Source organism: Sorex fumeus, unplaced genomic scaffold (assembly GCF_029834395.1).
Source record: "Sorex fumeus unplaced genomic scaffold, SorFum_2.1 ptg000082l, whole genome shotgun sequence".
Lineage (NCBI taxonomy): Eukaryota > Metazoa > Chordata > Mammalia > Eulipotyphla > Soricidae > Sorex > Sorex fumeus.
The window spans coordinates 329,648-398,723 of record NW_026606139.1 but is presented as its reverse complement, the minus strand read 5'-3'; the positions used below and the strand labels follow the sequence as shown (position 1 = coordinate 398,723).

Below are 69,076 nucleotides of genomic sequence, written 5' to 3'. Positions count from 1 at the left end.
AGGGGTTACTCCTGACTCTGCAACTCAGGAATTACTCCTGGCAGTGCTCAGGGGACCAAATGGGATGCCAGGTATCGAACCCGGGTCAGCCTCATGCAAGGCAAACGCCCTACCCGCTGTCCCATCGCTCTGGCACCTCATCTCTCTTTCTGGTGGCAAGTTGGAGGTCACAGGGAGCAGCCACACCCCCAAGAGCATTTCCACATCCAGCCCACACTTCCCGAGGGGTCTCGACCTTGTCTCCCCTCTCTCCCCCTTCTATTGTTGACTCACCTGCATCCCCGGGCAGGTCTACAGTCACGGGGAGGGACCAGGACCCCCAGGAGCCATGGAGGGAGACCCCATCTGGTTGGCTGCGCAGCTGGAGCCAGTAGGAGTTACCAGGCTGGAGCCCGGAGATGAGGCACCTTCCACCTTTGACTGCCAGAGACAGAACCTCGGGAGAAGAATCCTGCCATCAGAAGCCAGGTCTTCCTCTCTGCCAACATAGCCTCCATCTCCTTCATCTGAAGACCCCCTGCAGACCTGTGGCGAGCCCCTTAGCTCCTCACTGGATGGACCTGAGAACAGACTGGGCATCAGGGAGGCAGGTGTCTCCCAGGAATTGGACATCCATCCAGAAGCCTGAAGCACTCACCTTTGTTGGTGTGAATGACCTCAAGTGGGGGGGTACCCCTGATTGCTAAGTGGAGCCGCCACTCACTCCACCGCCGTCTGGAATCCCTAACATCTGACCCATCTTTTGTTGGAACCACATTGGGGAGAGGGGCTAGAGCAAAAGAGGCCAGGGTACTTCTCTTGTTGGGGAGGTCCACTCTGGTCCTCCGTGCTGGAGCTCCTCAGCCTGAGCGCAGGGAGGTGGGCCCAAGGCTGGGTGTGGCCTCGGCAGGGCTGGGCAGCAGGTCTCTGTGGACAGCAGCTGCAGGACTGTGGAGCCTGTGCTGTTCCCAGCCTCCTTAGGGCCGTAGCGGAGCTCATGCCTCAGGAAATCACTGATTTCGGGAGCCGGGGCCTCCCAGCTGATCTGGAGTTCCCCTGGCTGGCTTCCACTCTGGGTCTTGATGGTACTGGGGGGAGCTGGCTGTCCTAAGGGCAAGATAAAGCATATTAGAATTCCCCGACAACAGCAAGACTGGGCTTGACTCTGGGGGAGAGGCGTGCTGGAGGCAGGGAAGGGGGCAGCCCCCCCCCCCCCCCGGGCTTGAAACATCCCAGGTTTTGGCTCTCCTGAAGGGGAGGGCACCAGGGCAGCTTCTGGCCCTAATTTGTGGTCCTTGTGGGAGTGGTGACCGCAGTACCCGCTCGTTGAACTTGGTGCTTCTCAAGGCACCGCCCGGTCTGATCAGAGCAACAGGTCCGAGGGCAGCAGCTGGAAGGGCCAGGGACACCAGTGTGGCCTTACCCACATGGTCCACAAAGAGCACCCGCTTGGCCTGCGTCCTGTTGAGGACCACGTTCTTCACCCAGAGGTGCAGCGGGAAGAAGAGACGTACTTCATCCTGGGCGGGGAACCGGCAGATGTATCGGGTTCCGGAGGGGAACGCGTGCTGGGACCTCAGGGGGCAAGCTCGGGGCTGTTCCCTGTGGGGGAGAAGCCCGCACACTGCCAGGCCCGCCCAGCAGACCCAGACCTGGGGAGAAAGGGGGTAGGGTTCTGGCAGGGTCAGAGAGTGGGGTGGGGTCCACGGAGAGTCAAAGCACCTGTTGGTTCAATACCCATTCAGGGGGTGCCTTTGGAAGAGTCCTCCGATGGGGCAAGGGCAGGGAGGCGGGCACAGGGAGATGAGCCTGGGGCAGGGGAGGGTGGGGCCCAACTACCACACATACCCGGGGTAGGCATACAGCAGCTGGTACGTCCCGTTGGGCGCTGCCTCTTCCTCATCCCAGAAGCAAGTGAGGTCCTCAAACGTTCGGGAGAAACAGCTCAGGGGCTCTGAGTCTGAGGTCCGCAAAGAGGCATCTGAGGAACCGCCAGTAAGTTGGACTCTGGTTCCTCCCTGGTCTGTTTAAGGGCAATTGTGGGGGGCGGGCACTGGGAACCTCCTTCCTCGCAGCCCTCCCAGGACTCCCTCTTCCTCGGTGCAGGTGATCTCCACCCTCCACACGCCTCACCTTGGCTGGTGACTTGTGCCAGGTGTTGGGGGGCCAGGAGGAGGCAGGAGGTGACCCCCAAGAGGGCCCAGGAGGGCATCTTCCCCAGCTCTGTGCCTGCTTCGCCCATCCTCCCCTCAGGAAGCTGGGCCCCAGTCCCCTCCCGGGCCAGCCCCGCAGGTTCCTGTCAGATACAGCCCCACGTCCTGTCCCTGTCCCTGCCCCCGTGGGGCCCATCCAGACCACACTGGGGCTGGGGGCCAGGGCAGGGAGAGTGGGGCTGGGCAGGAGAGTAGGAGGAGTTGGTTTGTTTTATTTTTGTTTGGGGGGCCACACCAGGAGTGCTCAGGACTTACTCCTGGCTCCGTGCTTAGGGATCACTCCTGTCAGGGTTTGAGGGCCCATATGGGGTGCCTCGAATTGAACCCGGGTCTACTGAGTGCAAAGCAAGCACCTCACCTCCTGCACTATCTCTTCAGCCTCAAGAGTAGGAAGAATTTGAGAGAGGGTACAGGTGTTTGGTAGGAAAGAAGTGAGGTTTTTGTCTTGAACCAGGCTCCAAAGCATACTGAATATCTCTCTCTCTCTCTCTCTCTCTCTCTCTCTCTCTCTCTCTGTCTGTGTTAACTGTGGTGAACAAGAATACCAATGTCTGTTGGCCAGTTCCTCTTCACATCAGTCTTACTGTTTCCATTTCAGAGGTGAGAAAACTGAGATGGAAAGAAGTTTGCAATCACCTGTTCAGGAGGAGGCTTTAGAAGCCAGAGCTTCCCAAGCATGCTTTGCCGTGGAAAGGTGTAACCGGGTGAGCAATAGTGCCTGCCTGACAGGCACGGAGGAAACAGTGACTCCACACACAGATGGGGCTTGTGTCTTTCTGCGTAAATAAGTCCCTTCTCCCAGCCACCACACTCATGACTGTCCTGCATTGCCCCAGCGAGGTCTTAGATACTCAAAGTGCCGTGAGTAGGCCAGGAGCCACCTGGGAGTTTATTAGAAATGCAGAGTCTAGGCCCCTCTCCAGAATGACTGAAACAGAATCTGTACTTGCCCCCAAGCTCCAGAGAGTATGAATACTCATTGAAGTTTGAAAGCTTTGGCCTTCCTTCCTTTCAACCGGATAATCTCAGTCCTTCAGCTCGTGCTCATCTTCATTAGTGGCAGAATGGTAGGTGTTAGCCCTGGTCTGAAACTCAGACGTTCTGGAACAGGACAGCAGGTGTAAGAAACTTTTTCTGCTAACTCTGAGCTTTGACTCTTAGGAGAAGTGGTGGGGGGAGGGGACAGTGCATGTATTAATGCTCATATTTCGTACTCTTCTTCTTCTTCTTCTTCTTCTTCTTCTTCTTCTTCTTCTTCTTCTTCTTCTTCTTCTTCTTCTTCTTCTTCTTCTTCTTCTTCTTCTTCCTCCTCCTCCTCCTCCTCTTCTTCCTCCTTCTCCTCTTCTCCTTCTTCTTCTCCTTCTTCTTCTTCTTCTTCTTCTTCTTCTTCTTCTTCTTCTTCCTCCTTCTCCTCTTCTTCTCCTTCTTCTTCTCCTTCTCCTTCTTCTTCTTCTTCTTCTTCTTCTTCTTCTTCTTCTTCTTCTTCTTCTTCTTCTTCCTCCTCCTCCTCCTCCTCCTCCTCTTCTTCTTCTTCTTCTTCTTCTTCTTCTTCTTCTTCTTCTTCTCCTTCTCCTTCTCCTTCTCCTTCTCCTTCTCCTTCTCCTTCTCCTTCTCCTTCTCCTTCTCCTTCTCCTTCTCCTTCTCCTTCTTCTTCTTCTTCTTCTTCTTCTTCTTCTTCTTCTTCTTCTTCTTCTTCTTCTTCTTCTTCTTCTTCTTCTTCTTCTTCCTCCCCTTCTCCTTCTCCTTCTCCTTCTCCTTCTTATTCTTCTTCCTTTTCTTCTTCTTCCTTTTCTTCTTCTTTTGGCGGGGGGGCACATCCAGCTATTCTCAGGGCTTATTCCTGGCTCTGCACTCAGGAATTACTCCTGGCAGTGCTCAGGGGACCATATGGAATGTCGAGAATCAAACCCAGGTCAACTGCATGCAAGACAAATGCTCTACCTGCTGTTCTATTGCTCTGGTCCCTTAGTACCTCTTCTTGGCTCTCCAGACTAAGTAGCCTCAGTTTTACCTTTTTCTCTTCCTTTTCATGTAATGCCACTAACATAAACATGGCATGCAGGAAGGGGAAATAGAAGGTAAAGAGAAATCCTTCGATCCCCCCGTGACTCAGATCCTCAGTGAGGAGTCTCTGAGCCAAGTTTGTCCTGAGTTCTGTGTGGCTCTTAAGTTATAATGAACAACTTCCTGGGAAGACTGTGAATTTGCCTCCCAGTCTCCAGGCAAAGGCGACCCTACCTCTTTTGGCCAAGTGGGAGAGGAAACCAGAGCTTTTACACTCACACAGTTCCAGGATTTGGAGATGGTTTACAAAACCAACGTCTCCAGCTGGAACTTGCTCCAAGCTCCAGATTTGGAAGTACACAGACTAATGTGGCACTCTACTCGCCTGTATAATGACATCTCATACTATTTTTTAAATTTTATTGAATCACCGTGAGATAGCTACAAGCTTTCATGTTTGGGTTACAATCACACAATGATCAAACACCTACCCCTCCACCAGTGCACATTCCCCACCACCAATATCCCCGGTATACCCCCCCTTTCCCACCTTCCCCCTGCCTCCATGGCAGACATGATTCCCCATACTCTCTCTCTACTTTTGGGCATTATGGTTTGCAATACAGACCCTGAGAGGTTTATCATGTTTGGTCCTTTATCTACTTTCTGCACACATCTCTCATCCCGACCGATTCCTCCAGTCATCTTTTTCTTAGTGATCCCTTCTCTATTCCAGCTGCCTTCTCCCCTTTGCTCCTGGAGGCAGGAGGCTTAGGCAGGAGGCTTAGGCAGGAGGCATAGGCTTCCAGCTATGGAGCGATCTATCTGTCTCGTGTATCTACTATCCTTAGGTGTCAGGCTCATGTTCTGTTGTTTTATACTCCACGAATGAGTGCAGTCATTCTATGTCTGTTCCTCTCTTTCTGGCTCATTTCACTTAGCATGATATTCTCCATGTCTATCCATTTATAAGCAAAGTTCATGACTTTATCTCTCCTGACAGTGGCATAGTATTCCATCGTGTAGATGCACCAAAGTTTCTTTAACCAGTCATCTGTTCTAGGGCGCTTGGATTGTTTTCAGATTTGGGCTATTGTGAACAGTGCTGCAATGAACATATAGGTACAGAATGACATCTCATACTTAAAGATAACCACAGCAAAACTCTTGATTCTGGTTCCTGTCCCTAACCCTATGATTTCCACACTAATTTGGCAATGCTCAGGGGTGATTCCTAATTCTCCCTCTGTAAAAGGCACCGCCATCTACTCAGTTGACCACACCCCAACCTTCAATACTCCCAGATCCTATTTTTCTACCCTCGATTCAATTCAAGAACAAGTCTTATTTTCCAAACATAATGTGAACTTGAACACCCAGTGACCAGCTCCACTCCTCCCATGCATGTCTGGGCTTCCCAACAGCCTTTAGCCTGCTCTTCTCAGGCCGTCCTCTAAGTAGAGAGAAGTGTGGAAATGGAACTCCCATTTCTTCACTCCCAGGAATGACATTCTACTGCACTTAGAATGAGATTCATGTCTCAAGTGCTACCTGATATGCCCCTCTCTATTTCAGCCTCATCTTCTTCAATCTCAGCTAGCCACAAGAACCTCATCATGTCTCTTATCTTTGTCCTCTATACTTAATCTTTCTACAACATTTAATATTCTCCTTCCTTGGGTTTCACAACATGTCATGGTCTCCTGGTTTCTTTCTACCGCCAAAACATTCCCTCCTAGTTTCTTTCCTGCTGCTCTTAAATGTTGCCATTCTCTAATATTCTCCAACATAAAGGAGAGAAGGAGATACCTTGCTTCCTCCTTTATGGTGATTCTGTTATTTACTTCCGCCTATCTATTGAGACCTTGCTGTTCTTTTGAGTTACATTTTCTTATTTTTATTTTTTGTTTGATTTTGGGGTACACCCAGCTGTGCTAAAGACCGACTCCTAGTTCTGCACTCAAGAATCACTCTTGGCTCAGAAATCACTCTTGGCAGATCTTAGGGAAACATATATGGCGCTGGGGATCAAATTCAGGTCAGCTGCATGCAAAGTAAGCGCCCTACCCACTGTACTGTCGCTTTGGCTCTTTAAATTACATTTTCTTTTTTGTTGTTGTTTTTGGACCACACTCAGGTACTCAGAAGGTACTCCTGGTTTGCACTCAGGAATTACTCCTGGAAGTGCTTGGGGGATCATATGGGATGCTGGAGATTGAACCTGGGTCAGATATGTGCAAGTCAAATGCCCTACTCACTGTATATCACTCTGGTCCCTTGAATCTCTCTGTCTCTGTCTCTCTGTCTCTCTCTCTTTCTCTCTTCCTTTCTCTCTTTCTATAATTGAATCACCATGAGATGAATCACATTTTCAACTACTTGAGGGAGCTCTCTTTTTTTTTTTTTTTTTTTTGTTCAAGCCCGCAGGTCCGAACAGAACCATTACTAACTCTCATACCCTCTTTTGGATCTTTTCATCTTCTGTTCTGCCTCTCAGCATAGCTAGTAGACTTATTCTTTTTGAAAAATTTTATTTATTTACTTTTTCTCTCTTTTTTTTCACACCTGGCAATGCTCAGTGGTTATTCCTAATTCTGCACTCAGGAATTACTCCTGGCGGTGCTTGGGGGACCATATGGAATGCTGGGGATTCAACCCAGGTCAGCAGTGTGCAAGGCAAATGCCCTACCCTCTGTACTATTACTCCAGCCCCACTAGTTGACTTCTAAGTAGAAGACTTATCCTCAGGGCCCAGAGCAATAGTACAGCAGGTAGGGTGTTTGCCTTGCATGCAGCCAACCTGGGTTTGATTCCCAGCATCCCATATGGCACTGGGATATCCCCTTAGCACTGACAGGAGTAATTTCTGAGTGCAGAGCCAAGAGTTAACCCTGAGCACTGCTATGCACTGCTGGGTGTGCCATCCCCCTCACCGCCTCCCCCACCCCAAAAGATACAGAGTCCACAAGCCAGACTCATTAAGAGTATAAGAGAGTGGAGATATAACTATGCATCTCATGGTGATTCAATAGAAATAAATAAATAAGTAAAATAAAGTTAAAAAAAAAAGAGTGGAGATAGGAACCTTCAGCTTCCTCATGGAGTAGGTCCAGCTTCTTCTCCCTGTCATTTGCCTGCTGCTCTGTTTCACATGCCAGAAAGAGGCGCTCTCCCCAGTTCTTGCCTATTTACTATATCAAGCAGGAACTGGAATAGGCCAAGGAGAGAAGAGACTGTTTAGGTGTGTTTACTCTGGCTAGGGAATCTTGCTGGCTCCTGCTGAGCTCTGCGTAGGGATGGAGGAGGTGGGAGCCCTGGCCGGGCTCCAGGCAGTGCTGCTCAGAAGCCTAGGTCTTGCTCCATGCGAGTTGGCTCAGTGGAGCTGTGCTGGGAATCCCGACTTCGAGTCTGAGGTAGTTTCATTTGTAGTATTTGCTCCTTTGGGTGATTATACTACTCCCACCATGGCCAATTTTTCATTGAATTCATTCAATCATTCAATGTGGGTTTTTAGTCACACTAGGTGATGCTCAGGGGTTACTCTGGGCTCTGTACTGAGGACTTACTCCTGGCGGTGCTCAGGAGACCATATGGGATGCTGGGGATAGAATCCGTGTCAATCTTGTGCAAGGTAAATGCCCTTCCCCCGTACTACCTCTTTGGTCCCCCACCGTGGCCAATTTTAATGGACTAGCATGACACTCCTGAATAGTGAGTAAGAGGGCTGGAGAGATAGTATAGCGGTACATAGCCATCCTGAGCTCAATCCCTGGGCTCAATTCCCTGACTCCTTCCAGGAGTGATCCTTGAGCACAGAGCCAGGAGTGAGCCCTGAACACCACTGGGTGTGAACCCCCAGACAGTGAGTAGGACAGATAATTGACTCTTGTGAACCTACATGTTTCCTGCACCTTCCCAGCTTTCCCTATGTCTGCCATTTATACCCAGAACCAAATTCTGGATCGGGAAGTCTAGAATCCTCTATCTCCCTGTCTCTTTCTCAGCACTGCCAAACTTCTTTCCTTAATGGTTGTTCCCTTCACACCTCTAGCAGCATGTTACAGCTTTGTATTTCTCTCACACCTTTGTCGATGTTGTTTTATATTTGCCCCTAGAGTTGACAAATGGTGGCTCCTTACCCACTACTTTTTCTGAAGCTCAAATAGGTTTTTATTCATCCCTGCTTGGATCTTTCATGGCTCCGCATGACCCTCTGGATCAAAACTCATCTCTCAAAGGTGGAACTGAGATCCTCCGACCCTTCATCAGATGCTCCTGGCATCTCTGTCTCCGATGTTTCCTTTACTATTTCCCAAGCCCTATTCATTCCTGTTGTGGGTCCTTGTGTTTATGTCCTTGTGTTTTTGCTTCTCCAGCAGAGAAATTTCTAATCCATTGGCCTATTGGAATTCTGTGATTTGAGAAAAACCTCCCCGCAATAATCCAACACCTCTTGGAAATCTTTTCTTATTCCCCACTGTATGTGATGGGTAAAAAACCCAATTAAGAAAGAGAAATTCCATTTCCTGTTCCTTCAGAGGCCCCATAGCTCTTTGATGTGAACAGACAGCCTGTGAGCATTTGGGCATAGTCTTGATGGGAAGGAATCAAAGACCTAAATTTCCTGAACAGGAAATGGGTGAGAGTTTTGGAGTAGATTGAGGAAATCCCAGAGAAAAAGCATGAGGGTTTGGAAAGCAGAAGAAGTAATCTAATGGGAAGTTTCTTTTTTTTAGGCCTCCCAAACCATGCTCAGGGAATCTGGGGGCCAGTTTTGGAGATACTTGGCTAACAGAGCCATCAGTTCACAATGAAGGCCTGAGGGTATGGTGGGCCTTGTGGTGTAGGAGACCACCAAATCTCTAGGCCCATACCTGGCAATGCCTGGGAAGCCACATGAAATCAGGGATAGAACCTGAGTCAGACACATACATAAGCTCTCACTCTTCTCTTTCTGGCCCCATGTTTTGTATTAATTTTTTTTTCAATTAGGAACTGTGATTTACCGTACTATTAATCATAATGCTTCAGGGATATAAGGTAGCTGCACCACCACTAACACCAGAGAGTCAGTGTCCTACCACCGTCTCTAGGTCCCCTCTTACCCTCCACTATAGCAAACTCAGTTCTATAGGCTGACTTTCAGGTCTGTTACCACAGAGCATTGTTTATTTCCCTATTATGGTTTTTCTTTTTTGGTTTGTTTTTTGTTGGGGGCTAGACCGAGCCCTAATGCCTAGGTCTGACTCCTGGCTCTGCACTCAGGGATCACTACTGGTGGAGTTTGGGTTACCATATGTGGTGCCAGGGATCAAACTTGGTTGCGTGAAGGGTAAGCACCATACCCTCTGTGAGATCTTTGGTCTCCCCACTATGTTTTTTTGTATGCCACATATAAGAAAGATCATTCAGTATTTGTCCTTCTCCTTTTGATTTACATCATTCAGCAGAAAACCCTCCATTTCTATTCGTACAGCAGTGAACTAAGAGACATTTCATAGTTGAATGGTATTCCATCATGTTGGAATATTCAATAGTATTTCATCTATTGAAATTTCTTTATCCACTCATCAGTTATTGAACACTTGGGTTGTTTCCAGACCTAAACTATTGTGAATAGTGCTGCAATGAATATTGGAGTGAAAATACCTTTTTGAATAATTTTTTGGGGAGCTACACCCCGCTATGCCCAGGGCTTCCAACCGGTTCTGCTCACAGGGATCACACACCTGGCGGGCTCAAGTTTTCCAGGTCGTCTGGGGATTGAACTTGGGTCAGCTGCTTGCAAGGTAAGCAGTCTACTGGCTATACTATCTCCCCAGCCCCTGAATGAATGTTTTTGGGTACTTGGGGTAGGTGGCAAAAGGCAGAATGACTGGGTCATATGGAAACACAGCTGTTAATTTTCTGAGACATCTCCATACTGCTTTCCCATCGAGGCTGAATAATGAGACTCTCACAGAAAGCAGAGACTGGTTCCTTCCCCCCACATCCCTGCCAACATGTCTTCTCTCTGTGATGTGTGTAAGTTTCACTAGTCACAAGTGATAAGGAGAAGAAAGTCGAATCGGTGCAAAGTCCAGTAGAAAATTGTTGGCAGGAGATTTCAGGACAGTGGTACCTTTTCAAAGTTTGTGTCCTATACTTAGCTTCTTGTAGCATCCTGAAACATTCAGTTAATCTATCACATACACAAAACTTTACATTGATGATGTTTTAGGACCAGCTGGAGACAGGTCATGCTAGCGGTAGAGTCAATAGAAGATAAAAGTGAGCAGGCCAGTGATCAAGTGAGAAGAAAGAGCAAGAATTCAGATGAGAGAGATTTCAGGAACACAACTGGTACAGGAGTCTCAACCAAGGCTGAGTATGGTTTCCCCTGGGCTGGGACAGGGACTGAGAATTCTAAGCAGATAGAAATGGAAGAGATGGCTTTCAAGAGTTGTAAGTCTTGAGGACATTGGGCTGCATACTCATACTCTTTCCTTCTTCTGAGAATATTGTATTTCTCTGGGAATGTTTTTGTATATAAACAGCCAACCTGTACTTTCATCCTAGCTAGACAAATCAGGGACACCACCATGTGGGGACTGTCACCTTCACTCACTCCTGCCAGGGCAAAGTCAGGTGGAAGGGGGTCTTCTCTCCCCTGAGTCCCTGCCCTGCCTTTATCCTGACAACTTCCCTTAGTGAATGCTTGCAACTTGACAGGGTCATACCAATGCATTATCTCACTTCATCCCAGATGACTTCTAAGGAGCTCGTCCTTACTTTGCAGAAGAGAAAACCAAGATAAGGCGGATAAAATGAGTCCAGAGTCATGAGTTAAGATTTTTTGATTTGGGACTTCTATTATTTTTTTTTCCCCAGTCACTACATGGACACCTCTGATCAACCAAGGCCGTGGATTCTTCCATTGCTTTTGTGTATTTCTGTGTCTGGCACGAGGCCTGCTGCGTGTGTCTCTTGGAGGATGAGGCTGGCTTCAGTCCAAACTTCAGAAGGGATCAAGATCCAGTGGAGAAGGACCAGCAGTGACCCGTTTGAGAGTTGGTGAGGACTCAAGTGGGCCAGCCCTCTGTCCTCGGAGCTGCCCTCAATCCAAAGCCCCAAAGCCGAGGGAACTTGAGAACCAGCCCTGACAGCCCGACTCTGGCTGGCCTGCTGACTTGGGAGAGGGAAAAGGAGAGGGAGAGGGAGCGGGCTGGGAGAGATAAGAGGACAAAAACACAGTGCAGGGGAGGAGCATGAGCGAGAAGAGGGCCCGCAGGAAGTGCCCCTTCCTGAAAGGCCAAGAGTGGAATGACTCAGGCTGACTGCTGGCAGTTCCGTTTCTGTGGCCAGAACCAGTGAGGCCCCTCTGTCAAGTGTGCAGGTTCTCATGCCCCCTGTTACCAGTCTAACGAGCCTTTGTGAGTTGTGTCTTGGCCTTTTTCTTCCCTTTTCCCATTGTTTGTTTGTGCTGTGGGGCTGGTATCTCCCCCCAACCCCTGTCCACCCTGCATGGTGTCCTGTGAGAAGCCTGTGCAGAGTGAAGCAGCAAGAACAGAAGCCGGCAGGTGGGGGGTGGGGGTGGGATAGGGGGGTGGTGAGGCCAAGAACCAGATGCTCCCCACTGCAAAGTGGATTTGTCGGTAGTGGGACTCTTGGGCTGCCATGGAAACGTGGGGAGTTCCTGTTGGGAAGAGTGCTCTGGGACTTGGCCTGCGATATGTGATCAGCATGGTTATGTATATTTGGAAGAAATGTAGATTGTGTGGATGCACGATACCCATGTGTACTGAATATGGTCCAGTCTGGCTCTTTGCATCAGTGCCAGAGAAACCACACAGCACTCTAGCGAAGGAGAGGTGCTCCGGAGTTCCAGCTAGCAGGTTGGAAGCCCACCTGGGCCTTTGCTACCTGTCAGGCCCTAGAACAGGGGCTTCTGAGTTAGTATTTTGCTGCTGTAAGTGGGAACGGTAACGGCAGTATCTGCTCGCTAGGCTGGTTGAAGTATGAAGGAGTTAACAGGCGCAAAGTGTTTGGAACAGGGCCTGGCGATTGTGTTCCACGTAAGTATGAACTGTTTTTGTTCTTCCAGTGGTTGCCTCTCCATCAACCCCGTCAGCCAAACAGAAGCTTGGCAGGGATCCTGGCCTCTGCCCTCTCCACCAGGCTTAGCCCCATCCTCTCATCTCACTGTTTCTTTCAGTTCTCCAGCACTACCTGGTTGTTTCCCCACAAGAGTCTCTCACTAACCCCTCACCTCCACGGTTTTGTTTCGTGTTTTGGGGCCACACCTGGCCGTGCTCCGGGGTTTCTCCCACTCTGCACTCCGGGGTTGCTCCTGGTGATGCTCAGGGGACCAGTGTGGTGCCAGGGATCCAACTCACACCTCCTGTGCGCACAATAAGTGTTCAGCCTTTTGACTTATGTCCTGGCCCCCTTAAAAAGAAATAGTGTTAGGGAAAGGAAAAAGAAACAAACAAAAGAAAGAAAACAAAAATAATGTCACTGGGGCTGGTGTGATAGTATAGCAAGTAGGGTGTCTGCCTTGCACACAGTCAACCAGGTTCAATAGCCAGCATCCCAGATGGTCTCCTGAGTAGTGTCAGGAGAGATTCCTGAGTGTAAGCCTGAGCACCTCAGGGTGTGGCTCCCCCCAAAAATAAATTTAAAAAAAACACGCCAGAAAATACACCTATTAAAAGTTCAGAATTCAACAACTTTTATATTTTCGAAGAAATGTGTAAGCAGTTCATCATTTTCTTTTCCCATTACTCTGTTTTTTGGGGGAGGGGGCAAGTGGGGATCCTAATGGCGCTCAGGAGGCCGAGGGCTGGCGAATCTGGGCAAACTTGCAGTGCTGCTTGGGCCCGCAGGGCTGGGGGTTCCCTGGCCCAGTCTTGGGCCAGGGCCGCTAGGGCAGCAGCGGTGATGCTCAGGGACCATATGGTGCTGAGGACTGAACCAGGCTGGCTGAGTGCAAGGAATGTGCCTTAACCCATCTACTATCTCTTCAGTCCTGCAACCATGATTATTATTAATCTTGAATAATTTTTATTATCTCAAAAAGAAGCCCAGGACCTTTTAACTAGTGCCCCCACTAGTGTTCCTCCTACCTTGCCCCATTTTTTTCTCCCAGCCATAAGAGACCATTAATTTACTTTCTAGCTCTATGAATTTGCTTATCCTGGACAGTCCACATATATAAAATGTAAACAAAACATGTAATCTTTTGTGACTAACTTCTTTCATTTAGCTTTTTTATTTATCTATCTATTTATTTATTTTGCTTTTTGAGTCACACCCGGCGATGCACAGGGGTCACTCCTGGCTCTGCACTCAGGAATTACTCCTGGCAGTGCTCAGGGGACCATATGGGATGCTGGGAATCGAACCCAGGTTGGCCACGTTCAAGGCAAATACCCTAGCCGCTGTGCTATCACTCCAGCCGCCTCATTTAGCCTATTTTCAAGGTTTATCTATGCTAAGGTATTTTATACCCTTTCAGTGACTAAATAATGTTCAAATGTACATAGAGACTACATTTTGTTGCTTCTTTTGTCAGTTGATGGATAACTGAGGTTCATCTCTAGTTTCTGACTATGAAAAGGAAACATTCATGTACAAGGTTTTGTGTGGACCCATATTTTGATTTCTCTTGGAGATAGAACTGGAAGTGGAATTCCTAAGTCGTATAGTCACTCTATGGTTTTTTTTTCCTTGTTTTTTTTTGGGGGGGGGGTTACACCCGGCGATGCACAGGAGTTACTCCTGGTTCATGCACTCAGGAATTACTCCTGGCGGTGCTTGGGGGACTATATGGGATGCTGGGAATCGAACCTAGGTCAGCTGCATGCAAGGCAAACGCCCTACCCGCCGTGCTATTGCTCCAGCCCCCAGGTCACTCTATGTTTAAGGAATTCAGTGACTGTCTAACTTCTCAAAATAGGTTGCACAGTTTTTCGGTTTGGTGTTTGCTTTTGGGTCATATTCAGTGATGCTCAGGAGTTACTCCCGGCATGTTGCTGTGGGATTGTTCCCAGCAGTGCTTGGAGGGGAGACTGTGATGTTGGGAGTTAAACCCACAGCTTCTCCATGCACTTGAACTAGCCCTTTGAACTGCCTTCCTAGCTCCAGGTTGCATAAATTTATGTTCCTACTAGCAATTTATGAGGATTCTGATTTCTCGTTGCCAAACCTTCTTATCATCTCACTTGGTGATTAAAGCCATCCCAGTAGGTATAAAGTACTGTCATTTCCCTGATATCATGTTGAACATCTTCTGATATCATGTTGACCATATGTTATTGGTCATAGCTCCTTTGAAGAAAGATCTATTCATATTCTTTGTTCATTAAAAAACTTGAATTAGGGACTGGAGAGATAATATCATGATAAAGCACTTGTCTTAGATATTGCTGACCCTGGTTCCATAACCAACATTACATATGGTCTCCTGAACCCACCAGGACTTATCCCTGAACTCAGAACCAGGAGTAGATTCCGAGAATATCTAGGTGTGTCCCCCAAACAAAAACAATTGAATTATTTATTTTTATTGGGTGGAAAGACTTCCCTCTTTTTGTGGTGATTGGGGGGGGGGGGGGCTGGAGGTCACGCAACGGTGCTCCTGGCTCTGTGCTCAGTAATCACTTCTGGTAGAACTTGGGGGACCATACAGGATGCTGGGGATTGAAACCGATCAGTTAAGTGCAAGGTGAGCGCCTTACCCGCTGTACTCTCTCTCTAGCCCCAAGCTGTAAGACTTCTTTACATGCTTAATTTTATTACTTTTTGTGGTTCCAGAGGTAAGACTTCTTTACATGGTTGATTTTATTTATTGTTTTTTGTGGTCCAGTGACTGAACCCAAGGCCTCACACTTGCAAGCACGCTACTCACCGAGCTTTATCCCTAGCTTTCCACCCGCTTTCTTGAATCCATCCTCCACTCTGGCGTTTCAGTGATCTTGCAAATCCACAGCAAATCTGACCCTGACATACCCAGTCTCGAGGTCTCTCTGGGGTCATTCTCTGCCTCGGGCAAACACCACTATCCTAACGCTGCCTCCCGAGGTCAGCAGGCCTGGTGAGGGCACCTCTCTGAATTCAGTACCACCCAGAGCTCTGCCCTCCCTTTGTTCCAGCCGCAGGACTCGTGGCAGCTCTTGCACCGTCTCCTCTGCTGGGGTCCTGTCTTCCGCTGAGCTCCGGCTCTCTTTCCACCGCAGGCCATATTAAAGCATCACTTTCTCGCCCGTTTCCTTTCTCTGCTGTTCCCTAGACTCTCTCCCTCTCTTCCAGCGCACGCACACGGCTTGAAGTCATTGTGTGCTTCCCCATCTGCCACCCCACACAGGCATCCTTGTTTATATGTCAATCTCCAGCGGGGACAGCTTTCAAGACTTGTGGATGCTGCCACCACTGGGCTTGGCAACATTGCTGTAGTGGATCGGAGATGAAATTCCATTCGAGCAAATCCCATTTCCCTCTTTCTGCGTAGCCTTCAGTTAATTTTTTTTTTTTTTTTTGCTTTTTGGGTCACACCCGGCGATGCTCAGGGGTTACTCCTGACTCATGCTCCTGGCGGTGCTCGGGGGACCATATGGGATGCTGGGAGTCGAACCTGTGTTGGCCATGTTGGCTGCATGCAAGGCAAACGCCCTACCCGCTGTGCTATCGCTCCAGCCCCCAGTTAATTTATTTTTTTCTTTTGGAAAAAAAAATTTTTTTTCAGTGCTGAGATCGAACACACAACTTCATAGAGGCAAGGGAAGTATTTTGTCTCTGAGCTACGTCCCCGGCCCCCAGTTAATTTCTTCTTCCAATCACCACCCCCTGCCCCCCCATGCCATCCGTTCAAGTTGTTTTGGAATACTGGTTCTGATCATCACCAGCCTCACCCCAACTCCCTGCCTCTGTGTCTACTGTCAGTGTATCTGACAATAAACACGGACCGTGCACCAGGTCCCGCGCTCCGAAGAATGGGCCTGTGTGATCTCATCTGGTGCTAACAGCTGGGAGACTGGCATTGCTCACCCAACTCCAGAGGGAAAAAAACTGAAGCTCTAAAAGGGTCAGTGACGTGGCCAGCGTCACACAGACAGTGAATGATAGATAGCGCAGGACGGGGTCATGTGAGTCCAGAATCTCTGGGGTCACACCTGGCTCTGTGCTCAGCGGTCACTCCACCTCTTGGGCTCTCTTTTCAGCCCTAGAATTTTTTTTCTGGGGGGTGGTCATACCCAGTGGTGCTCAGTGCTTACTCCTGGCTCTGTGCTTAGGAATCACTCCTGGAGATCACTCAGGGGAACATAGGCAGTGCCAAGGATTGAACCTGGGTCAATTATGTGCAAGGCAAGTTCCCTACCCTCTGTATCATATCTGCAGCCCCAGAATCTGTGTTCTTTACCACAATGGAGTGTCTCTGTCTCACACATGCGCACAAATGGTGAAGCCACACCCGTCCTGATTCTTCAGAATCAGTGGGAGAGAAACCTGAGGTCAGCAAAAACAAATCCAGGACAGGCCAATCAGAAGGCCTCGCAGAGTGGGGAGGACATGTGTGATGGGCTTTCAGAACTCCCAGAACACTCAGGTCCTACAGCTGAAAAAGGGGTTCGCTCATGCTGGCTAAAGTTGGGGTGACCCCTGCCTTCTTCCCTCTGGACTCATGGACTGGGTAGTCAGGTGGCCCAACCAGAAGAGACTGCCCAGAGAGGGAAGGAGAAGTGGGAGCTCTGAACAGGCTAGCATGTTTGTGGGGCTGAGGGCTCAGTGTTGTTCCAGCCTGGGCCATCGCGGTTCTGACAAACTGTTGGCACACAACCCCCCAGCTGGCAGCTATGTAGAGATCCAGCAAGATTTGTTGTTGCTGAAGACTGGACAGCAGGAAGAGACCGGGGGAAAGAGGCCTCTTCAACATAACATTGACATAGGGGGTGTGTATGCAGCAAACCGGCCTTCTGGAACGGCTCTTGTCAAGCAAGGCAGCCCCACAGAAGACAGCACAGCAGGGAGAGGGCCCCTTTCTGCTCCGGAAGCCCAGTTTCTCCCTCTCTGGCTCAGCTTTCCCCCTGGGAATGACTACAGTAAAAGGGAGCCATTGGCCGGAGCTTCTTAGAGCATTTTATTTGTTCTGATTACAAGGCTGGCAGGGCAAGGACTGAGGGCACGTTAGTGCTGTAAGTGCTGGCATGGGGGAAGGAGCTCAAGTAGGGGCTTGAGACAGGCGAGTCACAGAAGTGGACGTGTGGAGGGATTGAGTGTGGGACTCACAAGAGGTTAAGTGTGGGGTCACAGGAGGGGACACGTTGAGGGAGGGGCAGAACCAGAAGGAAGGACGCGTATCAGAGGCATAACTGCAGGAGGCAGGGAGCAAGTGCAAAGGATGAGAACCCAGCTCCCCTAAACCCACCCGTCCCGGGATCCCCTCTTTCCTTAAGTTAAAACCAGTCCTAGAGGCTGCTCGGGCCCCAGGGTGAGAGTCACAGTCGGAGGGTGGACGCTCTGGCCAGCAGAGCCAGGTTCGGGCCGGAGGGAAGCTCAGGCCTCCTCAGCGGTTGCGTCGATGCCTGCATAAGTGAAGTTCTCAAACAGCGACATGTTCACATAGGCCTGGGGAGCAGAGCAAGATTCAGGGGGGCTGGGGCCAGGGAGGCCTCTGGCCAGGAGTTCTGGGCTTCTGTGTGGTTGGCACATTTGAGGAGACACTGACTTATCCTGAAGATTCTAGAGAGTTCTATGGTCAGGGTGGCTCCTACCAGCCCAGAGCATCAAAGACGCCCATCCCCTCGAGCGAGGGGTCTCAAGTGAAAGGCCCCTGACATAATTCTTCAATAGGAGATTTTTCATGCCAGCATTCATCCGTTTGTCCCTTTATCCATCTATTCATAATGCTACTCTGGGCAAGTCACTCATTCACATGCACTTTGACCATTTTTGTAAGTTCCTTTTTTTTTTTTTTTTGCTTTTTGGGTCACACCCAGTGACGCACAGGGGTTACTCCTGGCTCTGCACTCAGGAGTCACCTCTGGCGGTGCTTGGGAGACCATACGGGATGCTGGGAATCGAACCCGGGTTGGGCGTGTACAAGGCAAACGCCCTACCCGCTGTGCTATCGCTCCAGCCCCCATTTTTGTAAATTCTTAAGATAATTTAACAATCCATACTGCTTCATCCATGTGAAGCATACTTCATAGGCTACTTTTTAAACTCTTAAGATAACTTAGTCATTCATACATACTTCATCCATGTGAAGAAATTTCCACATGAACATGTTTTGATATCCTTTTTCATTTATCTTTGATCATTTCTTAGATCATTGATATGATTAGATCATTCATCCAGAAGTTCTTTTCACTCACTCAGTAATTATATCATCCAACCTTCCACTCATCCATCCATCTACTCCTTTATTCGTCCATTCATCTATCCATGAATTCATTGATCCATCCATGCATCTGTCCATCTGTCCGTCCATCCATCCATCCATCCATCCATCCATCCATCCATCCATCCTTCTAGTTGGTGGACCATTCGTGCACCCAGCCTGACTCTGAGTCAGGAGAGGAGGGGTGTGCAAGATGAGAGTGCCTGATGGTCCCAGCAGAGGAGGATGGGAAAACAGGCTGAGACATGGGAGAAGGCTTTGCAGGGCTAAGCAGTGGCCTTGGTAGCGACTGAAAGAGCCCAGTGAGCCCAGTGTCCAGCCTTCTGAGAGCTGGGAAGTAGGGTTGCATTCTTGGGTTCAGCCTATCTGTGGTGGGGACAGTTGAGTCTGAGGCTGCTGCTGCTCTGATCCGTGAGCCTCAGTGCCTGCCCCATTCCCACCCCCTGCTGGCCTCACCTTCCTGGCTTCCAGCATGCGGCCCAACTGCAGAGCGATCTGGGCAAAGGGGGGCCGCTCATATGGCCGGTCCCGCCAGCACTGCCGCATCAGCTCGTACCTGCAGACAGGGTATGGGTGAGCTGTGGGGTCGAGGCCAGGGGACAGGAGGGGCCCAGTTCAGGCTCAAGGGCAGTCTTCCCGGGGATGGGTCAGGGATGAGAGACTCACACTTCGTCATCACAGTTCCGAGGCTGCTCCATGCGGTAGCCCTGTGGCAGCTTCTCATAGAGCTCAGCACAGGTCATGCCGCAGTAGGGTGTGCCCCCTGGGGTGAGGGGACACGGTTCTCAGCTGGGGACCCAAGGAGGCGAAGAGGGGGATGCTGGGGCGCTGGGCTTGGAGACTTACCGAGGCTCACAATCTCCCAGAGGAGGACCCCAAAGGACCAGCTGAAATGAGGAAGATGTAATAAGGCATCCCCCCACCCCGGCCAGCAGCTCCCAACACACACACACACACACACACACACACACACACACACACACACACACACTCCATGTGCTCCTCCCCAGGCCGACTCTGAGGGCTGCTGCCTGGGCCGACTGTTGTCCTCCATAAAAGCTCCCTCCCTCCAACACAGAGCCAGATGTGGACCCCAGAAAAAGCCCCCTCACAATCCTTCCAGACTAAAGGTAACAATAGCGAATGCGGGTTTCCACGCTGTACCAAGAGCCAGGCTCTCATCATTGAACCGACAGGGTCCCTGAGTTATCAACCAAGATTTCTCTGTAAATCTACTTTCTCCGAGAGTATGCCCTTCCCGCCCTCCAACTAAACCCATAGCTATTACCAACTTCTCCAGGTATCATCCGTTTTGGGGGACAATCACTTAACCTTTCCTCACCCAATGATGGGCATTAATAGTATTCTCCCCACTTTACAGATGTAGACACTGAGGTACCAAAGAGACGGGCTCAGCCCAGGTCCCACAGAGGGGAAATAGCAGAGCCAGCATCTGCCCCTAGTAGACCTGCACCAGGTGTGACAACCACCTCCATGGAGGGAGGGACTCCGTGGGGAGAAGTGGGAAATAGGTGAAGGGTGGTCAGAGGTGGGTTGTCGAAATGGGAGGTAGCTGGGCTGGGCAGGCTGGACAAAGGGCTTCAGGTTGGGGGTGGACAGACAGGCCCCTGGAGAGAAGGGTTGTGACCTCGGCTGGAGAGTCTTGGAGTGCAAGTTTGAGAGGGAAGGGGCTCAAGTGGGGGAACCCCCCACACTCTGCCCCCAACTCTCCACCACCACTCAACTCCCTCCATGGCGCAGAGCCCTGAATTATCCACAATGCTTTCCAAGACAGAATTACTTCCAGCCAACTCCCACCTTTCCTCTAAGGTACTGGGGGTCACCTGGATGCCCGAGGCGCCCTCCAGGAACAGAGCCAGCTCTGACTCAGGCCCAAGCCCACCTGTCTCTGTGGGGGGCCGAGCCCTTCTGACCCCCACTACTCACACGTCACTCTTGGTGGTGTAGATGCTGTAGTTGAGAGACTCAATGGCCATCCAGCGCACAGGGAGTCGGCCCTGAGAAAGAGTGGGGATGAGGGTCAGGAGAGGAGCGAGGACTTCTCAGGGTGCGCTGGGTAGGAGGGAGCTAGAGCTTTACCATTGTCTTCTTCACGTAGACCTCCTCTCCTCGGGAAAGGCCGAAGTCTGCGATCTTGGAAGCCAGGTTCTCTCCGACCAGCACATTCCGGGCAGCCAGGTCCCTGTGGATGAACTGCAGGCCCAGCCAGAAGTCAGGGAAACCGGAAGAGGCAGCCCCGGGCTGGTCTCTGCGGATGCCCTCCATATCTTTAGCAGCCTCTTCCTCGTCTCCCTGGTCCCCAGCCTCACCCTGAATCCAAGGCCGGCCGGGAAAAGCTGAGGCTGGCTCTTATCACTTCCACTCCAGACCTGGCCAGGCCCAGGGACCATGGTGGACTTTCCCCAGGGGCCCTTAAGGATCAGCTCCCCCTCTGTGCAAGCTCCCTGTTCTCCCTCCCTGCCAGCCCACCTTTCCCTCATTGATGAGAGTGGTGAAGGTCCTTTTCAGTGAGGGGGTTGGGGGAGGGAGTAGGCCACACTTGGCAATGCTCAGGGGTTACTCCCATTTCTGCAACTGAGGAATTACTCCTGGCAGTGCTTGAGGACCATATGCGATGCTGAGGGTCAAACATGGGTCGGCTGTATACACTATCGCTCTAGCCCTGAAAGGCCCTTTTTCTACCCAAGCTGAGTCCCTGCATCAATTTCTAGGTCCTACCCACGTACCCCTCCACCTTCCCGGAAACCTCCCTCATCAACCCTCCCTCGATGCTAACCTCCCCTAGGAGCTGCTTTCATAGACGCTCAGGCCTGGCTGACTTTAACTCTTTCATCCCACTTCATCCACACGAGTATTCTTGGGTTTGGACCTCCGCTGTGGGCTCCAGTCTCCCGCCTGTCCTGGGTCTTACTCCCTCATCCCTGTTGACACCATCTGTGGGCCGACACCCCCAGCCTGTTGATGCTGGCCTAGGCTTACGCTCCTGGGGTCCCAGCCCTGTACTTAGGAAGCCAACTCAATTCCTCCCCCAACGCGTCCATCCTCAGACGCCTGGGTTGCTTTCTCCGGCTCTTTCCCCACCTCCCCATCCATGTTCTCACTCCTTTCCCAGCCAGAACCAGGCTCATGTCCTGTCCTCTGTTCCTCTGGCCCATCGCAGAGCCTGCAGACACCGTCTCCAGAGACCAGCCTGGGGCAGCGTCCCTTCCCCTTCAGACCTGCACGTCGTGCTCACCTGCTTCTCACTCAGGTACTGCATGCCATTGGCAGCATCGCTGGCGAAGCGCAGCAGCTGCCGGGAGCTGAGGGTGGAGGCTGTTCCGTGCTCCCGCGCGAAAGCCGGGTCTGTTTCCAGGACTCGACTCTTGCGCAGAAAATCCAGCAGGTTCCCATAGGGGGCATATTCAATGGCGATGTACAGGTAACCTGGGGGAGACGGTGCACATGGTGCCCACAGGAGAGAGGCAGGAAGGGGTGGCGGTGCGGTAACCTCACGCGTTTGTGTTGATGTGAAGGAGTGGGGAGTGCGGGCTCACCTCGGTTCTCACAGGCCCCCAAGAGGTTGATGATATTAGGGTGATGCCCTAATTTGCACAGAACTTCCAGTTCTCCCGCAAAGTCACGATGATCATTTTCAGAGGCATACTCTATGCAAAAAAAAAAGATCAGGACCGGGGCAGGAGCATTAGTACAGCAAGTAGGGTGCTTACCTTGCATAAGGCCGACCTAGGTTTAGTCCCCAGCACCCCAGATGGTCCCCTGGGGTCCAGCCAGGAGTAATTTTGGGTGCAGAGTCAGGAGTAAGACCTGAGCACTGCTGGCTGTAGCACCCCCAAACAGAAAAAATAAATAAAAAGAATTCAGGATGAGTTTGACCAGAAAGGCCTGGAGAAAGGGCATAGAGTGGGCTGACAGGGAGGGCAGGGGAGTGAGGGCTGGGGTCCACTGCTGGAGAAAGCCTAGGGTCTGTGGGACAAAGGCAGGGGTCCTTCCCAGGCCACCTTTTAGCATCTTGATGGCTGCGTTCATCTTGAGCCCATCCTTCTTGATCATGGCACGGATGACCTGGCCGAAGTTGCCCTCCCCGATGAGGTCCTCGAAGGTGATGTCCTCCCACTCCAGCACCGGGTAGCTCAGGGGCTCGGGCTGGGGCTTCGGCCGCCGGGTCAGCGTCAAGGTGCCTGAGCTGAACTGCAAAATGGTCTCCTCGCCCTGTGCAAGACAAGACAAGTGGGCGAGAGTCCATGAGGGAGACACGGGCCATGGGGGCATGGGGGTGGGCACAAAGCAGGGTGGTCAAACAACGCTGAGATAAATGGACTCAGGCAGAGGGCACCTGGGGTAGGCGGGGAACACACCCAGATGGGCTATGGCGGGGGGACATGTGTCCAAGGAAAGATATGTGGAGGCTGGAACCCAGGGATGGGGTCAGGCTGCTTTGGAAGAACAAGGAGAGAGTGAAGGTGTGAGAGGCTCCACCCTGGATGGGTGGAAGGAGATTTCTAACTTGTGAAACAGAAATAAGCACCCATGGGGCAGGGGATTTCCTGATGGCACAGCCAAGCTGTTTCCGTCACCAGGGATGGTCTGGAGTAGGCTCTGGGCAGTGGACTGACACACTTATCGAGCAGTGGCTCCGTGCTGAGCCCAGAGCCGCGGGGAGCAGAGGAGAGTCTCCTCGTCCACAGTTAATAGGAACTGTCCCCCATGGGGGCTTCAGAGGTACATTCATGGGTAGGATGGTAGCAGCCAGGACCATCTGTCGGTAAAACCAGAAGAGGGCTGGAGAAATACTACAGGAGGGGGACACACAAACGAATCTTGGACCCCAGCAACTTGCTGTAGCGATGGCTCTGGACTTTGCAATAGGCCACTTTCGCCAGGCCACTCCAGATGGAGGTAGGTGCTGTCCCTCTGCCTGCCCCCTAGGAATCCCAGCAGCTGCCATCTTCTAGAACTCAGCGACAAGCTTCAGGTACGGGTGGTGGTGGCGGCAAATTTCAGGCCTCATGGGACGGGGGGGAGTCGGCCCTTCTCCTTCCTCCCACCCCAATGGGACTCTGAGATGAGGCCCGTATACGGCCACTGTCTACTTAAGCTCTCACACAGCCATGATCCAGAGACATACAAATGAATCTCAGACCCGAGCAACTTGCTACAGCGATCTCTCCAGACCCTAATTATTAAAATTTTAGAATTCCTAGAGCGTGAGGCCACTTTCGAAGCCATGGAACATTTATGTTGTACCCATAACAAGCAATACAAAACACATTGTCTAGCCTTTTTGTCATTGCCTTTTTGGTAGGTATGAGTGGTGGTGGGACTGGGCTTGAAATATTGAAGGTAATCAAAGCAGAGAAAGAGAGTATCGTGCAAATTGTCTGCCACACAGGCAGGAGTAGGTGTGGAATTGGAGGGAGGGGAGGATACTGGGGATTTTGGTGGTGGAAAACGTGCACTGGTGAAGGGCTGTTTGATGATCGTATGATTGAAGCTCAAACATGAAAGCTCCGTTACTGTACCTCATGGTGAATCAATAAAAAGGGGAAAAGAAAAAAAAAAAGGAAATACTACAGGGATGAAAGCATTTGCCAAGCACATGGACGACTTAGATTAAATCCTTGGTCCTCCAGATGGTCCCCGGAGCCCTGCCAGGAGTGATCCCTAAGAATACAGCTAGGAGTAAGTCCTGAGCACTGCAGGATGTGGTCCCCAAACCAAACCAAATCACCAAAACAGGTAGACCTGAACAAAGAGGACCACTCACCGCTCCCCAATTCGAGGGCGCTTAGCCCCCTGAAGTGCTGATGGCAGAGCTGAGCTTGGCTGAAGCAGTGAGCAGCAGCCCCACGGAGTAGAGGGAGGCAGGCCACAGGTCTGTGCACCGAGGCAGGTGTGACCCGGAGCGGGGCTTGCATATGTGCAGGCAAGGTGGCACAAGCACAGGGACGTTGAGCATCTTTCACCCTGAGGTGCCCAGGCACCTCTGCCTGCCTACAGGCCCCCCTGCACAAGTTACCTGCACGACAGTCTGTGAAGGGCAGCTGCTCCCCCTGGGACTTCCCTTCTCTCTCTCTCCCCCATAACCACCGCTCTCCCTCCCCCTTCACCCTGACCAGGCGGCCTGTGTGCGCTGACCTCAGAGGGAGTGCCGAGGGGGCAGTGGCCAGCAGGGACAAAGAAGCCGATTGAGTCTCCGAGGGCAGAGGCACTAGCTGTGAACACTGGGCGCCTATCACAGGCAGCCTTTGAGGGAGGAGAGTGTGGGGGGGTGCTAAATGCCAAAGCAGGGCTGAAAATATCAGGAGAGGACCCAGGGCAGAGTTCGGATCCTTAGTGAGGGCAGGCGGGGAGGGGACAGCACCACCTGGGAGAGAGGTGGGAGGAGGGGGCATGGCCAAGGGAGGCTGAGTCCCCAGAGAACCAGCACCCACCCCACTTCCTAGTGCCGACCTGCAGGCCAGAGGGGTGTGGTCTGGGAGACAGGGGACACAGGTTGAGCCTAGAGGCCAGTACGGGACTGTGTCACTCCTCTGGACTGCTGGGAAGGCCTCGGGCAGAACCAGGGCCAGAGAGTTAGCACAGCAGGCAGCGCGCTTCCCGTGTATGTGGCCAATCCAGGTTAGATTCCCGGCATCCCATACGGTCTCCCGGGTCTACCAGGAGTGATCCCTGGGCACAGAGCTAGGAATAAGTCCTCAGCACTGCTGGATGTGGCCTCAGACTCTCCTACCCTCCCCCTCAAATACCCATAAAAACAAAGTTGTAGAACCAATTGGGAAAGGTTGGGAGCATAGCCATGGGTGCGAGGCCCGCGGAATCTGCTGTCCTCTGCAGGGCTCAGGGTTCTGGGTTTCCCCAGGAGAGCTTGACGGAGGATGTGATGAGGCACTCACAGAGAGCGGCCTGTTGGCAGGAGGTCACAGGGCCAGTGCGGGTGGCAGCTGAGTGTGTGGGGGCGCAGGCTGGCTCTCAGGCCCGGGGGTGGGCTGCCAGGACAGAGACCAGCCTCATGGTTAGGGTCCCATCATGATGCCACCCTGCAACCTCAGCTCAGAGCTCCCCTATGGAGGAAGGGAGCAGGGTGGGGGGTGAGGTCCTGAACTGACCACCGTGAAACAAGGGCATCATGGAGTTATTCTGAAGGGAGACGACCAAAAGTTTCACCACTGAAATAACTCAAATAGTTCAGTTCTGAAGATATATATTCTGCACCCTTGAATTTAGTTATTGAGCTTAGTCTTATACCAGAGACAGAAACACACACACACACACGTACACGCACATACACGCATGCATATACACACAGACACGCACACAGATGCATGCACGCACATGCAAACACATGCATATACACACAGACACGCGCGCACACACGCAGACATGCACACACACACACACACATACACAGGCATACACGCACATGCACACACACACACTCGTACACTCACACGCATACACATGCATACATGCACACACACACAAATACATGCATGTACGCACACACGCGGGCTCTGCACATGAGGCCCGCACAGGGACAGCACTCACCGAGCCTGACTGGTAGGTGAAGGTGCGCCTGCGGTGGAGACAGCTCCGGCGGATGCACACGAGGGTTAAGAGGGCCGCCAGGATGGTGAGGCAGGTGGCCGACACGGAGCCCACCACCGCCAGAATCAGCTGCTGATCCAGCCCTTCCTCCACTGCCCGGATCTCTTGGACTGGGCCCTCACTCTGTGGCCCTGGACACATAAAAGGATGTGGGTGAGGGCGCCTAGAGGCCACAGTGGGGTCCCACAGAGGGAGAGGTCAGAGATCCCAATGTGGGGGGCTGGGGATGTCAGGCCTGGAGCCACACGAGAGCCCCCAGCACTGGGGTGGAGCCACGTGGATGGAGCTCTGGACTCAGGGAGGGGCAGCGTGGAGGGACATGGAGCCCAGACCTCTCACCGTTGCCCAGAGTGGACTCTTCCACCGTGTTGCTCCAATCCCCGGGGCCCTGGACGCTGGCCCGCACACGGAAGAGATAGCGCGTACTGGCATTGAGGTTGTGGACAATTGTGCTGGTTTCCTCGGGCCTGGCCACGTCCACCCACTGAGGGTCTCCTGAGCCCCCGGCCACCTGCACCTCCACGATGTACTTGGAGATGGGTCCGGCCACAGTCTCTGGACGCTGCCAGCTCAGCTGGATCGCGGAGTCGGAGAGGGCCTGGGCATGGAGGTGTCGGGGGGCTGGGGGCCCTGGGGAGGGGGTGGTGCTCAGGCGGGAGCAGACGCCGTGGCGGGCCTGTGTCTCCTCTCCCGGGGCAGCACCCCCAGGCAGGTCCCTCCTTACTGTCCCTCTGCTCTCCTTCACCCGGGAGCACCCACTGCTCCTTGTTCTCCTTATATCCCCCAATTTTCTGGGGTTCCAACTCTCCCAGTGTCAGAGGTCCTCCTCAAGATCCCCTAAATTGTGTCCCCCAGTCTCCAGTCCTGCTGGTGCCCCCAAGTCCCCCCATAATCCTGTTTTTCGCATGACCCCTGACCTCCGTGTGCCCCTCTGCATCTGTTGTCCTGGGGGGTCTACTTCCTGCTAGTGTCCTATGCTGCCACACCCCGTGTCCCCCCCATCTGCCAATCCAGGACTACCTGACATCTGTGTGTTCCCTGTGCCTGTTCCCTCCACGGTCACCGAGACCCCGCACAGCCCCTTGGATCTTTGTGTTTTCCTGTACCCGGGTTTCACTCCACCCCCCGGGTCCCCCTTCCAAGCTCACCACTGGGCGGCAGAAGCACACGGGCAGGGGGCGAGGCGGGGCCTAGGAGGGTGCAGTGGTACAGCCGCACGTCCAGCTGGTAGTTGGTGCCAGGTGTGAGTCCGGTCAGGAGGGTGCTGCGGGCCTGGGGGGACGAGACGTTCTCCCGCCGCTCCTGGCCCCGGGCCCCGTCCCACAGGCGCAGCAGGAAGCCGTCGCCCACCAGCGGCCCGGGCAGCGTCGGTAAGGACCAGCTCACTCGCAAGCGGTCGGGGCCCTCCACGAGCCAGCTCTCGAGCCACGGCTGCAACTGGGGTTCTAGGGCCAGAGAGGGGGTCAGAGCTATCCCGGGGTCATCGGGGCTGGGTGGGGCAGGGCCCCCGGAGGCAGGAAGGGTTCACCTCCAGTGGGAAAGGTGGGGACCGATGGGTGGAGAAGATGTGAGCCTGAGTCCGTGGGACCATATTCGGGAGGACAGAACCATGAGCTCTTGCCTCTTACCGGGACAGTCTGTGGTCATGAGGGTGGGCGGGCCTGGGGCTCCCTCGCCCCCTTCCCCTGGCCGGCTCAGCTGCACACGGACACTGTATCCTGTCTTTGGCCTCAGGTTCATTAATGTCACGTTTTCACTGGGGTCCACTGGGGAGCAGGGGGACACACAGTGCCCGTTCAGTCCCAACAGTTCCAGAAGCCGCCAGGCTCTCAGCACCTTTGCCTTCTGTTCTCCCCTCTTCCTCTCTCTCCTGCCCGCCTCCTGCCCCGCTCCTCCCCACCACGTTCTCTCCACTCACCCACGATGGCAGACCAATCCATGGTGCTGTCCTGGGGCCGGTAGTGCAGGCGGACAGAGGAGATGGGGCCATCCCCAGAGAAGGAGACCAGCGGGGACACCACAAGCTGGCGGCTCTGCCTGGCCAGGAGCCTGGGGGCAGTCAGGGGCACTGGGGGCTCTGCGGGAGAGTTGGGGGAAGTGGTGGTCCTGGGAGCCTGCCCAGTTCTCAGGACAGCGAGAGGGCTGGGTGCTCGGGTGGATCGGGGAGGGACTGAGTTTAACAGCATGACTGGGCCCAGGAAGATCAAAGTTCTGCCCCCAGGCATGTTGGACACAAGGGTTGGCAGTGAGGACATATGGGCATTCTAGAAGATGGTCAGTGAGGGAGTGATAAGGCCAGACGGGGGCTGGGGGAACGCACTCCCATGCAGTAGTGTGGGGGTGTGGGGAAAGGGAAAGTCAGAAGGGGTAAAGGATGGGTGGATGGATGGTAGTGAGTGGATGGATGGATGGATGGATGGTGGTGGGTGGATGGACGATAGTAGGTGGGTGGGTGGATGGATGGATGGTGGGTGGATGGGAGGAAGAACGAAGGATGGATTGATAGAAGGATAGTAGGTGGATGGATGGAAGGATGGTGGGTAGATGGATGGAAGGAAGAATGGATGGTGGTAGACGGAGGAAAGGATGAATGGATGGTGGATGAGTGGAAGGTTGGATGGTGGGTGGATGAACGGATGGTTGGATAGAAGGATGGATGGAAGGATGGTGGGTGGGTGGGTGGATGGAATGAAGAATGGATGGAGGTGGATGGATGAAAGGATCATGAGTAGAAGGATGGACAGTAGGGTGATTAGATAGAAGTCTGAATGGCGGAAGGATGGATGGAAGGGAAGGAGCCAATGACAGCAGAGGTGAAGAAGATGTAGGCGTGAGCTGAGAGGATGTCAGGGGCCCCAGTGTGGGTCTAGCTGGCACCCTGTGGAGCAGTCACCTGGGAGTGTGTGACTCAGTAGGAAGGCAGCAGCCCAGGGGCAGAATGAAAGGTGCCTGTGTGCACCCAGGGGAGGTGAGGGGAAGCGTGGCCAGGGGGAAGCCAGGCAGGAGACTGGGTGAGGCTGGAGGGTGTCCCCTGCCTCTGGACATTTCCAGACAGGACTGAGATGTGCTCCAGCCTTGACACTGCCCAGCCCAGGCCTCTAGTGGAGCCACAGCCCCCTTCTCTGCCTGGTGCTGGGCTGCGTCCTAAGATGCCCTGGCCTGTCTGCTAGGATGCCTGGGAGGGCGGTGTCTGTGCTTCCCATTGCCCGCCCGACTGCCCCAGGACCGCACCAACCTTTGACGCTGACCCTGAAGCGTCGGCTGTCTTGGCCGCCTGACGTCGACACTCGGCACTCCCAGAGGCCACTGTCCCCAAGACTCAGCCGGGACACCTCAAATTCAGCAGTGGTCCTGTCTGGCTCCACAATGGCTTTGGTGGACTGAGAGAGAGGGGGACACAGGCCAGAGCATGGGCACCCCCGTGGCGTGCACGTGTGTCTGCCGGGGGCCGGACAGCCTGATCGTCAACCCCACGACACGGGAACGAGCCAGGCCCAGACAGAGCTGGCGAGGGCTCAGAGGGAGGGGCTGAGGGGGGAAGGGCAGGACCGGGGGCTGACCAGGAGCACGGTGCCGTCTGGCTTGCGCAGCTCCATACTGCCCCGCACGGGGAAGGGGTTCCCTGCAGCCGCGCAGTGGACACGAGGAGTCGTCCCCAGGTTGAACTCCAGGTCTGAGGCCACGTCGAGGATCTGAGGGATCCGATCTGGGGACAGAGGTGGGGGACACTCGTCTTGGAGTCCCCGCAGTGGCAGACACGTGTCTGCCAACAGTTACTTGCTCAGTGTCTGCGGGTCAGTGGGGTTCATCCATGCACCCCTGAAGCCCTCCTGACCTGGCCCAGAGCCTCATCCCAGCCTGGCCCAGAATGTTGGCCAGTTCAGGCCTGCCTGGTTTCAGGGCCTCTCCGAGGCTGGGAACAGTGGGGGTCCCTGCCTCCACTCTCCGCTCACCTTTCTCAAACATGTGTCTGGTGCCTGTCCGCCTCTCTTACCCCTTTTACCGAATGCCCAGCCCAACCCTTTACCCTGTGACTCAGAGTCCCCAAGATGCAACCTCTGCCCCTGTCCCTGGCTTTTCCCTATCCCACAGTCCAGCTGCCCGAGCCGGAGTCCTCTACCCTGGCCCCTGCCCAATCACCTGCCCCTAGTCCTTCACACGCGTCTCAGACGGTGCCTCCCTCTCCCTTCCTGTATGCTCAGGGGCTCCCAGGCCCCAGCTGCCCTGGTGTGGGTCAGCTCCTGTGGCCAGGGCGGGGCACTGGAGGGAGCTTGGTGCCCAGAGGGTCCTACCTGACTTCTCACAGTGCTCCCCGTGCCACCCCGAGGGGCAGACGCAGCCACTGAAGCGGTCACAAGTGCCGCCATTCTGACACTGGCACTGGAGGCGGCAGTCGGCCCCAAAGTGACCGGGGGCGCAGGCTGGAGACAAAGAGACCATGATCAGGGGGGCAAGGGCACTGCCGGGGTGAGGGATGGGGTGGGAGAGGGGGGACACTAGCAGGGGCCGTGGAGACCTCGGTGTGTAAGGGAGGGAGAGAGGGGACACTGGTCGGGAGAGCAGGGGGCCACGGAGACCTCAGTGAAAGGCCAGAGAGCATTGTGTGGGTCAGTTCGCAGGCCGGGCCGGATCATACCCTCCTGGCACTGGCTTCCTCTCCAGCCAGATCCGCAAGAGCACCCGTACGGGTCCGGGAGGCAGAAGGTGAGTCCACGGCAGCCCCAAGTGCCCGAACACTGCTCCTGGCAGCTCTGGCCAAAACGGCCCTCTCTGCAGGCTGCAAAAAAGGGTGCTGAGTGTCCAGGTCTTTGCTAGGCTCATTCCAGGGACTGGCAGGCACCCTCCTGTGCAAAGCTCCACTCCCAGGGTTCGAGGGGTGTCGGCCTGCATGGGCCCCAGCTCCCCCTCCTCCTCACCCTGTTCACAGCGGGTGCCAGTGAATCCAGGGGGGCACACACACTCGCCATCCAGGTCGTGGCAGACCCCTCCATGCAGACAGCCTGGGCAGACCTTGGTGCAGCCTGGACCCCAGCGCCCGGCCCCACAGCCTGGAGGAACACGGCATCCGCAGCTGCCCACGGCCGCTAAGGACCAGGGCAGCTGCGGCAAGCCAGGCGGACCACAGGGACTGAGTAACACAGGGGTCCCAACCTCTCCCAGCCACTCGCCCTCTCTGCACCCCCAGCCCCTGACCCCGCACGATGAGCCGAAAGAAGGCGCTGTCCAGGGGACTGGCTTCTAGGTAGGTGGCACTATAGATGCCGCTGGACGTCGGCTGCACGTCCGGGAGCTGCAGCAGGAACCGTCCGTCCTGGGCTTCGTGCCAGTCCAGGGTGTAGAAGTAGGATCCTGGGGGCATAAGGAGGGTTGGGGTGGTGGGGCGCTCAGCAGGATGGGAACACGCGGAGCCTCTCCCTCAGCCCACACATGCCACCTGCACCCAGGCCAGAGTGGCAGAGAAACATCCTTGCCACCAGCCAGACACAGTGTCACTGAGCCCCGCTTGGTCCTGAGCCCCGGCTCTGCCCACTGCCCCTTCCTGCCCATGGCCTGGTCCTCCCTCAGCCTCCTCAGCCTCGGCTCTCCTCTGTCAGGAAACACCAGCTCACTCTTCCTCCATCAGATCCCTCGGGCCACACCTGCAAGGCTCACCTCTGTCCCCGGGACACCACACCGGGGCCTCACCCTGCTCCCTCACCGCCCCCCCCCCCACGGCTTCATGGCTCCACGCCCAGCCCTGCACCTCACATTCCTGCATTCCGCAATGATTTACTCCTCTGTGAACATCATGGTATTTCAGAACCTTTGCCCTTATCGATCCTTCTGGAATGTTCTTTCGGCTTCCCTGGGCTACCTCTGTGTACCTTTCAGGAGGTCCTTCCGTCTGGGATTCCTTTCAGGAGGCCCTCCCTCCGGGACCCAGGCACGGAGAAGTGGGGTGTGGGGTTGGTTCTCCCCCTCCCGCCCAATCATGCCTCTTCCCATCTGGTCTGGCGCCAAGCTCCCAAGACCCTCCACAACTTCCTTTCTTCCTGAGAACCTGAGGGAAAGGCGGCTTCCTCCCTGGCCCTAGGGCAGGTCCTCCTTCATGAGCGTACTGGTCAGAGATAAGGGGCCGCAGAAAGCTGCTGAAGGGTCGCCCCAGATAACTCCCAGGGCAGAGCTGATGCTCTGGGGTGACAGGAGAGAGTGGAGCTCAGGGCTGCGAGGGGCTCACGGGTCGCCAGCTGGGTGCAGGTGCCCAAGGCCTGGAGGTGGGCCAAGAGGAGGGTGCAGGGCGCTCCATAAAGGGGCCCAGGTGGGTGTGCACTGCAGTGTGGGTGGCTGGGTGGGGTGCCCCCCTAGGTGGGCGCGCCCTCACCGTTGCTCTTCCAGATCACATCAGTCTGCTTCTCCTTGCGCACGCGAGCGGAGAGCACGGCCGTGTCGCCTTTGTTCACGGTGTGGGTGACCTTGTCCGGGAACAGGTGGGCTGTGGGCGGGGAGAGGGGGGCGCGGGGCCGGGTGCGGTCAGGGGCAGCCGGTCCCCGCGCCCCCCACCCCCCACCCACCCCACTTCACCGACCCCGGGCTCCCGCGGGCGCACCGCCGCGCTGCGCTCACCCCCGGGGCTGTTGTGCACGTAGAGCACGCGGGTGCGCCGCGCGCCCGCGCCCCCCGCGCAGGAGAAGACGCCCACCAGGTCCGAGGGCTTCGAGAAGCCGCGCAGCGTCAGGCGCTGCGAGCCGTTGCGGGCCAGGTGCGGCGGGTGCCAGGGCCGGGGCGTGCGCACGATGCGATCGTCCTTCTCCAGCAGCAGCGGCGGGCCCCAGGCGTCGGCACCGCGCGCCGCGGCCTCCCCGGACACGCAGGTGAGGAAGAAGCGCTGCGGGTCGGTGAGGCGCAGGTCGGCCAGCAGCGTCAGGTCCGCAGCGGCGCCTGGGCCGGGACACCGGGCCGGGGTCAGGCCCTCCCCGCTGCCCTTCCTCCCCCTCTTCCCAACTGGCACCCCAACAGAAGGCCGGCGCTGCCCTGCGCGCCTGGCACGTGGGGGGCCCACCCCACCCCACCTGGGGACCTCCGCTGCCAGCACCTCCTGGAGCCCCCCTGAATCCTGAGCCCCAGGGGCTTCGTTGGGTGGATTTTTCCTTCGGAAAAACGCTACCGAAAGTAACCTGCCCACACGGCAGAGTCTGGCAAACTCCCCGTGGCGTACCCAAGATGCCAAATACCAGTAACAATGATGGCTCTCATTCTCCTAACTCTGAAAGAGGCTTGAATATGGCACTTTTTAAAAAAAAAAATCTCAGGGCTAGGACGAAGGAGACGTTACTGGGACCTGCTCGAGGCAACCGCCGAATAACAGGATGGTCGTGATCTTGGAAAAGGAGAGAGGAAGAAAACAAAAGCGAAGGCCCTTCTCTGGCCGCACCCTCCCTTTTCTGTCGGAGGCCCCTGCTGTCCACAGTTTTAGGAAACAATGATCGCTGCCTCCCGGCCTGAGTTTCCTCACTTTCATTCCCTGCCACTCTCCCTTCCTGACTGCCCAACACCACTTGCACAGAGCAGCCCACAGGAGCAGCCCAACCCCCGACCCCAGGACCCCCCCCCCTCCACCCCCCTGACTTCCAGCCCCCTCAGTGGATGGGCCCGGGGTGTGGAAAGGAAGGAGTCAGAGACCCGCGATGAGGCCCATGCAGGCAGGGGCCCTCGGCAGAATGTCCGGCTTCTGGAGTAACAGGAGACATGGACAGATGCAGGGCAGCTCAGAGAAAGGGGCACCAGGCCCTGCCCCGGAGAGGCAGCGGGTGAGGAGGCCCCGTCTGCCCCCGTAAAGCTCAGGCTCCTGCAGCTGGAGGGACAGAGCATTCTAGCGCCGGACGAGCAGGGCTGTGAGGTGAGCTGCGTGCGGCTCCGCCGGGGCACCTTCCTTGCCCGGGTGGGGCCCTGGATTCCTCCACAACAGACACTGTGATGTGGGGGTGCCTGTTGTGAGGGTGACAGCCGGCTAGGCATGGTGGCTGCCAGGACCCTAAGCCCCTGCCTTCTGCCCTGCCTGTCCACTGCCGAGCCCTGAGGGAGCTTCTCGGGGCTGTTCTTTGAGAATCTCCCCGGTTGGCTGTCAGCGTGCCCCGAGTCCACTTGGCTCCCACCATTGGAGCTGCAGCTTTTATTCTAAGACTTCTCAGAGCAAGCTTTTCTTCTCCTTGTCAGTCACCCCGAAGAGTCTCTCACCTGGCACCCCACCTCCTCCTGCTTACCCCAAGCCCGCCCCTCTGGGGCTCCCCGACTCAGTTTACCACTTCAACTCCCAGAGACACACACTTGCAAGAACTTGCCAACTCCCATGGTCAGAATCTGAATCTTTATAGGGGGTCAGTTCCACGCCAGGCACTTAGATTCTCTGCTGTTCACCCTTCACTCACCCCTCTCCTGGAGGAGGGTGTTAGGATGGATGTCACAGCCCAGAAGGACTCAGAAATGACACTGACCAGCGGAGCCAGGGTGGCCGCCTGGGCTTCAAGTCTACCTGGCCAGGCATCTCACTGGCCTCATCTTCCCATTGCCTCTGTTGTTTCCTCAAAGCTGCCCTCCAGGGGCTGGAGTGATAGCACAATGGGTAGGGCGTTTGCCCTGCACACGGCGGACCCAGCATCCCATATGGTCCCCTGAACACTGCCAGGGGTAATTCCTGAGTGCAGAGCCAGGAGTGACCCCTGTGCATTGCCGGGTATAACCTAAAAAGCAAAAAAAAAAAAAAAAAAGCTGCCCTCCCACCCCATCTCCCAAGCCCACCCTGCCCCTCTTAGTACTCTTGCTCTGCTTACCTGGACCAGGACAACAACTGCATCCTTCACCCCTAATCCATCCCCTGAAAGGCTCCATCTAAGACCTATTACTATGCCACTGACCCACATGGCTCCCCATTGCCCTCTGAAGAAGCATGGATCCCTAAACCCCCAGCCCCCCGAGGGGCCTGCCCCTCCCACAGGTCCCTTCAGAACCTTCTCTCCCAAGTGCCTGCAAGCCTCTGAGACTCCTGGCTGCCTGGATGGGGAGCACCAAGCCCACTCCTCAGTATCTTCTGGAGCCCCTTGGTCCTCACCCCCAGCCCTTGCTCCATCCCGCCCCCCACCACAAGACCATGAGCTGCTCCTCTGAGCGGCCTTTGTGTTGGATGTTCTTGGGTCAGCTCAGAAAAGCAGCAGCCACTGATCCAGGAGGCCCTGCCCAGCGCCAGGCCTGATGCCAAGCACTCTGTGTAAATCACCTCGTCTGAGCCCCATTTGAGCCCCAGGAGGTCAGCCACCGTTTCATCTCATTCCACCATCTGGAGGCTTGGCCGCCTCGTACTAATGGCTGACCACCCCGCACGGCTCCTGGAAGACTGCGGCGGCTTGAGGGATGTTTGTCAAGTGAACAGTTGAAAGGATTCCAGCACACTGACCCCATGAGCACTCCTCCTGGGCCCCGTGGGCCTGCTGTCCCCCGCTGACCTTAAGCTCCAAGCTACCTTAAGCTACAACCATGGCCCCCGCTTCCTCAGGCCGCAGAGATTTCCAGCTGCCGCCGGCCCTGTCCTAGCGGGTCGGGGTATGGATGACCGTGATCTGGGGTTCCCTGCAGGGAGAACCAGGGCCTGGGGGTGTGGCTGGGTTGGGGGGGAACTTACCAACATGAGAAGCCAGGAAGAGAATGGGGAGCAGTAAAGGGCACCCCAGCCAGACCATACTCTGGAGGCCGACCGGGCCAGTGAAGACAAGAGGACCCGCGGTCAGCTATCCTGGGTCTGGCCGCTGGGCCTGTGCTAGTTACTGCGTGTTGGTGCTGAAAAGGAAAAGGAAATGAGGTGGTGTGGGTGGGAGGGGCAGCAGGCAAGAGGGGTGGGGGCACTTATCCTGCTTCTTGGCCTCTAAGAGCCCCCTGGCGCCCCCCCCCCCACATCCAGCCCCCAGGAGACTGAGGCTGGGAGGGGCCTGGAAGGGAGCAGGGTCGCTGGAGGGGTGGGGGAGGGCTGCTGTAAGGACAAGGCCGCTTTCCCACCCACTCTGTGCTCCCCCCTCTGTCTGGCAGCTCGCAGGAGGCAGGAGGCAGGAAAGGGAGGAAGCCAGCAGCTTCCGCCTATTGAGGAGGGATGGGGGAGGATATTGTTCTGGGGTCTCCCCTCCCTCCCTGTGCACACACACACATACACACACACACACACACACACCACACCGCTTCTCGCCTGTGTCCCCCAGGACGTTGTTACACCGCTTGTGTGTGGAGCATCAGGATCTTTGAGAGCCCCCAAATGTCCATGACTTAAAGGAACGAAAGAACTCAGATGCAGGGGCCAAAGCGCCCACGAGGACCTGTGGTGCTCTTTTGCATACTCGCTCATTTCACGAGTGGGAAAACGGAGGCCTGCAGGCCTCGAGGGACCTTGGCTGAGGTCACGGAAAGGGACATGACCTGACTTGGTCGCTCCTCAAGGGCGCGCCTTAGACAGACCCAGGGGAGGGCTGCGTGTCGTGCCCCCCACAGCCCCTGCCGCAGCAGCAAACAGGCGGCAGCTCTTGGCCTGCTTGATGGTATGTGTTTTGCAGCAAACCCATGCCTGTCCCTGGGTACCAGGGCGGCACAGACCTCCCCGGGAGGTATATACTCATTCTTGAGGGCTGATAACAACCGGGGCGGGAACGGGACTGTCTCAGCCCTTTGGCAGAGCTGCCAACCCCCCAAGGCTCCTACATCTGCAGTGCCCCTCACCTCTCCCCAGAGCCTGTGCCAAGCTGGACTCTTCAATCTGGCTCCCTTCTCTGTCCTGGGAAAGTTGGGGCCCTGCAGTGGGGGTGAGCTGGTTGCAGCCTGGGTCTCTTCTGAGGTCTCTTCTGCAAAGCTTCAGGAGAGACCATCTCCGGAGCAGCAGGATGGGGGTTCAGGAAGACGTCCCCCGGCCCCTTCCCACCAGACCCACGGACAGTCCGTTGTAGCATGAGGCTGTGGAGCCGTTTGCTGCAGATAAGACTCAGATGGAGTGAAAAGGGGGTCACTGATGCCTGGACTTGGGTGCCTCTTGATGCCAAGATCTTTGACTCTGGCCTGAGAAAGTTGCTGGGAAATCCTTGGCAGTCTGTCTGGCTTAGCTGTAGGCCCGATAGACTTTTGTGCAACTTTGCCCTTGGTTCTGGGAAGACCTAGTGGGCCTGATGTCATTTTGCAGATGCAAGGAGAGCTCCCAGGCAGCGTCTGTTCTGGAGAGTGACACAGACACTGCACAGGTGTCTGCTCGGAAGGGAGTCTGAGACCCTGAGACAGCAGGGCGCCGGCAAGCTCCAACCCATCTGCCGCCCTCCCTTTCAGCTGGGAAGCACAGCTCTGTGGCAATGATCTGCAGAGAGAAAAACAATGCACATCTTGCAGGGTTTATACACAAGGATTGGTTTCATAAAACAATATCCTATATGTGTAGAAGTATATTTTTACACGTGTTGAGATGATACTGTGAGTAATTTAAGTAGCATCTGTTTACAAACAGCATGTCTCGAATGATAAATCACTGCACAAACAAAGTTTGAGGGGGCCGTGTGTGTGCATCTGCTCTGGTAATGGGAGCACTGAAACCAGAAGGGCCATCTTCATCGCAGTTACTGGAAAGGTGAAGGCCAAAACTAATGGGAAGGCAAGCAGGCAGTCCTGCTCATTAGAGGGTTCATTTCAAACCCAAAATAAACTAACTTGATGCTGGAGCTCAGTTTAAAGATCTCTAGATGAAAAACAGCAAGACTTTCAGCATGACGAGCTTCACAGAGGCTGATCCGTCACCACCAACAGGCGCCTCCTTCCAGGAAGGGGAATACCAGCTGCCAGCACACGGCCATGCACAGGAGTTTTGCCAGGTTGCCAAGGGGCTTCAGGGCATCGAGGCTTCCTAGCTACTTGCTAATTTTAGTTTTCCAAATGCCCGTTCATTCAGAGTGTTTGGAGCCTGTGGTTGGATGGAAAAAGGAAAGTGTGTGAAACCAGCTATTATTTGCACTTTTTTTGTTGTTGGTTTTGGGGGTCACGACCAAGACCGCGTGGCTGCCCACCTACCAGATGGTCAGACTTTTTTGTCAAGATCATGAACGATCGGTTTGAGGCTCTTCATGTTCCCAGAGCGAACAGATGCCATTGGGCTACACTAGCACGCGACAGGGACAAATGGAGACGTTACTGGTGCCCGCTCAAGCAAATAGACGACTAATGGGAAGTTAAGTTAAGTGATTAAGTGATTGGGGGTCACGACCTGCCATGCGCAGGGCTTTTGTGGTTCTGGAGATCAGATTAGGAGCATAGGACTGAACCCAAACCTGGAGTGGCAAGATAAGTGCCCTACTTCCTTTACTATCTCTCTGGTCCTGTGCTTGTATTTTGGGGACCATATGAGACCCATCAGGGGTGGTTTGGTTCCACAGTGGACTCTAGCGAGGAATAGTTCTGAATTTGCTTGGCGGGATCAATGCTTTCTCATGATACTGAGTCTCGTCTACTTTTTTTTTTAATAGTTGAGCTGAGTGGGGTGGGCAGGTTGGAGGGATTTCTGTTTGAAGAAGTCATTGGGTGAGGGAAAAATAGGGAGATTTATCTTTCCCACTTCTGGACTCTGGAAGTCTGAGATTGGGGTTGTGCGAACAAGCACAGTCAGGTCAGAAGCAAGACCTGGGCAGATGTGCAGAAAGGTGGGAATGTTCTATCCTGGATGTTCTAACCCTGTATCTTGGGATACAACGTGGGTTGGGAAAGTAGTAGAACCAGACGGAGAGGAGAGATGCCTGGACTTTGAAGTGCATCTCTGGGGTATGTGCCTTCCCCAGCATGGATTTTAGGAGGAGCAAGATATTGAGGCTGGAGATATGAAAGGTGGAGGAGCTAGCAGCCTCAGGACCAGCAGTTCAGACCCCACAGACCAATAAGGGTCTCTGTGTGCACCTGAATGCCAACTCTTGCCACCAGCTGCTTCTTGCATGAATTCTTGAATTCCTGATCCAGACTTACAAGTCCACCAATGACATGCTTGGATGTCACAACCATGTCAAATGCTGTCGGACTCTGAATACTTAGCATTTCCCCTTTGTGACAGTTTCTAGACTAGCGTGGGGCTACTGACCATGTTTGAGTAGCATTGGTCAGATGGCATTAACATATGCCTCAGAGACCTGGGCCCTACGCAAACAGGATGAGAACGCTAATCGGGTCTCTCAAAGAGGAATTGAAAGAGCTATGCTTGGAATATCACGTTTCACTCAAATGAGAGAAAGAATCCGGAGTTCCGACCTCTGTCGACGATCAAGAATCAGGGACGCTGTCTCGTTTGCCAAGGTGTCAAAAATCAGATGGGCTGGTCACGTAATGAGATTTAAAGACGACCGCTGGACTAGAGCTGTTACCGACTGGATTCCACGGGATGTCAAAAGACCGCGTGGCTGCCCACCTACCAGATGGTCGGACTTCTTCATCAAGATCATGAACGATCGGTTTGAGGCTCCTCGTGTTCCTAGAGCGAACAGACGCCATTGGGCTACACTAGCACGCGACAGGGACAAATGGAGACGTTACTGGCGCCTGCTCGAGCAAATCAACGATTAACGGGAAGTCAAGTGATCAAGTGATTAAGTGGTCAGATGGGGTGACCACACGAGAGTGGGCGTGCTTAAAGGCTGATGTCCAAGTCAGGAGTTGCATCAGGGCTTTGAGGGTTATGGCACTCAGGGTTAGAACAGTGTCTGGTGTGACTGTGGGAAAGGTGAGAGTTCTGGGAGTTGAAGAGCCCAGGGCGCTGGTGTGGTGGTGTTAGTCGGTGTATTCTCAGCTTCTCTCTTACTGTGGGACCACTGTCTTGGCTAAGAAGAGTCTAAAAGGACAAGACAGCTAAACGTAATATGCTCAGGGAGTCTACTTTTTCATCACCTTGACGAGTATAATCTAGGATTTCGTTTGTCTTGTGGGTTCCCCTCAATGAAATTTGTCTGCTGTTTCCATCATGATTAGACTGGGAGAAAGACCAGAGGCCAGGTGCCGTCTTTGACATACTCTGTGCCACGAGGACATACTGTCAGTGTCTTTAGCTCCTCACAGATTTCTCCTCTGTCAGATTACCTCTGGCTTTCATGCCCTACACATTGAGGGAACTATTATTCCTTGATAATTCATCTGATCACTTGATCACTTGACTTGACTTCCCGTTAATCATCAATTTGCTCGAGCGGATATCGGAACTCCGGATTCGTTCTCTCATTTGAGTGAAACGTGATATTCCAAGCATAGCTCTTTCAATTCCTCTTTGGGAGATCCAAATAGCATTCTCATCCTGTTCTCATAGTGTTCTCATAATTCATCTGAATTATTTTGGAATTCTTCTGAAGAGGATTATCTTTCCTCCCCCCTTTATCTAGTCAGTCGTTTATTTATCATTTATTTTTTGTGAGAAGTTGTTTGGTCACACCTGGAGATGCTCAGGGCTTCCCCTGACTCTGCACCCAGGGATTACTCCTGGTTGGACTAATAGGTTATGTAATCGGGACATCATACGGGGTGCTATGCAAGGCAAGTGTCTTACCTCTATACTCTCTATCTGGCTCCTAATCAATAATTGGAGTGACAGCACAGCAGTAGGGCGTTTGCCTGGCACGCGGCCAACATGGCCGACCCCAGTTCGATTCCTCCGCCCTCTCGAAGAGCCCGGCAAGCTACCGAGAATATCTCGCCTGCACGGCAGAGCCTGGCAAACTACCCGTGATGTATTCGATATACCAATCACAGTAACAACAAAAGTCTCCAATGGAGACGTTACTGGACCCGCTCGAGCAAATCGATGAACAACAGGAGGACAGTGACAGTGACAGTGACATCACTATGAACTTGTGGATATGTATCTGATGATTTTAATTACAATCCAGTACAATTGTATTCTGTGGCTCATACTGCTGCATCTTCACCGTTGAGAACACTTCATTTGGCATTTATGGCCCGTCTACATCTACCCATCTGTGTAGAGCTTTTGATGTTGCTATTTTTTCTTCTGTATTTCCTTATTTTCTGGCTCCGGACACATCTTATATTTCCTATCAGTCTTAGAATCCACTGTCTCTCCTAATGAGATCTGGCTTATTTAATTTGAGGATGTAATTGGATAATCAAAACGTTTTTTTGAAGCTTTCTTCCCCTACTCTTTCCCCTCAAAAATTCGAGGGGCTCTCTGGGGCTGGAACAATAGCACAGTGGATAGGGCGTTTGCCTTGCACGCAGCCAACCAGGGTTCGATTCCCAGCATCCCATATGATCCCCATGAGCACCGCCAGGGGTAATTCCTGAGTACAGAGCCAGGAGGAACCCCTGTGCATTGCCGGGTGTGACCCAAAAAGCAAAAAAAAAAAAAAAATTCGAGGGGATCTCCGGTATTAAGAAAGCAAGAATAGGTGGACCTGAAACTTGCAGGGGTTTGCAGGCTGACAACCCCTCTCTTTGCAACATTCTTTTGGCTTGGCTTGGGTCAGGACAGAACCCCACAAATACCTTTGTACTGAAAAGGACCTCAGAGCCCAACCTGGATAGCATTGGCCAGTGGAGAATGTGCAGTGACACTTCTACGCCTACTGTCACCTTTCACATCAGCATCCTAAAAACTCACCCCTGATGGTGTTTGCCCACTTCCTGTCCACTTGATGTGCTTTCCCACCATTGCCTCTCATTAGTATGCATGAGTTTTCTGGAATACTCTGAAGTTCATATGGACTGTTACATCATCCTTATTCTACCAAGCTCGATACCAGACCCCACTTCCTTTTTCTGAAACGTTCTCTGTAGACTGTGTTGGTAGACGTTTCTCCCAGCTTAAATGGTCTTCATGTCAATGAGGTCCCTTTTTTCTACTGGTTGTTTCTGAGACTTTGGAACCAGAATGACATGAGAAACCAAAATCTGGGTACCTGGCATGTTACTGAGCTTGAGCCTCTCATAATTCACAGTTTAGGGGACCATATGACTCTCCGCTTTGGGTTCTCATCTTATTCCAAGGGGACACGTGCGTAAATTGGGGGGCATGACATGAGACTAGGGGGCCATCTGGTAGGATGGAGGGGCACGGGAAGGAAACAGGGTTGAAAGAGGCCTTGGTCAAAGGAAGGTGAGAAACACTGAGATATCGCTGTGCAGAAACATACAGTGCTTGGCAGTAGAACTCTTGGAGGGCAATTTGGGACTATCTCTCTAAAATTACACTTATTTACTTTTTGACTCACAATCTCACTCTTGGGAACTTATCCTACAGATAACCTGTGCAGTACAAAATGTTCATGGTTGGGGCCTTGGAAATAGCTCAAAGGAGTGGAGGCATATGAGGTCTACAGTTCCATCTCCAATCCCACATGCCCCCTCCCTGCCAGCACAGTACCACTTCACATGGCCCCTGGGACTCTTGAGCATTTCTGGTGAAGCCCCTATATAAAAAGGGTGATAAATATTTGCTGCTTTTCATTGCTGCACTGTCTGCAATGGCAGAATATTGGATAAACCTGGTAACAATTATTATAGGAATGGTTAAACCAATTTTGAGGTAGTCCTATGATGAAATACTATACAACAGTGAAACATGATAAAAATCCCCAAAGTCTGTATACTCATTTTATTCCATTATATAGAAACAATTTTTTTTGTCTTACTTTCCCCTTTTCTCTTGTAATTTTGGTGGTGGTAGTGGGTTCTTACACTCAGGGTTGCAGTGGCTCAGCGTGTGAAGTGGTGCCAGGAAGGAAGCTCGTAGCCTCACACCTCTGAGTCACATTACTGACCCCAAGTAATTTTGTTTTCCTCCCAACAGGTAATATGGTGGGACATATATGAAAACAATATAAATTGCACACAGTGAAAGTTCCTGCTCGCAGCCCCTTGTTCCCATTTACTACTCTTCCTCTTATTCCAATGAATTAATTTTCATTAATTTCTAGGGTATCTTTCTGATTTCTAGTTTGTTTGTTTTGAAGTCACACCTGGCAGTGTTCCGGATTTAATCCTGGCTCTGCACTCAGGGATCACTCTTGGTGGACCTTGGAGGACCATATGGGGTACCAGGATTGAACCTGTTTGGCCGTGTATAAGGCAAATGCCCTACCTACTGCACTATCTCTCTAGTTCTCTTTCTGATTTCTTCATGCAAATATAAGTGGTATGAATATTATTCTTACATTTCTTTTCCTTAAGCACAGTTAACGTGCCATATGTAATTGTGCTTTTTGTGTGTGGGTTTTTAAGTTTATGAATTGGTGTCTGTTAGGAACTTTTTAATGATTGACTAGTTGATTGAGTTCAGGGCCACACTCAGTGGTGATCAGGGCTGATTCCTGGCTTTACGCTCAGGGGTCACTCCTGGAGGTGTGTAGGGGACCATATATGTGGTGGTGGGATTCGACTGGAGCAGGCTGCCATGCAAAGTAAGTGCCTACCCCCTCTACTGCCTCTCCTGCCCCAAGAGTTTGTTTTTTAATTATTACATATAGGGCCAGGATACAGCTCAGCAGTAGAGAACTTGTCTTTCCTGTGTGAGTCCCTCGGTTCAATCCCCAGTACCATAAAAAAGAGCATGGAGCTAGGCGTAGCCCCTAAACTCTGCCAGGTGTAACCTAAGCTCTCCCCTGCACCCCAAATTGTCTGGTTATGATATTAAATTCTACTTGGGGTGGGGTTGGAGCAAGAGCATAGTGGTAGGGCATTTTCATTGCACACAGCTGACATAGGTTCAATCCTCGGCATCCATTTGGTCCCCTGAGCACCGCCAGGAGTAATTCCTGAGTGCAGAGCCAGGAATAACTTTGAGCATGGCCAGGTGTCACCCAAAAAGCCCAAAAAAATCTACTTGGGAAGGACTGCTAAGAAGCTGACCAAACCAAATCACTGTTTTCTTGATTTTTATTTTAGGAGAGTAAAGGACTTTCCTTTACTTTAATAGATCATCCCCATGTACTGGGCTCACCACTGTCCATTGATCTTCATGTCCAGGAGGGACAGAAACACTTCATTCCACACTACCCACCAGGTTTCCTGAACAGGCAACTCAGACAACTGTTGAATTCTGTTGTTTCCGTGACCTTCTATGATGTGTGTGTGTGTGTGTGTGTGTGTGTGTCTGTGTCTGTGTGTCTATGTATGTGTGGTGGGGAGGGGTGTTCCTTAAATGGCCCTCAGCATTTCAGATTGCATGTCAGTTCTTGAGGGAACATTTGACATGCTCTTGGGGAAATGTCCTTATGTTTGAATTGATTTTTCATGTAGACGAGGTCCACAGTCTTGTAGGAATGGGGCTGGGCTGGAGACTCACTGGAGTGAAATAGTGAAGCCCATATTATGCACACAGAGACAACTGGGAAAGCTTAGAGAGGTACAAAATGAATGGTTCTAAATTGTCTCCAATATTGACATCGAGGCCACTGCAAAAACCATTGAATTGGTCTTGTCCTAGGGCCCAGGAAAGTGGCTGTGTGGCTTACAGAGCTTTCCTAGTGTGAGTCTCTGACTTTACTGGGTTCCCCAAGGGGGAAAATGGGTCCCCTCCCATGTCACAGGAATTCCTCCAGAGGAATCCTGAAGACTTGGGTGGATTATTTGGATGTCTAAGCAATTATTTCTCAAAACAGATTTGTTTTGTTTTGGGCCATATCCAACAGTGCTCAGGGCTTACTCCTGGCTCTGTGCTCAGAGACCCTTACTCCTGGTGGGGCTCAGGGGACCAGATGGGTTGCCAGGGATCAAACCCCTGTAGGCCGTGAGCAAGGCAGGAACTATTATCTCTCTGGCCCCCAGAGAGAATTGTTCCCCCCTGAGATTCCCACCGCTTCCCTGGGGAATGAAATCAAGCTATTCTGTGTCAGCTGTGTCGAGCATGTATATGTTTTGAATGCTGCTTTGTTTTCCCCCGTGCTTTAGAGGAAAGGGTAGTTCCAATAGGCCCCCTCCCCATGACATTCCTTTCTTCTCCTAAAACATGCCCTTGAGTCTTTGCTCCTAGAATATTTTGGAAAGTATGTAAGATATTTCTTTGTTAGTGCAGCCCCAGATGCTGGTCTCTACATATTCCATAAGTGCTTTCTCTGGCCAGTTTTTGGGTCACAATTTGTTTGTCACAATTGCTTCTAGAAGAGCCAAGTAAAATGCTGCTGAAACAACATTGTGACGTGTTGGTTTTTTTTTTTGGGGGGGGGGGCAGGGTTTTAAATAAACAACATGGCGACGCTTTTTCCTAAATCCTATCTGTGCTGGAAGTCAGCTTTACTAATTATAATCCATTCTACACATCGATCAGCAAAAGGAAAAAAGGAAAAAGAAAAGAAAAAGAAAGTCATTCTTTCTAGGTATTTTTAGGTTGATGGTTGGCAACAATAAACTTTCACTTAACTTCAGCAGCAGCTGAAGCCATGTTGTCAATTCAAAAACATCATTTTTTTTGCAGGAAATAACAATGAGAGGAAGTTTGTCAGCCAATCCTTTTTTTATCATCAGGCTGAGATGACTGTATTGGAGAGAAATGAGAGAGAGAAAGAGAGAAAGGAGAGAAATGAGGGGGTGATGGTAGGGAGAGAAAGAGAGAGAGAGAGAGAGAGAGAGAGAGAGAGAGAGAGAGGTGCAAAGATGTACCAGGCACTTGTGAGGACCATAGATAACTTGAAATCCATTCTGTTTTTTTCTTTGTTGGAGAAAGAAAGCTTCTGCAAACGTGACCTTCCTTATTTACAGGAAGGCCCAGTTAATCGAACACGACTTTGAATGAAGTCCCTTTTATACAACTGCTTTGGCAAAGACTCCAAAGAAGCCTGTGAGGCAGAGGCTGGAATCAATACCCCACAGAGGGTTTGGCCACGTCAAAGCCCAGGACCTACTTACAGCCAGTGGACTAGTATTGACCTTGAGGAGAGGAAAATCACCAGAAAGGCGAGCAGAGGTCAATGTAGAACACTGGGAACCTTAATCACACTACCTACCTGTTACAGAACAGGTGTGCTTGCTTGCAGCTCACGAACTTTAGACTTTTGAGGTAATTTCATTCATAGTTTTACAGATGAGGGCCTGGAATGATAGTACAGCAGGTAAGGCCCCTGTTTTGCATGTGGCCAGCCTGGATTCAATCCCCTGCACCCCATCTGGTCTCTAAGTCCCTCCAGGAGTGATGCCTGAGTGGAGTCAGGAGTAATCCCTGAGCAGAGTTGGGTGTGGCACCCCCCCACCCCCTCGCACCCAGCCAGCCCCACCGCAAAATGCTGTTTTACAGATGAGGAAACTAATGTTGCTTAAGATTAGTGATGTTGGGGCTGGAGTGATAGGACAGCGGGTAGGGCGTTTGCCTTGCACGTGGCCAACCTGGGTTCAGTGCCCTACATCCCATGTGGTCCCCAAAGCACCAGCAGGAGTAATTCCTGAGTGCAGAGGCAGGAGTAACCCCTGAGCATCGCCGAGTGTGACTCAAAAAGAAAAAAAAAATTAGTGATGTAGAACCAAACTGGGCACAGAGGAGGTGAGTTTGTAGTGGTCTTTTTAGTTAGCTGTGGTGAAGAACAAAAACTTCCCTTTTTTCTCCAGCCAGGGATAGAGGCACCACCTACATCATCTGCATTCCTCCTTCCAGGGACCAAAGCGATCGTACAGCAGACAGGGTGCTTACCTTGCTCCTGGGTCTTGGGGGTGGCCAAAAATACATTCCAGCTTCTTACCGAGACCCTTACTTTAATGCAACCAAAGTATATCATGATGAATTATTATCTCTTCATTTGCATAACCTTGCATCTAGAATGGTTGCTGCCACCGGCAGACCTCTCACAGTTGAAAATGTTCCTGGGGCCGAGACGATAGCCTAGGGATAGAACACTCTTACTTCTCGGAGTGAATCCCTGGGCTTGATCGGGGGGCACCAAGGGTAGGGGTGGGGGGTGGGGGTGGCAGTGTTCAATGTTCCCTTTCCTGAGTCCTGCCAGCTGCCCACCTGTCACTATAGAATATCCATCCAAGTTGGCATGGCAGGGAGGGAAGTCAGTGATCCAGAATACACCCTGTTTGCTTCTTTCTCCATGCAAAGAATCTGTAAACTCTGGGAAAAGTGAAGTCTTCTGAGGCTAGAGCAATAGTACGGCAGGTAGGGTGATTGCCTTGCATGCAGCTGACCCAGGTTCAATCCCCAAATCCCATAGGGTCCCCTAAACCTGCCAGGAGTGATCCCTGAGCACTGAACCAGGAGTAAGCCCTGAGCACTGCTGGGATGGCCATACACACCCCCCAAAAAAGAGAGAGAAGATTTTTCTTCCTCTCATCCATGTATTTTATCTTCTAGAGAAATGGTGGGACTTAGCTTTGACCTTGGACAATTTGCTTCCGGGTCTGAGAATGACCTGTGCAGTGGCTTCCCAACTGTCCTAGCTAGACAGTCAAATGTGCCACATGATCTGCAGACCTTCCCCCAAATGCTCACAGGAGCAAGCAGGCTTAGGTACTTGGAAAGCCAAGATTTCTCTAGAACTCAACCCTTTGCTGTGTACTATTGAGTGGCTGGGAGAGGGGCTATTCTTTAAAAGGCAGGAGGGGGCCCTCAGAGATGGGCTGGCGTGAATGTTAAGGTCATCTGCCTTTCAGGTACACCAGGCCTTTGCTTTATCCCAGGTCACTGAGAAATCCTAGAGCTAGTAGAGACCCACACAAATGACTCATTGTCCCTCCGCCTCAAACAACTGCGAGCCAGCTCAGAATACAAAGCGCATTTGATGAGAGAAAGAGGCAGCACAGGCCCCACCCACACATTCCTGCAGCACTCAGGAGCTGGGGGACCTAGCAGAGAGGGGACCGCATCCTGTTTTGCACTCGCCTGTTTTGTTTTGTTTTTTTTTTTTTCCCTTAAAATCAGTGTTGTCTGGCGAATGTGAGAACACACAAGGTCATCGGTGCTCACTATTCCCTTGTGGTGATGACACAGGTGATAGGAAATGTTTGAAGGCCGTCCCCCTCCCCTTAAAAAACGCCCACCCTTTCTCCCCACTCTGCTTCTTTGGGGCGGAGAGGACCACATCTTGGTGGGGGCCAGTTTGAACCGGCTGCTTGAGTCACTGCGGGGACCATGTGGTGCTGGGCATCTAACGAGTCAGTTCCAGCCAGGCAAGTGTTTTAACCCCAATGTATGACCCGTCAGCCCGCTACCTTTCCCTCCTGAAGTGTGATGATGTCAACCATCTCCATCCATGGTCCTCCCCATGGTGCGGGAGAGAGGGTCTGCAGGAGCTGCCACACAGGAGGGGGTGAGTTCCTTCTCTGCAGGCGGGAATGTTCAGGGCTTGCACCCCAGGAAGGCAGCTGCCCCTGAGAGCTGAGGCCCAGCTCCATGGGAGCAGGGTGCTGCCCCCTTTCTGGGCTCTGTGCTCCGCAGATTGAAGCCAGGTTCTGTTCTTTGCAGGGAAAGGAAAAGTCAGTCTCCATCTCCAACCAGACCCTGCCTTCATCGCCTGTTCTCACGGACAAGGACAAGTCGTGCAGGAAATAATTTTATTTAAGAGTTCGGACAGAAAAGAGAGGTCCTCAAGGAAGAAAGAAAAGCTCCCCCACCCCGCCCCGTCTCCTGGGCCAAGCTGCCGCTGGGATAGGTGATTGAAAAATGGAGTGTGTAGCGTGAAAGAGAAGTTGGGATGTGGGTGACCTCAGAAGGGAGTGTGCTCTAGCGGTTGCTTTTGCAAAGCTGGTTATAAGCGATCTTGCCCAGCTGCACTGGCTTGGGGCTTTCTGTACAGAGAAGAGTCAGTTCAAGGGCCGGAGTGGTAGTACAGTGAGGGAGGAGCTTGCCTTGCGCGCGACCAATCCAGCTTCCATCCCCAGCATCCCCTCTGGTCCCCGGAATCCTGCCAGGAGTGACCTCTGAGTGCAGAACCAGGAGTAAGCCCTGAGCATAGCTGGATGTGGCCCCCAAATAGGGAGTGGGGTGTGAGCGATGGGAGGAATCAGTTGCTAGGGAAGAAAGACTGGGGGTCTCTATTCAGTCTTATCGAGCCTTTGTTTCTGCTGAGGGTCCCTTAGTAGGTTTCTTGAAGGGTGCCAGCCCTAAGCTTTGAGCTGACACCCTGAGTCTGGAGCTTGGGACTGGCATTCATGGTCCACCTGACTCCACCTCAAGGGAGGCTGATTTCTGCTGGGGCTAGAAGGTGGGATGGTTCATAATGGGACTTCCCTTCCCCATGGGCAGAAATTGCACCCTGTCGTGGCCTAAGTGGTGTGCCTGCCACCAGGGCATGTCTCATGAGAACTGCCCCTAATTGCTCCTGGGTCTTGCATGGGCACCAAGTTTCCTCTCTGCCCCTTTATTTTCAGACCCCCCAACCCCCACGGCATGAGAAAGCAGTCGTGTGGGAAAGGTGACAGTTCCTCCTGCGTGGGGCGGGGAGGCAGGGGCAGGCTGCATGAGGAAGGCCTCTCGGGCCACTGGAATTGCATGGATGGATGTGCCGTCTTGCTGGACAGGGCATGCTAGCTCCCTGCTAGACCTCCTGAGCTCGATCTGCTAATCCTGGAGATCAAGGCGCGTGGAGGTGGGGTGCGATCTGATGCTGGGCATCTGTTTTCTACCCAGCATGCCAAGAGGGAATTGGTGACATGGAAGGAAGCTGCCCCATAAACTTGGACATTGGATCTGATGTAACCAGCACAGGAGGGTGTTAAATTGGGGGGTTGGGGTGTTCTGGATGAAGGCATAGGGGCTTGGCAAGCTCTAGCAGTGCTTCATGGAATGCAGTGACCTAGACAGGCACAGAGCTGTGAGACCCATGGGCTCTTCGAAGTGACCAGATGCAGGAAAGAGGGCAGCCTCCCTTTTCCAAAGACTCACAAAGCAAAAAGGGTTCAAAGGAGCTCTTTCTTTTTTTTGAAACTTGATTTTTAAATTCTAAATAAACCTCTGATATGTTATCTTTTATTTTTTAATTTTTATTAGTGAGGCACCATGAGGTACAGTTGTAGACTTACATATTTTGTGCTTGAGTTTCAATTATACAATGATCAAATACCCATCCCTCCACCAGTGCCCATTTCCCACCACCGCGGGTCCCAGCATCCCTCCCACCCCCCATGCCCCCCATCCCATCCTGCCTCTGTGGCAGGGCATTCCCCTCTGTTCTCTCTCTCAAGGGAGCTCTTTGAATAGAACAGCAGAACCGTTTCCTGCACAGGGAGCAGAGGGTTAACCTGGAAGCCTGGCTGTCCTTTCATCCAGTCAGAAGTTTTGTGGGCTGTTCTGGGAATTTTTGGATTGAGGTCACATTCGTTTCTAACATCATCTAAGTTTCAGGTGCACCACTTATAATTAGACATTTATACCCAAGGCATTATGATCAAGTCTCGTTTCCACCCACCACACCCCATGGTTTATCCCTTTGCCTGCTGGACACACCCTAGGTCCCTTTCCCTCTCTTTCCACCAATCTGGCTCCATTTTGTCTTGCTTTCCATTGTTTTTTTTTTTTTATCTTCTCCACGTGAGTGCAATCCCACGTGTGTGTGTCTGACCTGTTTTACTCCAGAGGACCCTCTCAGAGTCCACCTCCCTTGTTCCATGGCCTGTGTCCGCACTTTCCATGAGCACCCACTAGCTGCCAGGCCCACAAGCCTCTTTGTGGTTGGCTGTGCACGTGAATTTTCCTACCGTCACCAGTTTTTTTTAAGGGGACCGCAGCGACCCCAAGGCTGAGACACCTGGTCTGCGGCTGGAGGGTTGGATCACATGGAAAAGGGAGTAGGTGGGAGTGGGGACCAGGGCTCTCATTCTTTGTCTTGTTCGGCATTCCTGTCCCTATTCTAGGGGCAGCACCCAAGGTTCCTTGGAGACATAGAACCACATCTTTGAAAGGAAGTGATTGCTGTCTGCTTCTCTAAAGGTGGTATGGTCAACTTTGCTCCTCGGAACAGAGGGATGTCACTGGGACAGAACCAAACGTGCTAAACCCAGAATCAGAGGACCTGCACTTTAGTTGTGACTCAGTTGCTTAACCAGAGTGAGTATCATGTTAATATCATTCATACTCTGATTTAGACAGTTGTGTTCATCACATCACAGGTCGGTCTACAGCTGAATCTTACGAAGACAATGTTGATGAGAAACAGCCTCGTTCCTGACGCCCCATTCGCTCTCAATGGAACGACCATCTCCGAATGCAACAGCTAGGTGTACCTAGGTCGAGAGGTCAACATGACAAATGACCTGGCACCCGAGCTGCGCAGGAGGAAGAGAGCGGCTTGGAACGCCTTCAAGAACGTCGAAGCAAGAGCTAAGAGGAGGAAGAACCTCCGGCTCCGGGCACATCTCTTTGATTCCACTGTTTTTCCTGCATTAACATACGCCTCAGAGACCTGGGCCCTACGCAAACAGGATGAGAACGCTATTCGGGCCTCCCAAAGAGGAATTGAAAGAGCTATGCTTGGAACATCATGTTTCACTCAAATGAGAGAAAGAATCCGGAGTTCCGACCTCCGTCGACGATCAAGAATCAGGAATGCTGTCTCGTTTGCCAAGGTGTCAAAAATCAGATGGGCTGGTCACGTAATGAGATTCAAAGACGACCGCTGGACTAGAGCCATTACCGACTGGATTCCACAGGCTGTCCAAAGACCGCGTGGCCGCCCACCTACCAGATGGTCAGACTTCTTCATCAAGATCATGAACGATCGGTTTGAGGCTCTTCATGTTCCCAGAGTGAACAGATGCCATTGGGCTACACTAGCACGCAACAGGGACAAATGGAGATGTTACTGGCACCCGCTCGAGCAAATCGACGATTAACGGGAAGTCAAGTGATCAAGTGAAAGTTCATCACATGCTCTGGCTCATCAAACCACCGCTCATCAGCAGACCCCCACTTTTTTTTCCCTTTATTTTATTTTATTTTTTTTACAGTTGTTTTTTCATTTTTTCATTTCATCATCCTGTTAATCGTTGATTGCCTCGAGCAGGCCCCAGTAATGTCTCTTTCATCCTAGCCCTGAGATTATTTTCACGGCTCTTTAGGAGAATGAGACCCATCATTGTTACTGGTATTTGGCATATTTGGTAGGCCACGGGGAGTTTGCCAGACTCTGCCCTGTGGGCAGGCTACATTCGATAGCCTGCAAGTTTGTCCAAAGTAGGAATGAGATAATAAGATGTCATAAAGAAAAGTTCTGATAAGATGTCGCGCAGTTGTAAATTTACAATTTTTTGTGCTTTGGTTTCAATTATACAATGATCAGATACCCGTCCCTCCACCAGTGCCCATTTTCCACCACCATGGATAATATCCCTCCCCCACTTTAAGACTGCTTCATAGTTGTACTCCAGGACTTGTCTTCATCAAACACCGTAGCCCCTGGGTCAGCTCCATTTCTGTATGGCTTATTAGTTGCCACAGACTATCTAGAACACCAACATAGGCACCATCATTACTTCCTAAACCCATGGCTGTGCGGCTGGTGGGAGATGTGACCCTCCCCAGAAGGAGCAGGCTTCCCCAGGTGGCTTCTGTGAAGTGGGGAGTGGGAAGGCAGCAGCCTTGAGACGGGAGCCTAGTGACCCCCGCCTCTACCTACCTCGATCAACTGGGGAAGGGGCTGAGGAAATCCAGGACTGATGAGTCTTCATTGAGCGAGCACCTGCCCAGTACGGACTCATGAGGTGACTGTCAAACCACACCTGTTTCACTTGTTCTTCACAGTGTGGGAAATGATTCTGCCACTTGATTTCTTGGAGAGCCATGAAACCCAGGCTGGAGCAAGCAACGGTTCTTTGCAGAGGAGGAAAGACAGTCTTATTACCCAGGCTTTTCCAGGTTCATCAACCACCCTTCACAGAAAAGAATTTCAGGTGGGCACGAGGAGTGGAGTAAAACAAGTTTATCTGGGGAGCAAGGGAAGAGAAAGAGTTCTCAAGGGCTCAGATGCTCAAGAGAGAACAGGGGCTTCTCAAGAGGAGCAAAAACAATCTCCTCTCTCAGACATAGGCTAGCTATTTCTCCAGAATGGGAAAAAATGTGCTCTAAAGTAAGAAAGTCCAGGGCTGGAGCGATGGTACAGCGGGTAGGGCATTTGCCTTGCACGCAGCCAACATGGCCGATACGGGTTCGATTCCCAGCATCCCATATGGTCCCCTGAGCACCGCCAGGAGTGATTCCTGAGTGCATGAGCCAGGAGTAACCCCTGAGCATCGCCGGGTGTGACCCAAAAAGCAAAAAAAATAAAATAAAAAATAAAAAAAAATAAAGTAAGAAAGTCCATCACAGCGATGTGGGCAAAAGCAGCTTCAGACAGGGTCAAAAAGCACAGGTCTCAGGAGAGAGGTGGGAAAATGCTCTCTAAAGTGAAAGGAGTGGGTATGGTGCCGCCAGCAGGTTAATTTGTACCTGTGAGGCGAGTGCATCAGCAGCCTGATGGCGCCTTCAGACTTCCAGATACCCCAAAATTGCTGCTGTCCCTTTGGCCAGACCCCAAAAACTTGGGGCAAAGTTTACCAAGAAAGTACACGGCCAAAAGTTAGGTATGTGGGAGACACACCCACAAACCACCTCCGGCTCAGCTATATAATTGGAGGCATGGCCTCTCTGGTTCCTGATTGAACTGCTTAACGGCCATGATCCCAGAGACTCAGAAACGAATCTCGGAACCCAAAGGCTTTTTTGGCAGAAATGTGTCCTATTCCTGCAGTAGATTACTGGCACTGGGCCACTCCATGTGTGAATAGGTTTCGTGCCTTGGCCTGTTCCCCCTGGTGGCCTAGTGACCACCATCCTCCAGAGGACACTGGACAGCCAGGTTTGGGCCTGCAGCGACAAGACACACGGGGCCTCACCAGATGGGTGTGGAGCCGACCCTTTTCTCCCCATCCCAACAAGACCCTGATTCGCCGCCTACAAACGGCCTCTCTGGCTCCTGATCAAGCTGATTAGTGGCCATGATCCTGGAGACTCAGAAACAAATCTCGAAACCCAGCGACTTTTGGCAGAAATGCATCCGGACCACATACAAGGTGGCCGCCGGCTCAGAGTTTATTGGAAAACCAGGTATGAGCTGGCAGTGACGGGGCAACTGCAGTCTCATGGGAAGGGGGACGGTACCGCCTCGTTCTTCACACCCTACCGAGGTCATGAGTTGCTCCCCATGAGTGGCTCTCTGGCATGGCTTTGGCTCCAGAGGCGAAAGGACTTAATACAGAGCCCGGCAGCTTGCGGCAGAAAAGTGAATGGCCCATGCGTTAAACTACAGTGGCATGCCTCCCCAGGAGGGAAAGGGTGTTGCTCCCTTCCGCCTTTTTCTCCCCCAGCAGTAGAGTGGCTGCCGCCTCAGAGCCAGGTATGAGCCGGCAGTGACGGGGCAACTGCAGTCTCATGGGAAGGGGGGCGGTACGGGCTCGTCCTTCACGCCCTACCAAGGTCACGAGTTGCCCCCCACGAGTGGCTCTCCAGCACAGCCATAACACCAGACGCACAGAAACCAATCTCGTAATTATCGGGCTCTTTGCAGAAATCCAAAATCATTATATGATTCTCATAACCAGCTATAGAAGACAAAGTATTTCACAATGCCTTTTCAGCAATTCTGATTGTTGGGGGGGGGGAATTCTAAATAATAATGGTGCATCTTTTGTCTAAAAAATGAATGTAATCAATGTAGAGAAGAGTTAAGTGGAAATCATCTGCCTCACAGGCATTGGGAGGGGTGGGAGGGGGGCTATATTGGGGTTCTTGGTGGTGAAAAAATGAGTACTGGTGAAGGGAAAGGTGTTTTTATCATTGTATGACCCAGACTTAAACTTGAAAACTTTGTAACTTTTCCCACAGTGATTCAATACATAAATAAATATAAGAAGAAAAATAAATAAATAAAATCATGAAAAAAAAAGTAAGGTGGAGTTCATACCCGATTCAATCAGCTAATCAGTGGCTGAATAAATAGCAGTACTCCTACATTAAAAAATAAATAAAGTGAAAGGAAACACACATCTCTAGCAGAGATGCAGGCAAATGTGCCTTTTCCTCTGCCAAGTTAGGTTATATACAGTTTTCCCCACTACCCCCCATCCCACCCCCCGCCAAAGTCAGTTGCTAGGATGGTTGTCAGCGGGGTGAGCTTGAAACTGTTGAGGTCCTTTTTTTTTTAATTATCTTCTTTTGATAGTCTTAGCATGATAAGTCTTTGTTCCAAAGGTGGAGCCTCTTTCCCAGAGGGTCGAACCCTGCTCTGGGCCTGGAATTCCATTTATTTATTTATTTATTTGCTTTTTGGGTCACACCTGGCGATGCACAGGGGTTACTCCTGGCTCTGTACTCAGGAATCACCCCTGGCGGTGCTCAGGGGACCATATGGGATGCTGGGAATCGAACCCGGGTTGGCCGTGTGCAAGGCAAACGCCCTCCCCGCTGTGCTATTGCTCCAGCCCCTGGAAGTCCATTTTTAAAAGGTTTCCCAGGCTCTGCAGGTAGTTTCTGTGTCTCAGAAGCTTCATGCCTCTGTGTTTGCTCCATGTTTTTCTCCCAGGATATATCACCAGCTCCTTACGTCTCTGCTTGCAACAGCTGCTGCCGCTTGTTCCGTGTTCTGCCCCTCCAGCTCCTCACGCCCTTCCTGCTTCTCCCAGCCCCCATTGCGGGCCTTGGGACAAGTCATTCCATGCCTATGGCTCTGCTCCCTCGCCTGGCTTTAGGTTGATCAGATCCCACCGCAAATCCCGAATCCTCTGGCCCTTTCTCCATCTTCTCCCCACCTATGTTTGGGATAGCTGGAAAATAGGAACTGACAGCACTCAGGGGTCGGGGGGGGGGGGTGACACTACCTGGAAAACCTATTACAGGCTGCACCATTCCCTAGTCTTTGCCAAGTCCCCAACTTTTCTTCTCTCCTTGATCTGGGCACCCCTCTCTAGTACCCAGTCCCCACTCTGCACCCTCAACTGATGACATTTTTTTTTCTTTTTGGGTCATAGCCAGCGATGCTCAGGGTTACTCCTGGTTCTGCACTCAGGAATCACTCCTGGCGGTGCTTGGAGGACCATATGGGATGTCGGGGATTGAACCTGGGTCGGCCGCGTGCAAGGCAAACGCCCTACCTGCTGTACTATCACTCCGTCCCCTGATGACATTCTTTGTGTCTCTGGATAAACAAGTCATAGGAAGAAAACTTCCTAAGGTCCTTCCCTTACCTGAATGTCTGCCTTCCTCAGAGGGCCTCCCCCAACCCCTGCCCATGGCCAGTCTCTTACACATGCACTGGACACCTCCCTCTTCCCCCCACCCCCAAAGGTACTTACACATCCATTGATTTGCAATTTCCTTCCTGCATTATTCTGACCAGTACATCCACCTGGTCCTATAGCTCCTTCACCTTTAAAAAAAATTCCTCGGGGCTGGAGAGATAGTACTGCAGATAGGACACTTGTCTTGGACTTAACTGACCTGAGTTCAGTTGCTCAGGTCAGACCATGTCATACGATCCCTGAGCTCAGAGCCAGGATAAGCCCTGAGCATTGCCAGATGCATAGCCCCCCAAATCCAAACCAAACCAAACCAAACCAAACCAAACTAACAACAACAACAAATCTTCCCTAATTGCACAACTACGTCTTTTCTGCTCCTTTTGTACCAACATTTCTTGGCATTTCTGCTTCCTGTCTCCATATTCAGACATTGCTCCCATCAGTCATTCATTCAACACACCAGTCCAAGTTGCCCTAGGCAAGGTCACCAGTGACCTCCACAAGGCCACTTTCAAAGCTAATTCTTAGTCTCTATCTCAGATGCCCTATCATCAGCGTCTGACTTGACCAAGCTTTTGCCCTTGAAGTCCTTTTTATTTCTCTGACCTCTCTCACGTGATTGCTGTGCTGGTCACTCTGCTTCTCCCCGATCACCTCTGCTCCCCAGGTACCCCTGAGCTCAGTCCCCAGCCGGCCGCACACTCTCCACTTCTTGGGGGATCACGCTTAGATGAGGTGAGATGGACTTAAAAAAATCAACCTAGGGAAACTTCGACATGGAGGTGGGGGTTGATGAGCCGGAACTGATGTTCCAGACAGCTGACCCTGGGATTATATTCAGTACAGACTGGACTGTGAAATCAAGGGTAAGCATCTTGACTCGGCTGGCAAGAAAAATCCAGTTACACTCTTAAAGGAATTGTCAGCAGTCAAGTCTCAATATTAAGCTTTCCACGCACGCTTAGCAACAGTGGCCACAGAGCAGAGAAAGACTCAGAGCTGTGTTTGTGCTATTTTGATGAAAACTATGACCATGACCAAAGCAAACAGACTTGGAGCTGTCACCACTGACTGAAAAAGGAAAAAACGGTTGCAGAGCATTTAGAATCTCAATGGACTTACTAAAGGGGTTTTCTTTCTTTCTTTCTTTCTTTCTTTCTTTCTTTCTTTCTTTCTTCCTTTCTTTCTTCCTTCCTTCCTTCCTTCCTTCTTTACTTCCTTCCTTCCTTTCTCTTTTTCTTTCATTCTCTCTTTCATTCATAATTTTATTTACTTATTTCTTTATTTGCTTTTTGGGTCACACCCGGCGATGCTCAGGGGTTACTCCTGGCTCATGCATTCAGGAATTACTCCTGGCGGTGCTCAGGGGACCATATGGGATGCTGAGAATTGAACCTGGGTCGACCATGTTGGCTGCGTGCAAGGCAAACGCCTTACCCGCTGTGCTATCGCTCCAGACCCTCATTCATAATTTTAAATGTAATTAAATAACCATCCTTTACAAAGTTACTGATCGTTGAGTTTTAGGCATATAATAATTCAACACCAATCCCATCACCAGTGTCAACGTCCCTCCACCAGTGTTCCCATATTCCTTTCCCCCAACATCCATCCTGCAGCTACCCTGCCCCTACCCCTGCTTGTCACCTTGACAGTCAGTTTACAAAATTCTGGTAGTTGCAGCTTAGATCTCAGGTTTTCGGTGTTGTTGAGTTTATGTTTCGGTTATGTGGCTCTACCACTCTCCCCCATCACCAGTGTAAATGAAGCCCCACACCCCCGTTCCTCCATTACTTCCCTTTCTCTTCTTCTCCCTTTCCCCTCTTGATTTCTTTCCTTCTTTGTCCTTCTCCTCTCTAAACTCTGGGCTCATGGGTGATCTAGGCATACCCCTTTACTACAATAAATTTCCCTATCCAGTATTCTATATCTACAGATAAGTGAGATTATCCCGTGTTTGTGGTTGTTCTTCTGACTTACTTCACTCAACATGCTATCTTCCAGTTCCAACCAGGTTGCAACAAATTGCATGAGTCCGTTTTTCCTTGCAGCTGCACAGTATTCCACTGTGTGTGTGTATATTGCTACATCTTCATAATCCATTCATCTGTCCTTGCACACCTAAGTTGATTCCATATCTTAGCTATCGTACTGAGTGCCACAATGAATAACGGTGTGCATATGTCTTTTTGAATGAGTGTTGTTAGGTCCTGGGGGTGGATACCCAAAAATAGAATTGCTGGGTCATATGGTAGTTCTAAGTTTACTGAGGACTCTCCATACTGTTTTCCATAGGGGTCGAACCAGAAAACATACCCATCAGCAGGGGATAAGAATTCCTTCTTCACCACACCCCCGCCAACACAGATTGTTCCTACTATTTTTGATACGTGCCATTCTCATTGGTGTAAGATGGTATCTCATTGATGTCTAAAGGCTGAGGGGGGTTCTAATGTAAAGAGATGACATCAGAAGCTGTCAGCTTAGCCCCTGATGGTTAAAGGTGGAGGGAGGAAAAAGGATGAGATTTGGCTTGGATGACCAGACAGTGATGCCTTCACAATTGAGGATAGGAAGACTGTTTATAGGACACGTAGTCTTGTAATTTCTGGCAAAGAAGGTTCACTATACTGCGTCTGGTTTTCATAATCAGAATAACATAGATACCATGACTGAAAGTAGAAAAAATATGCATTAGCATACTAGTCAAATATAAAGAAGCATGCTTTGGAAATTAAAGGATAGAAAACATTGTATTATAAATTCCACATGGATATAAATTCTACATGGATATAAATTTTTGGTTAATTCCGATCACAGATGTGTTCGCATTATTGATGAGGTTAGTCATGTGAGTCCTATGGTTTCCCACAAACCTCACTTTCCTAATAAATCGACATCTGTGATAAAGCAAGAAACAGACCAATCAACCAGAGGGCCAGAGAGCTCGTGCAAAGGACTGAGCGCATGCTTTGCCTGTGGGAGGACTGGATTCAATCTCCAGCACTGAGTCTCTGCGCACCGCACTGGGGAGCCCCTGGAGCACCTCTGAGTGTGGCCCTACAACTAAAAATCCAAAGCAAAGAAAACAAAGACTGTTTTTCTGTTCCCCAAACTCCCATTTCCGGTCCTGAGCTCTGCATGCAGGCTGGTGTATGCCGCTGCTGCTTTACCTGCAAGCTCCCAGCATCTCCTAGGCAACCTGTCCCCTCCCGAGTCTCCCCAATTCCCATCCTCGTTTGTTTGCTCAGGTCAAAACTGTGGAATCATTATTGGTTTCTTTCTCTTCCTCAAAATCCATATCCAAGCAAAAAAATCACGGGGTGTGGGTGTCCTCTTCAAAGCAGAGGAACACTGAGTGCACTCCTACCTCTCCCCGCCGGCTCCCTGCTCCCTTCTAGAAGCAGACTCAGCTCCAAGCGTGCCCCAGTTTTTCCTTGGCTCTTTTCTCCATTCAAAATGACCCTGTGAGTGCAGGGGGGGTGGGGAGGGGGGCAGCCCCTCTGTGCTCCAATCCCTAGTGGCCGTGCCTCCCATCTTCCCATCCCACTAGGCAAGGACAGGAGGAGCTGCTCTTCGAGCTTGTCCCTCCAGGCCCCCGTAGCTTGAGGGGAGGATGTGCAGGGGGCCCCTCTCCCTCCAGCAGGCCTCTCTCCGATGGTGCCTCAGTAAGCCAGCTGTGCTCTTGCTTCTGGTCATTGTCCTGGCTTTCCCGCCTTTCTGGATGGCTCTTCTGCCAGATTCTGGCTCTGCCACTGTCTCACTCTTATGCAGATTTCACATGTCTCCTCGTTGTCTGAGTCCTTCGTGGAAAGTAGTCACATCTTTTCCGTGTCACCAATGCTTTTTGACTCCCACCGGCCCATACTTACCTTAATCTGAACGAGTCTTATGTTTTGTTTTGTTTTTATTTTTTTGCTTTTTGGGTCATACCCAGCGATGCTCAGCGGTTACTCCTGGCTCATGCACTCAGGAATGACTCCTGGTGGTGCTTGGGGGACCATATGGGACGCTGGGAATCGAACCAGGGTTGGCCGCGTGCAAAGCAAATGCCCTACCCGCTGTGCTATCGCTCCAGCCCTGAACAAGTCTTATGGACAGCTTCATTTCCATCCTCTGCGGGCCCCCAAGGTGTGCATGGAACACAGTGAGCTTCCTGTTACTTGAATTCATTTATGTTTGAGGGATGCCTCAGTCGACGGGAGCCTGGCACGGTGCGTGAGATGCGGTGAGTATTCAAGGGGTGTCTTCTGGATGGTAGAACCCTCCATCTTCCTGGGCTCCTCACTACTCTGTCAAGGAGAGCAGTCCCTGTCCACTCACTCATTTATTTCCGAAGCATCTTTTGTTGTCAGTTTAGATATTACGGGGATGCAGACAAGAGACATTGAACCCCAGAGTTATACGCTGATAGGGAGAGTTAAAGAGACAGAAACAGGGGCTGGAGAGATAGCACAGCGGGTAGGGTGTTTGCCTTGCACGCGGCCGACCCGGGTTCGATTCCCAGCATCCCATATGGTCCCCTGAGCACCGCCAGGAGTAACTCCTGAGTGCAGAGCCAGGAGTAACCCCTGTGCACCGCCGGATGTGACCCAAAAAGCAAAAAAAAAAAAAAAAAAAAAAGAGAAACATCACAATTCTGGGTGGTCAGGGAGATGGGGGCCGAGAGTCAAGGCCTCTGCAGGGCACAGAGGTGGCAAAGAAGGACCCCAGACTAGGATGAGTCAGGGAAGGCCGGTGCAGATAAAGAGCCCCTCATTGGGCCCCGAATGATTGATGAGTAGGACTGGCAGGATTACTCTGCCAGGTGGGCGATGGACATGGGGGGCAGGGGCTGGCGGTGAAGACTGGTAAAAGCAGGGACCCCGGGAGCGGCACTTGCAAAGCCTGGGAGGCAGGAGCGTGGTGGGCTCTAGGAACGGAGAACGGGGCAGCTGGAGTCGAGCGCGCAGGTGCAGGTGAGAGCGTGAGGGAGGGGCCACTCGCAGAGCTGGAGTCCGGGTGCTTTGTAGACAGCCACGGCCCCTCGGGAACTGGCCGCTGCGTTCCTCCACCGAGTCCCACTCTCACCGCTGGGGCAGCCTGAGCTCCTGCTGTCCGGCCTGCGAATTCCCCAGTGGGCCGGGCCTAGCTCAAGCACCCTCTCCTCCAGGGATGTTTGCTGAGCCTGTGCCAGATTGCCCTGGGTCCAGATGTTGCTGGAACCTGCCGCTGGTCTAGGGGACTCGTCTGAGGACTCCAGTATATAGCAGTTCAGGGGGAAAGGCTGTGAAAAAGGCTGCGGGGGGCGTGGCTTTCCTCGGGGGCGGGGCTAATGGGCGGGGCGGGGCTTTGGGTCGAAGGGCTGAGGAGGTGACTAATGAACTGCTTAGGTGATGTCGCAGATGCTGCTGATGCGGTTCTAGGCCACACCCGCGGGTGCTCAGAGCTTCCTCCTGGCTCTGTGCTGAGGGATCACTCTTGGCAGGGCTCAAGGAACCAGATGGGGTGCCGGAGATCTAACCCCAGTTGGCCTGGTGCAAGGCAGGTGTCCTCCCCACTGCAACATCTCTCGGGCCCCCCTGAACTGGTTTTTACAGGACAAAGAGGTCCGGGCCCAAGTGATAGTACAGCGGGTAGGGCGTTTGCCTTCCACACAGTCAACCGACCTGGGTTCAATCCCCGACATCCCATAGGTACCCCCCCACCCCCACCCCAGCACCGGCAGGAGCAATTCCTGAGTGCAGAGCCAGGAGGAAGCCGTGAGCATCACACACACACACAGGGTGTGGCTGGAAAGCAAACTAAACCACAAGGACCAGAAGGTTCTAGGCCAGGAGATAGCTTCATATTGCCCCTACATCACACACACACACACACACACACACACACACACACACACACGCACACACACGTTCTTTTTCTGGGGGGTGAGTGGGGAGCACACCCGGCAGTGCTCAGTTACTCCTGGCTCTGTGTTCAGGAATTACTCCTGGCGGGGCTTGGGGACAATATGGGACGACAGGGATAGTACCCAGGTCGACCCTGAGCATGCAGGGCGAGTGCCCGAGCCGCTGTGCTTTTGGGTGTCCCTCAGCCCAGGTTGGAAAGAGCACCCTCCCGCCGCCCTTCGGTTCCGGCTCACTGCCCCCATGGGCCTTCAGAGCTCACGCTCCAACTCTGGACTTTGTACCAGTCTCGGGCAGGTCATTTGTTTATCGGGCCCCGGGTCTGAGCAGCTGCTTGCTGAAGTGTGTGCGCCTTCCGGTGATCCCCGGACCCCTCTCGTGGATCCCAAGGGCGCCCCCCCCCCACCCTCCACCCGCCCACTCCGGGGTGGTGGGGGCCTGAAGGTTCCAGTGCCAGTGGGGGAAGACGTCGAATCAACGCTCCCTGCAGGGGGCGCTGCGCCCTCCTCCCGCACCTGCGGCAAGGCCCCGCCTGCAGCGTCCCCAGGTGAGCTGACGGCTGCCCGGGCCGGCCCCGCCCCTTCTCCAGGTCCTGCCTGCGACTTCCGGAAGCGCCTCCAGAGACTGCTCAGTTCCAACAGGTGCGGAGCAAAAAGGGAAACCATTGGGGGGGCGTGGGAGGGGGCCACCCAGATCCCCTAGGGCTCCTGGGAATGGGAAAGGGGCTGGAAATCAGACCGGGTGTTCCTGGGCGGGTGTGTGCTTGTCAGCAGAGGAAATGTGAGTCGGGAGCTGGGGTGACAGCCCGTGTGTGTGTGTGTGTGTGTGTGTGTGTGTGTGTGTGTGTGTGTGTGTGTGTGTCCTTGGGAGGCATTCACAGGGACAGGGCAGGAAGAACGGACTAGGACTCAAATCGCAGAAACACGGTTTGCCTACATTCGACCAAATCTTAGTATTGTTCATGAGGGCCCAGGGCCTGGGGCCTGGGGCCCAGGGCAGGCCCCAGAGAATGTTTGCTAAGGGATGAATGATTTACCTCTCTGCCAACGCCCCCTCCCCCACTGTTCCCTCTGGAGCTGGCCGCTGGCCGCTCTCACCGCATGCATGCTTAGAGCTCGCCACCAGTGCCAGTTACTCAGTCCTGTCCTGTCCCCAGGAAGCTGCCCATCTAGCAAATGGCCTGTTCTGACTGGTAGTTGACCGGGCAGTGAAGTGGGGTTGGGGGGGGGGGTGCTTGGGACCACCTCTCAGACAGGTGTGACATGATTTGGCCTTGAGGGATGAGGGTGTGTGTGTGTGTGTGTGTGTGTGGAGGTGGGTGAAGTGGGGTGTGTGTGTGTGTGTGTGTGTGTGTGTGTGTGTGGAGGTGGGTGAAGTGGGGTGTGTGTGTGTGTGTGTGTGGTTTGTTTCTTGTTTGTCTGTGTGTGTGTCTGTCTGTCTGTCACCGGGGAGGGAACTATGGAGGAGTGTTTGACCTGAGAGCCATGTGGTTGGGTTTTCAGAATTCGTGGGATGTTCCGAAAGGATAGTAAGTGGGAGCCAGATGTGGGTTCAGATTTGGTTTTAAATGGTCAGATTTGGGTTATGGGCGCATCACTCTGGAGATGGCTCTTCAGGTCGCAAGGCCAGTCAGGAAACCCTGACAAGAGCTGCGGTACAGGATGAAGGGGGTTTGGCCTGGGCAGTGGCAGTGGGCTCAGGGCGACGGAACGGCTTTGTCAGGCCTCCACAGAGAAAGAAGCTCTAGGCTGGGAGTGAGGCGGGCGGGTGTCTTTAAGGGAGAAGACCATGACGCGCCCCCTCAACTGGCTGCTTCTCTCCTAGCCTAGACGTCGTTCCTCCCCAGCTCCTCCTCTGTTGAGCTGTTCTGCCTGAGGCCTCTCCATCAGGTATTTCCCTAAGCTGGGGGCTCTTCCTCGAGATGCCCCTCATATCCGGGTGTTGCTCCCCAAACATTCCTCCATCCAGGTGTGCCGCCTCCAGGCACTCCCCAGCCTAGACGTCTTGCCTCAGAGCCTCCTTTCATTCTGGTGCTCCTCCTCTAGGTGTTCCGCAACGGTAGTGATTGTCCTCGATGATTTCCTGACTCAGGTGCCCCAGGTTTGACTTCTCCCTGCCTAAGCTTCCGTCTGAGGGCGGAGGTGAGGCACAGGGTGGTGCCTGCCGGGCTGAGGGTCAGGGTGGGTTTGCAGGGGGCTCTGGGTTCAGGAGCAGAGGAGGATAAGGCTGCCCTGGCTGTGTCTGTCTGCCCCCACTCCAACCCTGGTCGTTGAGGGACTGGTAAAATATGGCCAACTGTGGCCTCTGTGTATGGCCCCATGTGGCTTATTAGTGCGGAGCCATTTTTGTCTTCTCTGGACAACCGCTGTCCCCCAGCAGTGGAGCAGACCAGCCCCGAAACGCGGCTCTGTGGTCTGGCTTCCAGTGCTAGGATGTTCAGCTTTCTGGGCCTCCGATTCCTCATCTCTCGCACCCTCGCCAGATGCTAGATGTTTCTCACATTTCCAACTTCTGGGAGCACATTTCCTGGCGCCTGACCCAACTTGTGCTCAGTGAGTTTCAGCTTTGGTTTATTTTTCAGCAGCTCCCAAAGCCGATTCCCATGCACTCAGCTCATTTCCTGCCCAATGACAGAGGGCTCTAGTTGCTGGTCTCGTCTCCAGAGTGGGCTGTGTCCTAGTGTGGCAGTGAGCATGGCCTGGGTCGTGTGCTGGGGTTCTAGCCCTGGCACTCACGGGCTGGCCCTGTGTGTTCCAGGGTTCCACGCCCAGGACTGGTTGCCTGGCATCTGAGGGTCTTCTTGGAGCCACAGTTCTTCTGGCTGAGGCTAAGGTTCACCAATGTCTTCCAGCCCCTCCACGATCACAGCTAATGACAGTGAGTATCAGCAGGAGAGGGGGGAGGCCCCATTACCTTCTGGGATGGGGGAAGGATTCCACTCCCTCTCCTGACCCCCTGGAACCCATTCATCCCATCCATAATTCACTCTCTCTCTCTCTCTCTCTCTCTCTCTCTCTCTCTCTCTCTCTCTCTCTCTCTCTCCAGCCACTGTGGGGCCCTCACAGTTCCCCATGGCCTCGCCTATGTCCCCGGAAGCAGGCACTGGGACCCGGGCATGGCCTGTGTTTGTAGGAGTTGTGCTGGGAGCCGTGGTCCTCTCTCTCCTCATTGCACTCGCTGCCAAATGCCACCTGTGCCGCAAATACCGAGCCAGCTACCAGCACCACCCGCTGCCCAGGACAGGGAAAGGGCTCCGTTTGCATCTGGGCGAAGATGACGACGATGGCTTCATTGAGGACAATTATATTCAACCCGGGATGGCAGGGATGGGGTCAGGGATCACCCGGGACAACCTCTCCCTCTGAACCTCCATCTCCTGACCCTCTAAGGTCTGACAGTTGAATAGTAGATACTCTAAGGGAGTCGCAAGCCTCAGGGACATTGGTGGCCAGTGCTCAGGGGCCAAGCAGGTAGGGCAGCCTCCACCCCCCACCCCCACACGAGTCATCAGATGACTGTGACCTTCTCTTACTCAGTGAGAGAGTAAGAGAAGGTCTTACTTCGTACCTTCTTAAGACTTAAGAAGGTCTTACCACCCTCTCTGGCTGCCAGGAAGATGCTTGTTGAGGGCCTGACTCAGGAAGTCAACCCCTGGCAGATTCTACTCTGCCCTGTCCCTTCCACCATCACCTCCTCTATCTGTAACCTCCTTTCCAACCCTGCCGCCTCTCAGGCTCTCTGCTCCTCCACTCTCTGCTCCCTTCTGCTCTTCCCTTCATCCTCTGTGCCAGAGGAGACCCCCACGTGGCTGGTCTTGCTGCCAAGCATGGCAGAAGTGCCCAGATGAGAACATCTGAGAAGAAGAAACCCAATATGACCCATTTTTTATTAAAATGTTTTCTTACCGGTCAAATGGATCACCGAAATGGTTCTGTGCTGTTTTTGTTTTCCCCATAGGTATTAATAAATAGCTTTTCATTTTAAATATAAATAAAGAAGTCCCTCGTTTCATTTTTCTGCAGTGGTAGCAGTGCATACAAAGGTTCCTTGGGCCCAGGGAGGCAGCTGAGGGGGCCGGCGCACATGCATTTCTTGCACAAGCTTTGCCCTCTATCCCTAGCACTGTGCCCTGCTCCCCTCGTACCTCTGAGCGTGACTGTGGCCGCCCCTGCACCCAGCAAGCCTTGACACGTTGCATCGCCCTAGCACTGACCTGCTCCATTCAGCCGTCTCCCGAGCCCTTCTTGGGAGCTCCCCCACTGAAAAATGGGAAAAATGTTCCTCACCACTCACAGTGGACCCTGTGTGCAGACAGCCCCTACCCCCAGCACACTCCCACTGCCCCGAGAACCCCCGGAGCTCCTCTCCCCTTTCCGGCTGATCCTTGCTACACTCAGCTCCTGCCCTCTGAGCCCATCTTGTTTTGAAATAACGGCCGAGTCTTACTTTGCACCTAGACTCTTGCACATGGTGGATGCTAAATCAATATTTGTTGTGTTTGTGGATTACTGTGGGCTGAGGAGCCGGGAGAGATGGGGGAGCAGGGGGAGGGTAGAAGGTTCTAGCCAGGAACTCGATGAAGAGGACGGGATAGCTGTTGCTGGTAGGAGATTGGGCCAAGGAGGCAGTTTGCTTTCTGAATTATCATTATCATTATTATTATTATTATTGTCTTTTGGGTCACACACAGATGTGCTCAAGGGTTGCTTCTGGTTCTGCACTCAGGAATTACTTGTGACAGTACGCAAGAGACCGTATGGGAAGCTGGGGATCAAACCCAGGTCAGTCGCATGCAAGACAAATGCCTTACCCACTATACTATCACTCTGGCCCCTGAATTTTAATTTTTATAGGAATATTGTTGACTTACAGTATTAAGGGATTTCAAGGGTTTAACTTCACACTACTCACTGTGGGTTACTGTCACCACTTCACCAAAGTTCCAGTGCTACCTAACCACCAAAAAAGACCCCTCTCCTCACTTTCACTCCATGAAAGGGGGCAGATTTTGTTGTTTTGGGGCCACACTTAGCAATTCTTAGGGAGCCATGAGTCCGGGTTCTGCTGGTTCTGGGGGCAGGGAGGAATACAGTGGGGTGGTGGGGTCCAAATTCAGGCTTCTGCTCAATCTGTTGAGTGCTCTCTGGCCTCAAGGGGGGAGAGTGCTCTCTTTTAGGGTGGGAGAGAGTGGATATTACTTCTTTTTTTTTTTGATATTACTTCTTTTTTTGTTACAATCAATAAAAAAAAAAGGGGGGGGGTTAGGGACTGGAGTGATAGCACAGTGGGTAGGGCATTTGCCTTGCACACGGCCGATCTGGGTTCAATTTCCAGGATCCTACATGGTCCCCCAAGCACCGCCAGGAGTAATTCCTGAGTGCAAAGCCAGGAGTAACCCCTGAGCATTGCTGTGTGTGACCCGAAAAGCCAAAAATAAATGGGGGAAGGTTTGGAAGAATTTAAGGCACTGGTGACTTGATAGGGTAGGAAGCAGGGGGTCCCGGCAAGCCCTTGCACTGTTTTTTTACAGGCATTAAGAGACAAGATGAATTCCCTGCCACAAAGGCAGGGTGGAATGGGGGGATGGGGGTGGGAGTGATACTGGGATCCGCGGTGGTGGAAAATGGGCACTGGTGAAGGGATGGGTACTTGATCATTGTATAACTGAAACCCAAGCACAAAAATTTGTAAGTCTACAACTGTACCTCATGGTGTTTCACTAATAAAAATTTAAAAGAAAAGAGAGACAACATGATGGGCTGGAGTGATAGTACAGCAGGTAGGGCGTTTGCCTTGCTTACAGCCGACCCAGGTTTGATCCCCAACATCCCATATGGCCCCTCCAGCCTACCAGGAGTAATTCCTGAGCATAGAGTCAGGAGGAACCCCTGAGTGCTGCCAGGTATAGCCCAAAAACAAACATTAAAAAAAGCAAACAAGCAAGGGGCGATGAGACAGCACTGCTGGGACTTTGTGAGTCTCCACTCCGAGTTTCTGGTCTAGCAGGTCCTTGAATAATGCCACCATTTCCACCAGTGCCCTTTCATGACCATGTTGGTGAGAAACAAAGAAATGCTGACCAACATTGCACAAAACGCTGTTATTTGAGGATCTGGTTTCCTCATACATTGTTTTGTTTCAAGTCACAGTTTGCTAGATCATGAGGTGAGTGTTTAATGTGCTCCGGTGACAGATGGCCCACCAGTCCCTTTTCCTGAGTCTGGACCCAGCGGGTACAGCATTGGGGTGGGGCAGGACAGGGGGCTTCTCTGACTCTGCTCTGGGGGTCAAGCCTAGCTGTGCTGTGCCTGAGGTCTCCAGGACCTTGGACCCAGTTAATGCTTTTAAGAAGAGTCCTTGCCACTGGTTCCGCATGCCTGGCCTCAGGCACAGAGAAGGAAGCTGACCTGGGTCCATAGGTCCAAAGGCCCCAGATGCTGAACTGCTGGGACCCAGCCAGACTAATCTCTGCCTCCCTTGGCTTCAGGCCCTGCTTGGGAGCCTCAACCTAGACCTACCTATGGGGACAACCCAGTTCTTAGGCCGCCTCCCCAGACCCCCTGTATGCCTGGTCCATCTTTGGAAGCTAAAGACAAGAGGTCAGATGAGCCAAAGACACAGAGTTGAAGTGAACTGAATAGCAAAGTGAACTGAGTTAATCCAGTTCCAGCTCTGCCACTCTAAGTTGTGTCCTCAAGCCCCCTTTGGGACAATTTATTCTCAGTACAATGGAGAGGGGGGTCACACTCACCAACTGGCCCTCT

General features: G+C 52.6%; 3 protein-coding genes across 8 annotated transcripts in view; 1 reads left to right on the top strand and 2 right to left on the bottom strand.

Annotated features, from left to right (window-relative positions):
- MPL (MPL proto-oncogene, thrombopoietin receptor) overlaps positions 1 to 2,191 on the bottom strand; it is a 17,899-nt gene extending 15,708 nt beyond the window's left edge. The window contains exons 1-5 of the mRNA XM_056130959.1: positions 2,113 to 2,191; positions 1,828 to 1,939; positions 1,403 to 1,581; positions 794 to 1,086; positions 274 to 436 (exon numbers count right to left, since the gene is read on the bottom strand). Coding sequence (XP_055986934.1) covers positions 274 to 436; positions 794 to 1,086; positions 1,403 to 1,581; positions 1,828 to 1,939; positions 2,113 to 2,191 — 826 coding nt within the window. The remainder of the gene's footprint in view (positions 1 to 273; positions 437 to 793; positions 1,087 to 1,402; positions 1,582 to 1,827; positions 1,940 to 2,112) is intronic.
- A 15,106-nt stretch (positions 2,192 to 17,297) lies between these two features.
- TIE1 (tyrosine kinase with immunoglobulin like and EGF like domains 1) lies at positions 17,298 to 35,981 on the bottom strand. Of its 2 annotated transcripts, XM_056130879.1 has the most exons (23): positions 35,855 to 35,981; positions 32,806 to 33,120; positions 32,564 to 32,674; positions 31,396 to 31,551; positions 31,119 to 31,250; positions 30,839 to 30,979; positions 30,495 to 30,623; positions 29,763 to 29,908; positions 29,438 to 29,582; positions 28,121 to 28,279; positions 27,831 to 27,968; positions 27,351 to 27,647; positions 26,542 to 26,832; positions 26,143 to 26,333; positions 22,596 to 22,806; positions 22,131 to 22,241; positions 21,830 to 22,020; positions 20,674 to 20,787; positions 20,521 to 20,591; positions 19,420 to 19,460; positions 19,240 to 19,336; positions 19,030 to 19,129; positions 17,298 to 17,798 (listed from the first exon to the last, which is right to left on the bottom strand). In XM_056130879.1, exons 1-23 carry the CDS (start codon positions 35,910 to 35,912, stop codon positions 17,727 to 17,729), a joined length of 3,417 nt encoding a protein of 1,138 aa, XP_055986854.1. In that variant the 5' UTR covers positions 35,913 to 35,981; the 3' UTR covers positions 17,298 to 17,726. The 2 variants fall into 2 exon arrangements, with proteins under 2 accessions (XP_055986854.1, XP_055986855.1); XM_056130880.1 differs by lacking the exons at positions 32,564 to 32,674; positions 32,806 to 33,120 and having other exon boundaries at positions 35,855 to 35,962.
- Positions 35,982 to 62,654: 26,673 nt separating this feature from the next.
- On the top strand, positions 62,655 to 66,297 carry CUNH1orf210 (chromosome unknown C1orf210 homolog). 5 transcript variants are annotated; one of them, XM_056130886.1, is made up of 5 exons: positions 62,655 to 62,953; positions 64,137 to 64,201; positions 64,358 to 64,412; positions 65,070 to 65,189; positions 65,358 to 66,297. In XM_056130886.1, exons 4-5 carry the CDS (start codon positions 65,153 to 65,155, stop codon positions 65,675 to 65,677), a joined length of 357 nt encoding a protein of 118 aa, XP_055986861.1. In that variant the 5' UTR covers positions 62,655 to 62,953; positions 64,137 to 64,201; positions 64,358 to 64,412; positions 65,070 to 65,152; the 3' UTR covers positions 65,678 to 66,297. The 5 variants fall into 5 exon arrangements, with proteins under 5 accessions (XP_055986861.1, XP_055986862.1, XP_055986863.1 ...); XM_056130887.1 differs by lacking the exon at positions 64,358 to 64,412; XM_056130888.1 differs by lacking the exon at positions 64,358 to 64,412 and having other exon boundaries at positions 62,911 to 62,953; positions 64,142 to 64,201.
- Positions 66,298 to 69,076: the final 2,779 nt, after the last annotated feature.

Excerpts from the sequence above, each read along its gene's own strand:
- TIE1 (XM_056130879.1), bottom strand. The coding sequence starts at position 35,912 with ATGGTCTGGCTGGGGTGCCCTTTACTGCTCCCCATTCTCTTCCTGGCT. Across the intron at positions 27,969-28,120 it reads GGATTGGTCTGCCATCGTGG|TGGACCCCAGTGAAAACGTG; the intron begins GTGAGTGGAGAG and ends CCTGCTCCCCAG. Across the intron at positions 19,130-19,239 it reads CGGAACTGTGATGACGAAGT|GTACGAGCTGATGCGGCAGT; the intron begins GTGAGTCTCTCA and ends CCCTGTCTGCAG.
- CUNH1orf210 (XM_056130887.1), top strand. The coding sequence starts at position 65,153 with ATGTCTTCCAGCCCCTCCACGATCACAGCTAATGACA. Across the intron at positions 65,190-65,357 it reads CACGATCACAGCTAATGACA|CCACTGTGGGGCCCTCACAG; the intron begins GTGAGTATCAGC and ends CTCTCTCTCCAG.